General features: G+C 44.7%; 4 protein-coding genes across 6 annotated transcripts; 3 read left to right on the top strand and 1 right to left on the bottom strand.

The window, feature by feature from the left end:
- Positions 1-18756: 18756 nt before the first annotated feature.
- Positions 18757-24155, top strand: LOC124656891. The gene is made up of 7 exons (XM_047195550.1): positions 18757-18902; positions 20078-20224; positions 20319-20385; positions 20463-20546; positions 20647-20768; positions 21280-21347; positions 22091-24155. The coding sequence occupies exons 1-7, from the start codon at positions 18757-18759 to the stop codon at positions 23833-23835; spliced, it is 2379 nt and encodes a 792-aa protein (XP_047051506.1). The 3' UTR covers positions 23836-24155.
- A 1212-nt stretch (positions 24156-25367) lies between these two features.
- LOC124656890 (DNA-dependent metalloprotease SPRTN-like) lies at positions 25368-36599 on the top strand. The gene is made up of 8 exons (XM_047195549.1): positions 25368-25513; positions 31104-31253; positions 31350-31416; positions 31493-31576; positions 31679-31800; positions 33846-33925; positions 34753-35268; positions 35410-36599. Exons 1-8 carry the CDS (start codon positions 25368-25370, stop codon positions 36597-36599), a joined length of 2355 nt encoding a protein of 784 aa, XP_047051505.1.
- Positions 36600-53691: 17092 nt separating this feature from the next.
- LOC124656889 lies at positions 53692-58393 on the top strand. Its single transcript, XM_047195548.1, has 7 exons — positions 53692-53837; positions 54883-55032; positions 55126-55192; positions 55268-55351; positions 55461-55582; positions 55991-56070; positions 56484-58393. The coding sequence occupies exons 1-7, from the start codon at positions 53692-53694 to the stop codon at positions 58391-58393; spliced, it is 2559 nt and encodes an 852-aa protein (XP_047051504.1).
- Positions 58394-59471: 1078 nt separating this feature from the next.
- Positions 59472-64303, bottom strand: LOC124652259 (probable ubiquitin receptor RAD23). Of its 3 annotated transcripts, none has more exons than XM_047191277.1 (11): positions 64170-64303; positions 62646-62807; positions 62269-62322; positions 61747-61835; positions 61329-61394; positions 61024-61201; positions 60609-60746; positions 60362-60478; positions 60170-60282; positions 60010-60091; positions 59472-59883 (listed from the first exon to the last, which is right to left on the bottom strand). In XM_047191277.1, exons 1-11 carry the CDS (start codon positions 64233-64235, stop codon positions 59755-59757), a joined length of 1194 nt encoding a protein of 397 aa, XP_047047233.1. In that variant the 5' UTR covers positions 64236-64303; the 3' UTR covers positions 59472-59754. The 3 variants fall into 3 exon arrangements, with proteins under 3 accessions (XP_047047233.1, XP_047047234.1, XP_047047236.1); XM_047191278.1 differs by having other exon boundaries at positions 61329-61391; XM_047191280.1 differs by having other exon boundaries at positions 61329-61379.
- Between the last annotated feature and the right edge of the window lie 6956 nt (positions 64304-71259).

Raw genomic sequence — 71259 nt, 5'->3', positions numbered from 1 at the left:
CATATTGCACTAGCCAGTATTAGCACTCAAGGGGAAAACTCGGGCACACAAAAAATGCTAGTATAATGCTCGAGGTTATACCCGAGTATATCTAAATTTCCGGGGTTAGACTCGAGGACGCGTGTTGCGGTGCAGAAATGAAAGACGTGCAATTGTTGACGCGTAGACGCCGGTCGCGGTGCGGAAGTCGAAGACGGGCAAGCGTGGGCGCGGGGCGCATTGCAGAAGTCCAAGACGTGCAGACGTGCAGCGGTGGACGCGTAGGACGCGGGTCGCATTAACCACCCCTTGCCTTTATAGACGCCTCCTCCCACTATCTCTCGTCACTCTCACTCGCCTACGCAACGCCGCCTCTCTCACGTCCCATCATCTTCTCCAAAGCAAAAAACCCTCTCCCTCTCCCTCTCCTCTGCCGGCGAGATGGACAAGGAGAATGCCAATGCCATCGTCCACGGCGCCGTCGGCTCCAAGCGCGACGCCTCCCTCTTTGACGCCGTCCCCTCAACGGACGTCGCCACCGCCTCCGCCGGTGCATCGGAGGCTGCTGCCGCCGGTTGCGGCCAGATCCCGCTGGGATGGGACCCCTACGAGCCAGTGCCGTACGTCCCGCCCCCGAACCGCTACGACACCTCCATAGAGGACCCATGGAACGAGGTAACTACGGTTTGCTTCCTTTTTTTGTTCCCCATTCCTTTTTGAACCCTATTTGTGCGGGTGTAGATGGTGTTGATGTCAGAAACCCCCTGGCGGGCAGAGACGGGCAACACGGTAGAGCCGGGAACAACTAGGGCTGCGGCTGGCCCCAGTCCCTCTGAGCGACGGCCCGCAAAGCCTCCTGGTCGCACGCGCCGATGTTTATCACAAGGGCGTGCCACCTGACCTATACCTGGTCAGGGAGGTGTGGATGATGCCTCGCTTAGTTTCCTGCAGGGCACACACGTAAACGTTAAATACGAGCCTCGATCGGCTCTCAGGTTATCCCGTGAATCGGCTCAAAGAGCCGATCCACCCATGATTCAGACGGGGTGTCCGAAATATATGGTGGTCCTGCTTGATCAAGGTAAAGCTAATGAGATCTACGACGATTTAGGGTTTTCACCGCATAATCGGATCATCCTACTCAGGATTGGGCCTCGCGCTCGCGCACGGTGACCGTAAGCCGATCCTAGACAGGGCCTAAAAACCAACGCGAGGTTGATCCCCGGAACATCCGTTCTAGGACTAGCGAACGCCACCCTACACGCCGCTGGATCCTCCGACCCCTTGTAAGGCCTAACTATTGCAGATATTAAACTAATCCTTGTAGAACAAGGATGCAATCGTAACGGACCAGATCTACTAAACTATGATCAAGCGGGGTGCCGCCCCTACACCTAAGATAGGTGTAAGGGCGGCTAGACATGCAAGGGTTGCACTACGACGAGCATGTAATATGAAGAACAATGCTAACCCTAACATGTCTAAGATAACTACGTTGCTCGCCATCAAAAAGGCTTCGATACGAGCAACGCATGAACAACGTAGGCAGAGCTTGTGCTGCCTAGATCGCAAGATGCGATCTAGGCAGCATGATGCTTACCGGTAGAAACCCTCGAGACGAAGGGGTTGGCGATGCGCCGAGATTTGTTTGTGGTTGAACGTTGGTTGTTGTTTATTCCATAAACCCTAGATACATATTTATAGTCCAGACGGACTTTCTAATGTGGGGCGTGCACCAAACCGTGCACGAGTAAGATTCTAACTTCTAAACTAAGATGCGATCTAATATATTACAGATACATGGGCAATTAAGCCCAACTTGATATAAAAGGCCGATCCATGTATTCCTTCTATATATATTTCTTCACGTCCATCTTGATCGCGGCCCACCTCTGACTTGGTCAAATTCTGGTGATAACACATGCCCCCCTGGTTTTGGAAATGACATTTTCAAAATCATTACACTTTCTTTCGTCGGGTCATGTCGTAGCAGAGCAGAGCTGCCGCAGAATCCCCATCATTACGCCTCGCCTCCCGGGCTTCTCTTGTATGAACTGTCAATTTCGGCCTCACGTCCTCGAGAACCGTCATGGCATTAAATCTCCACTACACTCTCTTTATTTATTCTGTGCCAAACGGTTCACCACTCCATCGCCTTGCTCTGCTCTGTTCACCAAACCAAAAAACTCTTCTCTCCTGCAGCCATGTCTTCCTCTTCCTCCTCCGCTTCAGGCACCTCTCTCCAACCGTTGCCGAAGAACAAAGAAGAGGACGACCTCCGCTCCGGGGCGCACCCCATCTCCTCTGACAAGGAGAAGAAGGGAGGAGAAGTGGAGAGGACGAAGGCCTCCCCCTCCGCCAGGCTCCCGCCGAAGAAGCGCTCCCGCATGTGGGCGGACAGCGAGGACGACGATGATGACGAGGAAGAAGAAGATGAGGAGGAGGAAAATGACTCCTCCGCCTCCATTGGGTATCCTCCAACGAAGCGCTTCCGCGGCTGGGCGGATAGCGAGGACGATGATGATGACGAGGAGGAGGAGGAGGCTCCAGCCGACGGCTGGGGCAGCAGCGGCGAGGAGCTTCCTGGGAGCAGCGCCGACGACCTCGACGATGGCGACGATGAGGACAGCGAGGACTAGTAGAGTAGGACTAGCAGTAGCAGTGCACTAGGCACTAGATCCCTCTTTTGAGAGCCATCGGCTCTTCTTGTAAAGCTGCTCCTTTGAATTAATAAGAATTGTTCTTCCAATTTCTCCTTTCATTAATCCAATTTCCATCCTCCCGCTTGCTATATCAAGACCGATGGTAACGAATCGGGCTATCATTGTTTCTCTTGACCGTGGCGTTTTGCAGTCCCGCAGCCGATGACTGTTCATCGGTTAATTTGAGAAACTAGTCTCTTCCTTTCCTTGCAGCACCAACACGGTCCAAACCTCGTACCGGACGACGGCTTTTCCTTCCCAGTTCTTCCCTGAGAAGATCATGATGCAGTGACAGCCGAGGTAACTCCATTCGGCTCTTAAAAACAGGGCATCTATCAGGCCTGTTGCCCCCCGAGTCTCAGTCAAGGCAAAACAGAGACGAGGATACGCAAATTTAGCTGTATGGACCTGGGCTTGATCATGTCTGAGGGAACTTCTTATGCAGAGCCAGCCGATTCGACCATAAATCGGCTCCTTTCCTTTGGTGGATCTAATGCGATCCATCCTTGACCTGATCTGCACGTCCAGACTGCTCTTGGTCTTGTCCTTGAAGAGAGGATCCGAGCTCTTGAGCTACTCCATTAAGGAGTTCTTTCATTAAAACCCTCTTCGTGCTCCATTGACCCTCTGACCGTGACAGTTATTCCTCTTGAGTCGATGGCCACGCATCGGCTTCCATATCCTTAAGTCGATGTCTGCTGCATCGACTGTGCTCGAAAATTTTCGAATTTTCAGATTTTTTTTTTACGGCCGACCTGTGCATCGGCCCCCATACTCCAATACCCATCACCAAAGGATGAGATGCTTCCATTGCATATCCTCATGTTTTATCCACCTGGGTGCCCCCCCGAGCCGATTCTGTCAAGAGAATTGATGGTATCGGCTCTGTTGGATAACATGTTGAACCCGAGCGTAATGGCGGGTGAGGATAATTTTGGCCGATTGCTGGAATCGGCCTCCACGTTGCTTGCTCGGTGAAGGTTTTGTGATGTCCCTTCATAAATTTTTTGGGGCCGATCACAAGGATCAGCCTCGCCACGTTTGCTTATTGACGCGTTCTTGCTACTCGTTCAGGCCGGTAGACCGAACCAGCCCAATCTCTGACTTTATCATGTTGGTGCGCTTGCTGTCGTCCACCTTGGATATATCGTGTAACCGTGGAGCACTGAGCTTCGTCGGAAGAACGAGCACCATGTTTGTGCCAGCCGATGTTTCATCATCGGCTTTCCTTTGCTTGGGGCGCCACTCCATTTTCCGTGGACGACCCTCTTCATCCAGGGTTCGCTGAACCTTTGCCGCCAGATCAGGCCTTGCCTTCCTCAATGTATGCAAGTATAACCTCTCGGCTTCTTCCAGGCCGCGCAATCGTTGAACCCTGCGTTTTGGGGAACGGCTGAGTCCATCAGGGCACCACCTTGGCCGGTGATACCTATCTTCTTCTTCTCCCTCGTCTTCTGAATCTTCGAGATCCTTTAAGTGAGGGGACTCAGCTCGTTTGCTCTGTGGCGGGAGAGGTCCTAAGCGCTCGAACACGGACACGCTGGCTGCCTCCTTCTTCTTCCGGTTGCATTCGGGCAATTGCCGATTGTTGGCAATCGGCTCATTCCTGAATCCCAGCGAGTGCTCGAAGAAAGGACAATCCCAGTGCCTGTCCTCGTCGTCTTGCTCCCTTGCCTTTCCCTTGGCACAACGCTCGTGCTCCTCCTCATCGCGATTCTGCCGACGATGTATTCTGGCTTCTCTAGCCAGACGATCTCTTTCATCATCATCGCTGGACCGTCGGCGTTGGTCGTACTGACTCACATACTTGTTGAGGAGGTGATCAGAGAGAGGTCGCTGATATCTCAAGTTCTTCACTTCTCCCTCTGTGACGTAGCGCTTGCCGTCTTGGCGGAGCCGATCGCGTGGAGCGGCTTCCTCTGTTTCTTTGTTATGAGAGCAGCTGCCCTCATCTCCATCCTTGCCAGCGTGGTGTCCAAGATCTACCATGTTGATATTGCACAGGAAACCCGGCGGCACCCCGCATGGCAAGCATACTCCACCATGTTTACGGCGGGAAAGGGGTGTGTGTCGACCTTCATGGCGTATTGGTTGAAAATCAACCGTCCGTTTTCTATCGCCATTTGGATCTGCTGCCGCCACACCCTGCAGTCATTGGTGGTGTGGGAGAACGTGTTATGCCATTTGCAGTATGGCCTTCCGTTCAGCTCTTGCACCGTAGGGAACTTGTGGCCTTCGGGTACCTTTATATGCTTCTCCGCGAGTAAGAGGTCAAAAATCTGCTCCGTCTTAGTCACGTCGAAGTCGAACCCTTTTGGAGGGCCTTGTGGCTTCACCCGTTTGCGAGGTCACGGGGCCTGTCGCTCGAGTCCATTCAGCCACTTGCTACCTCCCGATCTCCCATGGCACCTTCATCTTCGTCCGCCTCTACCACGGTCACCACCCGCTTGAATTTGTCCTGGTAAACATCCGGGTGGCGCTGTTCATAGGCTGTCGGCTTCGCACCATGTGCGCTAACGAAGGGTAGTACGCTGGGAGGTCACGTCCTTGATTGATGATGAGAGACCCACCACCGCCAACTCGATCGCTTCTTTTTCACTTATACGAGCCGAAAAGCATCGGTTCCTAATGGTCCTAAAGCGCCGGACGTACTCGCCACCTGTCTCCCCGCGCTTCGTCGTACTTGCGCTAGATCGGCAAAACCAACATCGGAAGCCTCTCGAGTGATACTCGCTCATGGAACTGTTCTTCCAACCGCTTCCAAGTTTGGATGGAGTTCGGTGGCAGCGATGTGTACCACCCGAAAGCCGATCCCGTGAGGGACCGTGAGAAGAACCTCACGCGCAACTCATCCGACGCTGAGATCGTGCCCGGCTGTGCCAAATATCGGCTCACATGCTCGATGGAGCTGGACCCATCTGATCCACTAAACTTCGTGAAGTCCGGGAGCCGATATTTGGGTGGCAGCGGGATCAGTTCGTAGCTGTTGGGGTACGGCTTGGTGTAGCCGAACGCCTTCCTTTTCGGCATCATACCGAACTGATCTTTCAGAATTGCACAGATCTGATCCGCTGTGATGGCTGAAGGTGTCGAACCCTGAAGATTCGCCGGGGTGGCATACTTAACCAGCCATGCTTGCTTTTCCGGTTCTAAGCCAACTGCAGGAGCTGGGCTTTGGAGGTTCGTCGGGGTGGCGTACTTAGCCAGCCACGATTGCTTCTCAGGATCGGCTCCTGACGTTCCTCCTGCCGTTCCAGAGGCCCCTGATATTGCAGCCTGGTTCGAGAGTGCCCAGGCGTTGCAGTCCGGTACGTATGCGCACGTGTATCCGTGCGGGATCTCCTTAGGCGGCTCAGGTAGGAACTGGTAGTCACTAGGATCACCACCCACCTTGTAGACGATGTATGCCGATGAGTTCGGCAGTTCCGGTGCTGCCCATGCGAACGGCTGGGGCTGGAGCGGCATCTCTCCCTTGAAAGTCCCCAGAGCTGGTCCCGATGGAGAATACCGGTGGCTCATGATTTCCTGGACGACGCGTGATGTCTACGGGAGCTTCTATTCTTGTAGACAGTGTTGGGCCTCCAAGAGCAGAGGTTTGTAGAACAGCAGCAAGTTTCCCTTAAGTGGATACCCAAGGTTTATCGAACTCGGGGAGGAAGAGGTCAAAGATATCCCTCTCATGCAACCCCGCAACCACAAAGCAAGAAGTCTCTTGTGTCCCCAACACACCTAATAGGTGCACTAGTTCGGCGAAGAGATAGTGAAATACAGGTGGTATAAATAAGTATGAGCAGTAGCAACGGTGCCAGAAAAGTGCTTGGCGTGTAGTTGATGGTGGTGGTATTGCAGCAGTAGTAACGTAGTAAAACAGTAAACAAGCAGTAGTAACGCAGTAGTAGTAACGCAGCAGTAGTAAACAAGCAGTAGTAACTCAGCAGTATTTAGGAACAAGGCCTAGGGAATAGACTTTCACTAGTGGACACTCTCAACATCGATCACATAACGGAACAGATAAATGCATACTCTACACTTTTGTTGGATGATGAACACATTGCGTAGGATTACACGAACCCTCAATGCCGGAGTTAACAAGCTCCACAATAATGCTCATGTTTAAGTAACCTTTAGTGTAAGATAGATCAACAGACTAAACCAAGTACTAGCATAGCATGCACACTGTCACCTTCATGCATATGTAGGAGGAATAGATCACATCAATACTATCATAGCAATAGTTAACTCCATAATCTACAAGAGATCATGATCATAGCATAAACCAAGTACTAACACGGTGCACGCACTGTCACCTTTGCACACATGCAGGAGGAATAAACTACTTTAATAACAAATCACTAGAGTAGCACATGGATAAATTGTGATACAAACATGCTGCAATCATAAAGAGATATAAATAAGCACCTCACTATGCCATTCAATGAGTAAGTATTCTGTGAAATATGGCCTAAGAGACCCACACGGTGCACACACTGTCACCTTTACACACGTGGGACTAGGAGTCTCCTGGAGATCACATAGGTAAAACTCACTTGACTAGCATAATGACATCTAGATTACAAACATCATCATATGAATCTCAATCATGTAAGGCAGCTCATGAGATTATTGTATTGACACACATAGGAGAGAGATGAACCACATAGCTACCGGTACAGCCCCGAGCCTCGATGGAGAACTACTCCCTCCTCATGGGAGCAGCAGCGGTGATGAAGATGGCGGTGGAGATGGCAGCGGTGTCGATGGAGAAGCCTTCCGGGGCACTTCCCCGCTCCGGCAGGGTGCCGGAACGGAGATCCTGTCCCCCGGATCTTGGCTTCGCGATGGCGGCGGCTCCGGCAGGTTTCGTGGGTTTCGTCAATCGGTCTCGGGTTTTCTGATCCAGGGGGCTTCTTATAGGCGAAGAGGCGGCGCCGTGGGGTCGAAGGGCTGGCCAAACCCTAGGGGGCGCGGGCCCCCTAGGCCGCGCCGGGGTATGGTGTGGTGGGCCTGTGCCCCCTCCGGTCCCTCTCGTGTGTTCTGGATGCTTCCGGGGATTCTAAGATCTTTGGCGTTGATTTCGTCCGATTCCGAGAATATTTCGTTACTAGGATTTCGAAACCAAAAACAGCGAAAAACGAGAACCGGCACTTCGGCATCTTGTTAATAGGTTAGTTCCGTAAAATGCACGAATATGACATAAAGTGTGCATATAACATGTAGATAACATCAATAATGTGGCATGGAACACAAGAAATTATCGATACGTTGGAGACGTATCAGCATCCCCAAGCTTAGTTCTCGCTCGTCCCGAGCAGGTAAAACGATAACAAAGATAATTTCCGGAGTGACATGCCATCATAAACTTGATCATACTATTTGTAAAGCATATGTAGTGAATGCAGCGATCAAAACAATGTATATGACATGGTTAAACAACTGAATCATAAAGCAAAGACTTTTCATGAATAGCACTTCAAGACAAGCACCAATAAGTCTTGCATAAGAGTTAACTCATAAAGCAATAATTCAAAGTAAAGGTATTGAAGCAACACAAAAGAAGATTAAGTTTCAGCGGCTGCTTTCAACTTGTAACATGTATATCTCATGGATATTGTCAACATAGAGTAATATAATAAGTGCAATAAGCAAGTATGTAGGAATCAATGCACAGCTCACACAAGTGTTTGCTTCTTTGAGGTGGAGAGAAATAGGTGAACCGACTCAACATTGAAAGTAAAAGAATGGTCCTCATAGAGGAAAAGCATCGATTGCTATATTTGTGCTAGAGCTTTGATTTTGAAAACATAAAGAGAGCATAAAAATAAAGTTTTGAGAGGTGTATGTTGTTGTCAACGAATGGTAGCGGGTACTCTAACCCCTTGCCGGACAAACCTTCAAAGAGCGGCTCCCATTTTATTTTATTTTTGGATGGCACTCCTTCCAACCTTTCTTTCACAAACCATGGCTAACCGAATCCTCGGGTGCCCGCCAACAATCTCATACCATGAAGGAGTACCTTTTTATTTTAGTTTTATTATGATGACACTCCTCCCAACCTTTGCTTACACAAGCCATGGCTAACCGAATCCTTCGGGTGCCGTCCAACAATCACATACCATGGAGGAGTGTCTATTTTTAGTTTGTTAATTTGGGACTGGGAATCCCATTGCCGGCTCTTTTTGCAAAATTATTGGATAAGCGGATGAAGCCACTAGTCCATTGGTGAAAGTTGCCCAACAAGATTGAAAGATAAACACCACATACTTCCTCATGAGCTATAAAACATTGACACAAATCAGAGGTGATAAATTTTGAATTGTTTAAAGGTAGCACTCAAGCAATTTACTTTGGAATGGCGGGAAAATACCATGTAGTATAGGTAGGTATGGTGGACACAAATGGCATAGTGGTTGGCTCAAGTATTTTGGATGCATGAGAAGTATTCCCTCTCGATACAAGGTTTAGGCTAGCAAGGCTTATTTGAAACAAACACAAGGATGAACCGGTGCAGCAAAACTCACATAAAAGACATATTGTAAACATTATAAGACTCTACACCGTCTTCCTTGTTGTTCAAAACTCAATACTAGAAATTATCTAGATTTTAGAGAGACCAATTATGCAAACCAAATTTTAGCAAGCTCTGTGTATTTCTTCATTAATGGGTGCAAAGTATATGATGCAAGAGCTTAAACATGAGCACAACAATTGCCAAGTATCACATTACCCAAGACATTTATAGCAATTACTACATGTATCATTTTCCAATTCCAACCATATAACAATTTAACGAAGAGGAAACTTCGCCATGAATATTATGAGCTAAGAACACATGTGTTCATATGAACCAGCGGAGCGTGTCTCTCTCCCACACAAGCATGATGTAATCCAATTTATTCAAACAAAAACAAAAATAGAAACAAACAAACAGACGCTCCAAGAAAAAGCACATAAGATGTGGCCGAATAAAAATATAGTTTCAGGGGAGGAACCCGATAATTTGTCGATGAAGAAGGGGATGCCTTGGGCATCCCCAAGCTTAGACGCTTGAGTCTTCTTGATATATGCAGGGGTGAACCACCGGGTGCATCCCCAAGCTTAGAGCTTTCACTCTCCTTGATCATATTGCATCATACTCCTCTCTTGATCCTTGAAAACTTCCTCCACACCAAACTCGAAACAACTCATTAGAGGGTTAGTGCACAATATAAATTGACATATTCAGAGGTGACACAATCATTCTTAACACTTCTGGACATTTCATAATGCTACTGGACATTAATGGATCAAAGAAATTCATCCAACATAGCGAAAGAGGCAATGCGAAATAAAAGGTAGAATCTGTCAAAACAGAACAGTTCGTATTGACGAATTTTAAAATGGTACCAGACTTGCTCAAATGAAAATGCTCAAATTGAATGAAAGTTGCGTACATATCTGAGGATCATGCACGTAAATTGGCATAATTTTCTGAGCTTCCTGCAGGGCAGTGGGCTCAGATTCGTGACAGCAAAGAAATCTGGAACTGCGCAGTAATCCAAATCTAGTACTTACTTTACTATCAAAGACTTTACTTGGCACAACAAAACACAAAACTAAGATAAAGAGAGGTTGCTACAGTAGTAAACAACTTCCAAGACACAAATATAAAACAAAGTACTGTAGCAAAATAACACATGGGTTATCTCCCAAGAAGTTCTTTCTTTTTAGCCATTAAGATGGGCTCAGCAGTTTTAATGATGCACTCGCAAGAAATAGTATTTGAAGCAAAAGAGAGCATCAAGAGGCAAATTCAAAACACATTTAAGTCTAACATGCTTCATATGCATAGGAATCTTGTAAATAAACAAGTTCATGAGGAGCAAAGTAACAAGCATAGGAAGATAAAACAAGTGTAACATCAAAAATTTCAGCACATAGAGAGGCATTTTAGTAACATGAAAATTTCTACAACCATATTTTCCTCTCTCATAATAACTTTCAGTAGCATCATGAGCAAACTCAACAATATAACTATCACATAAAGCATTCTTATCATGAGTCTCATGCATAAAATTATTACTCTCCACATAAGCATAATCAATTTTATTAGTTGTAGTGGGAGCAAATTCAACAAAGTAGCTATCATTATTATTCTCATCAAGTGTAGGAGGCATAGTATAATCACAACAAAATTTACTCTCAGCAGTAAGTGGCATCAAAGGACCACTATCATTATAATCATCGGAAATAGGAGGCAAAGTATCATCAAAGAAAATTTTCTCCTCAATGCTTGGGGGACTAAAAATATCATGAAAACCAGCTTCCCCAAGCTTAGAACTTTCTATATTATTGTCAACAATGGTGTTCAAAGCGTTCATACTAATATCACTACCAGCATGCAAAGAAGATTTCATAGGTTTTTTAATTTTCGCATCAAACAATCCATGTTTTAAATCAGGAAATAGAATAAGAAGCTCACTCTTGTACATTATGCCAAACTAGTGTAAACAAGAAACAACAAGATGCAATTGCAGGATCTAAAGGAAATAGCTTCGAGCACACACACAACGGCGCCGGAAAAATACTTTACCTGGGACCGTAGTATGAGAGCCTTTTACCTTTCCTCCCCGGCAACGGCGCCAGAAAAGTGCTTGATGTCTACGGGAGCTTCTATTCTTGTAGACAGTGTTGGGCCTCCAAGAGCAGAGGTTTGTAGAACAGCGAGCAAGTTTCCCTTAAGTGGATACCCAAGGTTTATCGAACTCGGGGAGGAAGAGGTCAAAGATATCCCTCTCATGCAACCACTGCAACCACAAAGCAAGAAGTCTCTTGTGTCCCCAACACACCTAATAGGTGCACTAGTTCGGCGAAGAGATAGTGAAATACAGGTGGTATAAATAAGTATGAGCGAGTAGCAACGGTGCCGGAAAAGTGCTTGGCGTGTAGTTGATGGTGGTGGTATTGCAGCAGTAGTAACGCAGTAGAAACAAGTAAACAAGCGAGTAGTAACGCAGTAGTAGTAACGCAGCGATAGTAAACAAGCGAGTAGTAACTCAGCGGTATTTAGGAACAAGGCCTAGGGAATAGACTTTCACTAGTGGACACTCTCAACATCGATCACATAACGGAACGAGATAAATGCATACTCTACACTTTTGTTGGATGATGAACACATTGCGTAGGATTACACGAACCCTCAATGCCGGAGTTAACAAGCTCCACAATAATGCTCATGTTTAAGTAACCTTTAGTGTAAGATAGATCAACGAGACTAAACCAAGTACTAGCATAGCATGCACACTTGTCACCTTCATGCATATGTAGGAGGAATAGATCACATCAATATTATCATAGCAATAGTTAACTCCATAATCTACAAGAGATCATGATCATAGCATAAACCAAGTACTAACACGGTGCACGCACTCGTCACCTTTGCACACATGCGGGAGGAATAAAATACTTTAATAACAAATCACTAGAGTAGCACATGGATAAATTGTGATACAAACATGCTGCAATCATAAAGAGATATAAATAAGCACCTCACTATGCCATTCAATGAGTAAGTATTCTGTGAAATATGGCCTAAGAGACCCACACGATGCACACACTGTCACCTTTACACACGTGGGACTAGGAGTCTCCGGAGATCACATAGGTAAAACTCACTTGACTAGCATAATGACATCTAGATTACAAACATCATCATATGAATCTCAATCATGTAAGGCAGCTCATGAGATTATTGTATTGACACACATAGGAGAGAGATGAACCACATAGCTACCGGTACAGCCCCGAGCCTCGATGGAGAACTACTCCCTCCTCATGGGAGCAGCAGCGGTGATGAAGATGGCGGTGGAGATGGCAGCGGTGTCGATGGAGAAGCCTTCCGGGGCACTTCCCCGCTCCGGCAGGGTGCCGGAACAGAGATCCTGTCCCCCGGATCTTGGCTTCGCGATGGCGGCGGCTCCGGCGGGTTTCGTGGGTTTCGTCAATCGGTCTCGGGTTTTCCGATTCGGGGGCTTCTTATAGGCGAAGAGGCGGCGCCGTGGGGTCGAAGGGCTGGCCAAACCCTAGGGGGCGCGGGCCCCCTAGGCCGCGCCGGTGGTATGGTGTGGTGGGCCCGTGCCCCCCTCCGGTCCCTCTCGTGTGTTCCGGATGCTTCCGGGGATTCTAAGATCTTTGGCGTTGATTTCGTCCGATTCCGAGAATATTTCGTTACTAGGATTTCGAAACCAAAAACAGCGAGAAAACGAGAACCGGCACTTCGGCATCTTGTTAATAGGTTAGTTCCAGAAAATGCACGAATATGACATAAAGTGTGCATATAACATGTAGATAACATCAATAATGTGGCATGGAACACAAGAAATTATCGATACGTTGGAGACGTATCAACGCGCAGAGCGACACGCTCCAAAGTGTTCACCAGGCTCTCAGAGTGGCGGTGCAGCGAATGAGCCACCATGTAGCTGATCTCCTGCCGCAGCGACCTGGTGCGTTCTTCTGACGGGGCGGACAGGTCCACTCCATCGAGCGCGCCTTCAGGCGTGAAACCCTTCCACCCGACGCCATGGGAGCGGGTTCGGTGGAAGGAGCCGATGAGTTCGGCTTCGAGGGTTGCCTTGATCTCGTCATGCTACTTCTTGAGCTCATCAGGCAGATCCGCGTACGTGACCGGAGTGTCTTCCGCCATCTCGGATGTAGATGGCGATGTCGTGGATGTCGTCGACGGTCCCACCGGGCGTGCCGGAATGTGTTGACGTCGAAACCCCCGGCGGGCGAGAGACGAGCAACACGGTAGAGCCGGGAACAACTAGGGCTGCGGTTGGCCCCGGTCCCTCCGAGCGACGGCCCGCAAAGCCTCCTGGTCGCACGCGCCGATGTTTATCACAAGGGCGTGCCACCCGACCTATACCTGGTCGGGAAGGTGTTGATGATGCCTCGCTTAGTTTCCTGCAGGGCACACACGTAAACGTTAAATACGAGCCTCGATCGGCTCTCGGGTTATCCCGTGAATCGGCTCAAAGAGCCGATCCACCCATGATTCGGACGAGGTGTCCGAAATATATGGTGGTCCCGCTTGATCAAGGTAAAGCTAATGAGATCTACGACGATTTAGGGTTTTCACCGCATAATCGGATCATCCTACTCAGGATTGGGCCTCGCGCTCGCGCACGGTGACCGTAAGCCGATCCTAGACAGGGCCTAAAAACCAACGCGAGGTTGATCCCCGGAACATCCGTTCTAGGACTAGCGAACGCCACCCTACACGCCGCTGGATCCTCCGACCCCTTGTAAGGCCTAACTATTGCAGATATTAAACTAATCCTTGTAGAACAAGGATGCAATCGTAACGGACCAGATCTACTAAACTATGATCAAGCGGGGTGCCGCCCCTACACCTAAGATAGGTGTAAGGGCGGCTAGACATGCAAGGGTTGCACTACGACAGCATGTAATATGAAGAACAATGCTAACCCTAACATGTCTAAGATAACTACGTTGCTCGCCATCAAAAAGGCTTCGGTACGAGCAACGCATGAACAACGTAGGCGAGGCTTGTGCTGCCTAGATCGCAAGATGCGATCTAGGCAGCATGATGCTTACCGGTAGAAACCCTCGAGACGAAGGGGTTGGCGATGCGCCGAGATTTGTTTGTGGTTGAACGTTGGTTGTTGTTTATTCCATAAACCCTAGATACATATTTATAGTCCAGCGGACTTTCTAATGTGGGGCGTGCACCAAACCGTGCACGAGTAAGATTCTAACTTCTAAACTAAGATGCGATCTAATATATTACAGATACATGGGCAATTAAGCCCAACTTGATATAAAAGGCCGATCCATGTATTCCTTCTATATATATTTCTTCACGTCCATCTTGATCGCGGCCCACCTCTGACTTGGTCAAATTCTGGTGATAACAGATGGATCTGTGGATGGATGAGTATTGGGCTAATATTTGCGCCGATTTTATTCCATTTTGCTTTGATCCCTCCTTGATTTCGTTTAAGATTTGGGGTTCGGCCGTTCGGTTAATTTATGCAAGTAATAATGGGATCTCAATCGGTTAATTTATGCAAGTAATCATAGGATCTCAATCAGTTATTTTATGCACGAATCAAAAGGTATCAACCGTTTAATTTGCAAATAATCTGGAATGTGTTCAAGTTCAGATCTGAAATCTGTTTCTTTGCCTATGATGAATCGGTGGGCACAGATTTTTACGAGGAGGGTTCAGCGAACCATTTCGTGTACAAATCTGTTGTGCATGAGCTTTGGTTCGCTTACACCGTCCCTGTAGACATATAATCGTGTCCACTCTAACCGAGGCTGCCTCTGTTTTTCCTAACTTTGTTATCATGCACGTTTGCAACTCATTCACTAATAAATTCCCGTTTGATATGGATCAGCTGTCCGGCAGCGACGTCGGCAGCGACGACGAGCACCATGACGTCAAGACTCGCCGAGTGCTGCGGAGGCTGCAGGTCGGCCGATACGTCTCCTACCTCGACGTCGCCAAGGGTGTCTACGTGTGCTCCTTCGCACTAGGAGGCTCGGCGGCACCGACTTCAACCGCATCCTCGACGCATGCCGAGAACATCGGCCACACCAACCCCAAGGTCGGCGCGTCGGTGAACCCCAACTCCTTCCGCGCCAAGCACTTGGCGCTCGGCATGCACCTCCGCAGCATCCGGCGGGTGGAGATCTCCGGCGGGCGCATGCCTCCGCTCAAGCCCAAGGCTCCCAAGGGGAGCAACAAGTGGAGGCAGAGGCAGATGGGGTAGGCGGAGTCCTGGACGTGTGCTGCTGCTGCCTCCTCCATTTTGTTGTTGGGATCCCTTTGTTGTTAGCTAGGGATCCCTCGTTGTTATGTTGTTAGTATGATGGTACTGTACTGCTGTGAAGAACCTCGAACCCTACTATGTTTGGCTGCTGAATGCAGCTTATTATCTATATTATCTATCCCTATTCTACTATATGACCTTGTGAATTTATCGTACATTCCCTGTAGATTTGCTTCTAGATTTAACTACATACATATGGACTAGATGGAGTACTAGATTGGGCTCCCTACTAGATTTGTTGCCATATTGGGCAAACAACGAGGGCCAAAAGGCACAAATAATAATTGAAGAAAGACAGAAATGCAAGCTTCTCTAGATTTGATACTAATTAGGTGAAAAAAGGCAGAGAGAAGGAGGCAGAAAAGGTACTGTTAAAAGGGAAATGCCAATGGCCGAGAGAGACAAAACCCAGCTCCTGCTCACGGGCAACCAAACGCTATCTCGTCCTGTCCCACGCGGTCCCTTTCTACCAGCCCCACGCGACGCGGGCCCACACGACGCGGCCCCACACGTCAGCACGGAGCGGTCAACTTAACGGGAATCCTGCCGTCTGAGCTGCCTTCTGCGAGTTTCAAACAAGCACTTGGGGAAAACTGAGGAAAAACTAAGGAGCTGGGGAAAACTGAGCACAACTAAGGAACTGAGGGCACGAAAATAGAAATCCCTATTAGATTTTGAACCAAATGCGGATATGAACCAAACATGCATTCGTATTTGATGATATTCGTATTCACATCTAACGACTACAACACATTTCAACCATTTTGCATGCACGTTAAGAGCCGAGCACCACGAATGGTATAAACTTTTTTCTAGCTGGAAACTTTAAAATGTTTTAGCTCTCAACCACTAAATCTGTTTTACGCCGTCTTCCCTTTCAACTTTATTTCGACAAGACCTTCAAACTAAACCCCAAACAAGAGGATTTCATAAAGTCGAGCAATGAGAAGAATTGCAAGTGTGTTTACGACGGATGAATGTGACCGCTCCTCCTTTCCCCATGCAAGGTTACAAGCTTTTGCTAGGAGTATATAGCATAGAACTACTACTTTTCAGGCAAAATTTCGGAAAACTACTACTTTTCAGGCAAAATTTCGGAAAACTACCAGTTTTTGCTCCAATCGCACAGAACTACCACATTTGGTGGACGTTGTTTCAAATAGCACTGATCGTCCATTGAACACAGATTGACAGCGTTTTTGACAACACATGCCCATTGTCAGGCATGACGTGGCACCTTCCGTCAACGAGCCGTTAACGGCGTGCGGGCCCTACCACTCGTGGACGGTAGAAGAGGCACGCGCGCCTCCGTTACGCATTACCGACTGTGCCCTTCTCCCCTTTGAAGCAGCGCCGCCAAGGCTCCCGCACCGCCGTCGCCCATTGCCGCTGCCGCATGCCCAGGGGCGGAGCTGCATGTATGCTAGGGGGTGCACGTGCACCAGGGTAAAAATTTATTTAACCTTGCTATCAGCTAAAAAAACTAGTATGTGCACCCCGGTAATGCATGATTAGTGCACCCTGGTGAGCTAAATCAGCTCATATTACTAGGTTGTGCACCCTGACTGAGCTTGGTCTAGCTCCGCCACTGCGCATGCCTAGCTGGAACGACGATGAAAGCTCGCCGGAGCGCCTCCCTGTAAGTTCTTAGCCTCTCATCTCTCATTTCGAATCTAGGGTTAGGGTTCTTATTCCGAATTGGGATATTACGATTTCTATCGATTTAGGTCAATAAAGTTTGTTTCTTTTGCAATTTCTTGTCGATTAGGACTTCACTCTGTTCATGGGTACAAGTTATTTTTTTCATATAAATGGGCACCACAGTAAAAATAGCAGTGTTTACAACACATCAAATTGAGCAAAACATAGTGGTAAACAACATGTAACCATAATTTATAAACATCAACACATACTTATGAACATAGCATATTAACAGAAGCACTTACCCATAAACAGTAACACATCGGGATGTGAATAAAGAAGATATAAACCGCGGTAGTTACGTAATGGGAGGTGAAGCGATCCTAGCTATGAGCCTAATCCTACCTAACCCCCATTGATCGTGAGACTCGAAAGTGTATGGTTCAACCTAGCTACGTGAATGCATGATTAGAGGAAAATAAGTACAGTAGCATATTAGAAAGGCCCCACTTGTCATATGGGTTCTATGCTCCCAAACCCGTACCCGCTATACCCTATGGGTATGATATCTTTTTATTTACATATCCATGAGTAATCTTTTTAGTGAGCTAATTACACCGGTAGCCCAACAACTTGACAACGATGTGAAGTTTTGGTCCTAAATCTCGCAAAAGGTGAAACCGCAATCGTACAACTTCCATTTCGCGTGAAGAATTGGTCCTCGGCGTCCGAAATCAATCATAAAATAACATATTGGCGTTATATATTTTGCAAACGCCACATGCCTTGGTTTCGAAAGCTAAGGACCGATTGTTCACGCGAAATAAAAGTTGTAGGACAGCGATTTCACCTTTTACAAGATGTAGAACCAAAACTTCACATACTGGACAAGTTGTTGGACTAACGGTGTAATTAGATTTTTTTTATTCCATACACATACAATGGCCGATAGCACCCTATAAACTCCAAAATTCGTGATAATTTCAAATATTGAAAAAAATTCCGAATCCTCCTGAAAACAAAAGTTGATCAAAAGGATGTATATTTTTTATACAAGTACAATACTTAATCATCTTTATTTTCCAAAAGAATTTATATTTTTCTCTCTATTTCTAAATTACTATTTTTTTTAGAATGAGCATTGATGCATTTTCCTACTGCCACACACTGTACGCCGAAAGGAGTCCGCGTGACTTCCCATCCGGCGGCTCGGGCCGCTCCCACACCAAGCGTCGGAGCATCTCAACCGTCCGTGCACGCAAGGAGAAGCTCCAGCGTCAACCTGTCTCGTACAGTCAGACACACATAGCACGCAGACGCAGAAGTCTCCACACATGCCCACTGTCAGACACACTGACACGCCCACTCCCCATACTGCAGCACTCACTTCGCCTGCTCTCTCACACTCTCACTCCCTCTTTCTCTTGCCAATTTTCAAGTACCAGAGGCGGCCTTCTCCGGGATCAAAACCGCAATATTTCCCCTTCTCTTTTGTCCTCGCCGGTTCTCCTTCCTGCCCAGCCCACTGGAAGAGAGAGAGGGATTCCTTGTTACTGCTTCATTCTTACATTTGCGTGAGGTCGTGAGCGGGGGAGGGCATGGGATTGGGGGCGGATCCGGACGCCGACGAGAAGCCGGACGTGTGGCAGCTCTTCCGGCACTACGACAAGCTCTACTTCCGCGGCGCGCTCGTCGACGCCGCCTTCACCCTCGAATGGACCTCCCCGCGCACCAACGCGATCAAGTACGTAGCCCTCTTGGCCACCTGATGCTGCTCGGGTCGAGCGGTTCTTGTACTCCTGCTGTTTCTTTTTGATTTCTTTTTCTGCTTTTTGGTGGGGTTTGTTGTTATAATCCCCAGCGCGCACGAGATGTGTCTTGCTCGCCAAATTTGTCTTCAATTCTTTCAACAACGATCATGCCTAGGATCGCGTTGCTTTGCATTCCTCCTAATCTCCTCAGTGATATTTCATTGTTTAGTAGTATTTCACACTTCGATTCGCATAAAAGATGCCCCCTTTTTTTGTTCTTATTAGATTCTTTTGTAATCCCGCCTTTCTTTACCTTTTCCAAATGGGTAGAGCTCGGAGATCATGTAAAATGTTCAGATTTGAGAGTGGGGATTTTTTATTTTGTCCCATGACCATGAGTTGTTAATTTTTCCTAGACGGATAAGGGCACATAGGGATTAGGGATTTAGGGCTACAAAAGGAGGTTAATTTAGTACCACTTCCCCGCAAAATAAATTATATAATACCAAACGTGTTCAATTGCTGTGTATATTTGCTCAAAAAGAAAATTGCTGTGTATATGTCCTAAACATTATTGTCCAGGTTCGTGGCTTCAGGCCAACCAACCAACCAAAAGAGCATACACGCTATAGACTCTGCTAAATGTTATGGTTTCTCTTTACCTACTTATTCGCAGTGTAAAAATGGTTAGGAAAAGGAACAATAGGAACAATTCATTAGTTAGTCCGACATTTCTATCATCTCAATGCATTTTAGATTTTGATTATGTATCTGGATACATGCCAAATCAGTTGTTCCTACAAAAATTGGTGTACAACTATGTATTTACAGTGCAGGTACTTGAATTATTGCTTTCAAATATAGTACTCCCTCCATCTGGAAATAAGTCACTCGGATTTCACTACATTCGTATGTATCTACAGTCTAAAACGCGTCTAGATACATGGACTGCTTGCTTTAGCTAATTAGTTCTTTATATCACATCACATTCTTAATTAGCTCGTTATCCATTAGCTAGGTAGACTTCAGCAAAAAATATTTTTACTGGATGCTGATTCTGGGCTATAAAATGTCTGTTATATAGTGTTTTGCTTAGTTGTCAAACTGTGTTTGCAGAGTTTATAAGAAAAAAACTAATGAATGCACTGATTTCATTGTCTATAAGCAGTGCGTTAGGATCCTGTTCATTTGGAAAAATGAGCAAAACCATAACACTCTATCGCACAAATCGCACAAGTGCTGATGTGAAGAAAGCCCTGCTGCATCTGATGATTCATGCAATCATATTTGTAAAGCATGGTATGACGTGCCTTAGGTAATGCTCATATCCTGTTAACTAAGATTGCGCTTTCCTATTTCGCCGTCTCCCGGCTTGCCTGCTGCTTAACTATTTATGTGAATTCATGCAGTAGTCATGGTCCTGTTTTCCGTGATTGGATGGATGCTATCAACGATTGTACCGTTGAGGATTACCTGGTTAGTATTTTTCTGGCAGATTAGTTCTAAACCATTATACTCCATTGATGATTTCCTTTCTTGCTTTCGCCACCCAGAGACCAAAAGGTGGTTATTGTATCACCACCAACCATGATTTCAGCCCGGAAAAACTCTGCGGCATCCAGGGCAATCTGTGGAAGGTACTACTTTCCATAGCTCTCTTTTCAATGTCCCCTTTTTGTTGTTAAATTTCTTTCTAGTTTTACCTCTTACTGGCATGTTCAATTTTTCAAATTTCAGTGTGAATTGTGTGGCGATGCACTTGTGAGGGCCACGAAGCTGGGCCCTCCATCTGATTCCTGCTGTATCGAGAATGTTAGCGAACAGGCAACCTGTGGCAACATGCTTTGCTACTGGCACAAGTAAGACTGCATAAGTTTTCCTGACATATAACTCATCATGTTTATAGGATTAAGATACGTTTTCATAATGTATTTTTTTCAATATTTAGCTATTGATATTCTCTACTATATATTTGGTAAAACGTAGAAAGCATTAACTATTTAGCTAAATGTATACACCATGTATGTTGGGACAGAGGGGGTACATTCTTAACTGTTGTTTTGTTCCACAAAGTTGATAAGATACGCCCTTGAACTGTGGGTGGTGCATTTGTTCTTGCTAAATTGCCGTGGGTGGTGTATTAGTTCTTACTAAATTGCTGTGGGTGGTTCATTTATTCTTGCTAAATTGCCTCTGAACCATGCAGATGCATAATGACCTCTCAAACTGATAGCTAGATGCATGTTCCATTTGCTTTTTTAATATTCGCAGTGACTTATATTAATGTATCCCTTGATAATATTTACTTTCAACTTTGCGTGGAGAACTTCAAAGGTGTATTGACTGATGGTCTGATGCTATTTTCTGCAGCCACAAGATGAAATGTGATGGTAAATATGTCGTGCCAGGGAAACGAGGTCAAAAGATGGTTCTGAAAGGTACATGTCTAAATTCAAGCATCTAATATGCTGTTGGTTGTAAGCTCCGAACTAACTTGGCTTCTGCGCTTCCTACTTTTCCTACTATGTAATCCACCTAAATTAGTTCGGTTCACAATCAATTTACATTATTATATCTGCCATCAATGCATCAAATTGGTGCAAGCACAGTTAAAGTAAGGATTCTTCTTCATCTTTATAAAGGAACACACCGTTTATTTGTCAGCATGCAACTGTTGGTGTTTATATTTTGTATTTTACTCTGTAGTTTGATATATTCATCATAGTTACCATATATTGTACAGTTTCGTAATTGATGTTGTAGGTGCTTATCTATTATATATTTTTTCGTTTGTGCTATACAACAAGTGAAAAACAAGATGTTTTGACAGGAGTAGCACTGAAACTGAAACCATGATATCCTAACAAAAGATACATCATCTGTTGCACACACAAATGAAGGATCAAGTCAGTGTATGGTAGCTCTTTTTACACTTACTAACAAAGCTCTTTCTACACTTGAGTAGATGTGTGGGTCATATAAATGTTTTGCTGTAGTGAACTTTTTTTTGTTTAATCATTCCATTATGTGAACTTTGGCACTTCAATTAGTAGTGTGAAATATCATTCTCCAACAAGAACGTGTGCTTAAGAACGGTTCCCAAAGACAGATTTTGTTATAGCTAACATATTACTGTAGTATGTTCATGTTACCATATCAACCAACCACATGGCTTCTTCAGTTAAGCGGGAAACATCCGAAGTTGTACAAGAATCAGATTCAGATGAAGTTCAGGAGAATTCTACTGTGGGAAAACCAAATGCAGAAGGCAAGCTTCTCTCTCAAGTGGGCTGCAGGAACGCAAGATCACAGGTTCCTTGGAAAAAAATATTGAAGCCGAAGCAGGAGGTTGTTGCATCGGAGAAGCACGAGCTCTTCTATATGGTAAGTTGTAACAATGCAAAACCACTGGGAAGTTGCTCCTCGAAGAAGGCAGAGGAGTTCTCTCCGAGCAAACTGAAGCGGAAGCATACATCTGTTGCATCGAAGAAGCATGAGTTTATCTCTGTAGGGAGTTGTAACAACGCAAAATCGTCGAGAAGTAACACCTCCAGCAAGGCAGACAAGTGGCAGGAGCCAGAGCACGTTCAGAAACCAAGTGTGCAGCCCCCAGTATCTCAGAAAAAACCAAAGCTGGAGCAAGACTTGGGTGTATCGGATAAATATGCAGTTTTCTCTCCAGGGAGTTACAACACTACAAAACCACCAGGAAGCAGCACCTCCAGGAAAGAAGACAGGCGGCACACGCCCGAAGGTGTTGAGAAATCTAGTGTCTCAGTTCCTGCCCCACAGAAGAAACTGAAGCTCGAGACAGATTTGGTTGCATTGCAACAAAACAAAACCAACTGCTCAATTAAGGCAGGGAAGCGGCACACGCCCGAGGGTGTTGAGAAATCGAGTGTCCCGGTTGCTGCCCTACAGAAGAAACATAAGCTCGAGCCAGACTTGGTTGCATTGCACCAAAACAAAACCAACTCTGCAGTTAAGGCAGGGAAGCGGCACACGGATGAGGGTGTTGAGAAATCCACTGTCCTGATTACTGCCCCACAGAAGGCACACAAGCAACGTGAGCATGAACAGCCCCAGAAACCAATTGCGCGGCCTACTGCCCCTCAAAGTATACTCAAGCAGCAAACCAAAACCAACTCCTCAACTAAGGAAGGGAAGCAACAAATTCCTGGATACTTTCAGAGAACATTTGTTCAGCCTGCTGTCTCTCACAGTAAACTGAAGCAACCAAACCATGCTGCGCTGGGGAGGCCAAAGAGGAGGAGCAAAACTAGTAGCCCTGCTAGGAAAAAGGAGTATGCTTGCGTGAGTGTGTGGGCAAACATCTATGAATCAGAATGCTCAAGTGGATCAGCCGAGCCGCTTGTAAACAAAAGAACAGAGCGAAGGAAACGAGAGAGAGAACGTGCAGTTCAGATAACTTATTCGCGGTCAAGGAAGCGAAGTGCGGCCGATGAAGAAGCCTCATCTCGACAAACCAAGCCACCATCTCAAGGCTTGGAGTTCATTGTTATCAATGCTGCTAACAAGGTGGTGACTCAAGGCCCTAGAGATCAGTTGAAGGCACCAGTTCCCCACAAGGACATTGTTGTTGTCCCTCCTGCAGACCAGGTGACGACTCAAACCCTTACAGGTCGGTCCCAGCCACCAGTTCAATGCATGGGCATTGTTATCCCTCCAGCTGACCTGGCGATGACTCAAACCCACGGAAATCTGTTGATTCCATCTAGGCACATGGACAATGCTGCTGTCCGTCCCGCTGACCAGGTGATGACTCGAGCCCCTGTACATCAGTCACAGCCACCAGCCGCAAGCACCATCGCCACTTCTCAGGTGGTTCCGCCTCATTCGGCTGATCCAGACAGTTCAAATCCATGCAGTAGCCCTGATGTGATAGACATTTCTGATGATGACTGAACTTTATCTCCGTTAATTCTAAAGTTCGCTTCTTCTGGATTAACGCTGGTAGTGTACGTACTCAGCCATCTCTCTGGGTGTTAAAATAGTATGTCATAGGCATTTTGAGGAGTTTATTTTCAGAGGTTTGGTTGGCGCTTACTATAGAGAGGTAGTAGTACTAGTAGCTTATAGCTGCCGCTTCAGCATGAAATGTGTAAACATCAAAGGTAGAATGACCGATGGTGCTTAGTCGTACTACAATATCTTTTTGCAACATATTTTGAGACACTGGCTTGTGCAGTTGTGTCTGGTGAACTGAAGCATGAATTCTGGGAAAGTTGGGACTTGTTAGATCATTTTCACACCTCTTGCTACTTGTTCTAAAAATGCTATAGCCTGTGTTCAGCTTTGCTGTTCCATCTCATGTATTCTTCTGTGCCGTGTTACTGGTTACTGCCATTGTGTTTTTATGAACATGATAATTTGGTAAACGAAATATGTCGACTGTGATTCTGGGACGAGAATGGGAACAAAATGTCGACATAAAAAACGAGAGAATCCGCTGATATATTTCCTAGTCTCCATGGTATTGAAGCTCTGGATGTCTGGCCCTCTTTTCTGCAACGAGAAGCTGATCAAAAACTCTTACCCAACGTTGGGGGACCAAAGAAAAATGGTTGTTAAAGGTAGAGTGGATTTTGTACTTACACCTATGGGTATGGGTGTTTCTGTGTCCATTTATTTCTTGAGATTCATGCTCACCATGGTAGATGAAAATATTTCTTTCTCTCGCCTCTTTTTATCCGAATCTCAAAGCACAATAGATGGTGACGGAAATATCCACACACATACGTGTAAGTACAAAAGTATTTTCCTGAAGACAAATTCAATATCCGGGTTACACTCCCACAACTCCAATAGCAATGAAAGCCTGACAAGCTTTCCTGGCAAAAAAGAAGCCTGACAAGGTTAGAGAGTGTGATACACTAGGATTCTAGATTTCTAGCCAAATACTCCTAACAACGATGAACAACGATGCATCGGCAGGACAAATTGCTACCCTGAACAAGTGAATAGTTTAACAAGAATGCACAGTAAAAAAGAACGATGCCACAGCTACATCAAAGGAACCAAAAGAGAGGACACAGTAAAACTTTCAGTTCTATAGCGAGAAGCTCCTTCTTCCCTTTTCATTGTCTACTCCTGTAGCTCCTGCTGGGTGTGGAATCCTCACGCGAGCTGGAAGCCAATGGCAAGTCAAAGAGTCCGTGACTCAGCATCTCGACCGTCCAGCCACACCACGCACCCAGAGCCAAAGTCTCCACGCGGGCCCACTGTCAGCCTCACTGCCACAACCACTACCCACACTGTCGCACAGCACCTCTCCTGCTTTCTCTCCCAGCACCATTCGCATTCAACATCAAAAACCCCAATTTTTTCCCCTTCTCCCTTCCCATCGCCGGCTCTTCTTGCCTGCTCCCCCGAGAAGAGAATTTTCTGCTGCTGCTCCGTCCCTGCATTGGCGTGAGCCTTGAAGTGGGTGCACGGCCATGGAATCGGCGTCGGAGCCGGAGCTGGAGGAGAACCCGGACGTGTGGGAGCTGTTTCGGCACTACGACAGGCTCTACTTCCGCGGCGCGCTCGACGACGCCGCATTCGCCGTCGAGTGCACCTCCCCGCGCATGAAGACTTGCAGGTACGTAGGCCTCGTTCTCCTCCCGGCCTCCTCCACCTGCTGCTGCTTTTGCTGCTCAAGTCGGTTCTTGCGACCCCGTTTCTTTGATTTTGGGCGTGCAGGTTGTTGCTGGAACCCCGGCTGGCTCGCCGAATTCTTCTTAATCTCCATAAAAGATGCACCCACTTTTTTTTTCTTTTGTTCTTCTTACTCCTGCCTTACATTCCCCCACTTAGATTCTCTGCAATCCTGCCTTTCATTTCCTTTTCTCGATGGGAGAAGCTCCGTGTTTCGAGGAGATCGTGCAAAATGTTCAAATTTCAGGGAGGGGGGGGGCTTTTAATTTTGTCCTACATTGATGCTTTATTTTGACACCTTGGATAACGGCATAGGGGTTAGGATCACAAGGAGGTTCAATTACTCCATTGTTGCATACATATTAGCAGATTTGCTTGAAGCAAATAGAAACTTAAGTAAAAACATAATAAAAACATAGTAGAAACTACATCGTCTTCGTCTTGACGTCTCCTAGTCGTCCTCGTCGGAGTGGTAGTGGCGGCGGCACATGGTCTCGTCGAAGACCTTGACGCTGAAGTCGCCATGGTCGTCGTACTTGAAGACGACGAAGTGCCCAACATCGATGGCGGGCGAAGCGCCTCCAGCCGTTATGGAGGAACATCTGCCCCTCGCCGTCGAACATCACCTTCGCGGGCCACATGCCAGTCGCGCCACTGGACACGCACATGAGGACATGGTGGGGTTCTTGCCCATCAACGATTGAGGCGAACCTCTAGGGCAGGCGCAACCTGTCCCAGCTCATGCCCTGGTGGATGGTCACGCAAAACTCGAAGCCGGAGAGGTCGATGGCGACCCGCTCGGGCGACGATGGTAGCGACGACAACGCTGGTGGCTGACTCTGGTTTCCCCCGCTACTCCTTCCTCGTCGGCCTTGGCTCCGGCCTCTCCCACGCCCACAGCCACGGCCCAGAGGCCATCATAGGAGCCCTCCCCTCGAGCCTATGCTGCCGGCCATGGCTGCGGTGATGTTGTGCTGGTGGTGGTGGTGGGCAATGGAAGATGAGAGCTGGTGGAAGAAAATGGTCGACGTTTGCCTGCTTATAAAGGGACGGGGCATTGAATGCCAGCGCTTAGAATGAAACGCCGGCATTGATGGACGGCAGACGGCGCAGCCAGAATATGAGCGCAGGCGTCGGGCGGCGCGACCAGAGTAGGAGCGTGTCGGGCGGCGCAGCCAGAGTAGGAGCACAGGCGTCGGGCGGCGCGGCCAGAGTATTTCCATTGATGGCTTTTTCGATAAATGATGCTTTATTACTTTTTGATAAGCAATTACATCCAGCCTCTGCATAACCAGGATGCACACAGCCGTTTATGAGTTTTAAGTCCAAAAAGATGCCAAACTAAAAAAGAAACTAGGCGGAATACATATCGGAACGATGAATCATATAACGCCTAAGGTGTGGGTGGGGCTTCAATCCGTAGACTATGCTGCCACCCATGTAGGGAAAAAGTATCCCTCGCCGTAGCCTCCAACCGTGTACAGACCTCCGTAAATAGGTCTCGGTTCTCCATGCGCTGAAGAGGTAACCACAAACGGAGAATACCTGTACATCTGTAGATGACCTGCAACAAAGAGCAATTTTTATCATTAAAAATCTTGTCATTTCTACTTAGCCAAAGCGCCGAGATAACTGCTAGCGCCCCCACCCTAAGAAGCAACTTGAACCTTGAATCTATACCATGAAGCCAATTGCCAAATACATTGGCCACACTAGTTGGAGGATACAAGGTAGATGCTACTTGGATGATAGACCAAATAGATCTCGCGAACTGGCAACGGAAGAAAAGGTGTTTAATAGTTTCATTATGATGACAAAAAACACATCGCTTACTTCCGTGCCAATTCGGCTTAACAAGATTGTCTCTGGTGAGGATGACACCTCGACGAAGATACCATCCAAATATTTTTATTTTTAATGGTATCTTCATCTTCCAAATTTTCTTATTATTATCAACAGGTAAATCAGAATGAATATGGCGTTGTATAAAGATTTGACCGAGAAAGAGCCATTTACATGTAAATTCCACCTAAATTCATCTGGTTCAGGTGATAGATTAATATCCCCCAGCCTTTGAATTAAGGCATTCCACGCCAATAGCCTTTGTCCTAGCAAAACTCGTCTGAACGTCACATTCGGTGGAGAGGTAGCCATTACTGTAGCAATGGTATATCCTTTGCGATGAACGATACTATACAACGCAGGATACTGTTCACTTAGGGGTGCATTGTCTAACCAAGCATCTTCCCAGTATCTGTGCTCTATTCTTAATTGAGAAAGTTCCATGGCGAAAAAAGACATTTTTTGTCGCCATTAGACCAGCCCAGAAGTGTGAATCCCCAGGTTTCCAAACCACTTGGGATAACGTCTTGGAGCCGATATATTTTCTCCGAAGAATAGTTTGCCAAATCCCATCCTCGATAAGGAGCTTAAAAAGCCATTTACCCAGCAGAGCTGAATTCTTGACCTTCAGGTCATGAACTCCAAGCCCGCCTTGATCTTTGGGACTACAAACTATACTCCATTTAACCAGTCGATATTTCTTTTTCTCGCTGTCCCCTTGCCAAAAGGATCTGGATCGATAATAGTCGAGTTTATGCAGAATTCCTTTTGGTACGAGGAAGAATGATAACATATACAGTACCATATTAGTTAGTACAGAATTAATGAGTATCGTCTTCCTCCCAGGGACAACAATTTACCTTTCCAACTACTAAGGTGTTTTTGTAGTCTTTCTTCCACAATTTTCCATTCAGCAATTGTGAGTCTTCGATAATGAATCGGAATACCCAAATAGGGAATAGGGAACTGGCCTTGCCCGCAACCGAACAACTCTGCATATAGAGTCGTATCGTTTTGGGCATCACCGAAACAAAACAATTCACTTTTATGGAAATTGATTTTTAATCCCGATAATTGCTCAAAAGCCGCCAAAATTAATTTGAGGTTACGAGCTTTTTCGAGATCATGATCCATAAAAAGAATTGTGTCATCGGCATATTGAAGGATAGATAAACCACCATCAACTAGATGTGGAATCACCCCTTCAATCTGCCCTTCAAACTTGGCCCGCTCTATCAGGATTGTCAGCATATCCGCTACAATGTTAAACAACATTGGTGACAATGGATCCCCCTGGCGTAACCCTTTTCGTGTCTGGAAATAGTGTCCGGTGTCATCATTAACCCGGATTGCCACACTTCCTCCCTACACAAAATCATTGATAAGAGCACGCCACTCAGGAGAAAAACCTTTCATCCTGAGAGTCTGCTGAAGGAAAGACCACTTGACCTTATCATACGCCTTTTCAAAATCTAATTTCAAAATAACCCCATGTAATTTCTTAGTATGCATTTCATGTACTGTCTCATGCAAAACCGCTACCCCATCCAGGATATTTCTTCCTTGCATGAAAGCGGTCTGTGATGGACGAATAACATGATCTGCGACCGTATTAAGTCTAATGGTGGCCACTTTCGTGAAAATCTTGAAACTTACGTTTAAAAGGCAAATAGGTCTATATTGTTGAATCCTTTCTGCCTCATTAACTTTCGGTAACAAAATTACTTCACCAAAATTTAGACGAAATAGTTCTAGTTGTCCCATGTGCAGAGCACTAAACAGAGCTAGAAGGTCCTGTTTAATAGTATCCTAAAAAGTTTGATAAAACTCAGCTAGGAAACCATCTGGACCCGGTGCTTTATTACATTCCATTTGGAAAATTGCCTTCTGAACCTCTTCCTCTGAATAGGGTGCAGTTAGAAGACCATTTTCTTCCATAGATACTTGGGGTATATCATCCGTTAAGTCCTCGTTTAAAGAAAATCCACTTTCCTCCGCAGGACCAAACAGACCTTTATAATAATTCGTAATGTAAGATTTGAGTTGCTCGTGGCCTTCAATCAACCCTTCATCTTGTACAAGAGAGTGAATACGTTTTTTCCGATGTCTCCCATTGGCTACGCCATGGAAGTATCGCGTATTCGAATCTCCTTCCAATATAAATTGGGCTTTGGAACGCTGATACCATTTGAGTTCCTCTTCTCGGAGAAGACTCGCTATCTGCGCATTGGACTGATTCTTAAGTTCAATCTCTTGCGGAGACAGCAGTCTTACCTCCGGTAAAGCCTCGAGCTCATCAATCACAGATGATAAGCGAGCCTTCTCTTTTTCAAGAATACCGGCTGTATGGGCAGCCCAACCAGAGAGATGTTTGCGCATAGCCCGCATCTTATTATTCCATCTCAAAATTGGAGTGCTGCACCCAACCGGTCTCTCCCAAACCGTCTTAACCATCTCATGGAACCCCTCTCGATGTAACCAGCCAAGTTCAAACTTGAACGGCCGTTTACAAGCAGGTCGGGGATTCCCAGTAGTTAGGAGGATAGGAGCATGGTCAGACAATTTTTCAATACGTTCTAGTGCACGGACCGACACCATAGGGTATTTATCTTCCCACTCGGTATCCATCAACACGTGATCTAGTTTTTCGTAGGTGGGTTCAGGCAAGCTGTTGGCCCAAGTAAATTGTCGACCAGACATAAACACCTCTCTCAAGTCTAGGCTATCAATGACAGCATTAAACAAGAAAGGCCAATGTCCATCAAAAAGGCCTTTACTTTTCTCATGAGGAAATCTCAGCAAATTAAAATCCCCTCCGAATCGGGTGGGGGTTATCTTCCATTGATGGCTAGATGTGGAAGACCGTTGGGTCGCTTCCATGCGGGCCCAAGACGGCGGACACGGGAGGACACGCTCGCTGTCCGCGCCGACGCATCGGTTCCCCAAATTTGGTGAACGGATGCGTCACGCGGACGGGTCGGACCGTTTGCGTCACGCTGAAGCGTGCGCGGGCTGTCCGGCCGTCCAATCGGACCGAAACGGACAGGCTAGGACCGGATGGGTCAGTCCGCTGGAGATGCCCTCAGCACCCAGAATTCGCTGGCTGGGGGCCGACCTAGGCACACGGCTGGGAGTTCGTCGCCTCCCAGGCCAAACTTGCCTCCAGTCCGGCGCAAAATAGCGCCAGATTTCGGCCTGGGGGCACCAACGAGTGAAGATGCTCTTATTCCTCAAGAAATTGGTGTACATCAAAGAGGAAGCAGCGGCCTGGGCTCTAGCTGGTGCCAAGGGACTGAGAGACGTGCTACCAACAACCTGGGATGTGCATTAAAATCTTCGCTGTAATAAACCCCTGTAATACCTCCTAGGAGGCTTGTGAACAACTTCTACCTTTTCAATGAAATGCAAAGAGTCCTTTGCGTTTTCTCGAAAAAAATTATTGATTTTAAATATAGCATTTTCCCGTTGACTTCTTGTTTGAGCTAATTATCTCTTTAGGTTGCATCACATCCTTACAAAGTTCATCATCACATTAGCTAGATAGACTTCAGCAAGAGATGTTTTTTTACTGCATGTTGATCCTTGGCTATAAAATATGTGTTAATATAGTGTTTCACTTGGTTATTAAATTGTGTTTGCAAAGTTTATATGAAAAGGATTAAGGAAGCACTGATTTCATCGTCTATAAGCAGTGGTTTCGGATGCTGTTCATTTGGAAGCAAAACCATAACACTCTATCAGCCAATGCTGCAATATCGCACAAAGGATGATCTGAAGAACGCCCTTCTGCATCTGATGATTCATGCAATCTTATTTGTCAAGTATGGTACGACGAACATCTGGTAAATGCTCATATCCTGTTAAACTAAGATTGTGCGTTCCAATTTAGTCATCTCGCAGCCTGCCTGCAGCTTAATTATTTTTGTGAATTCATGCAGTAAGCATGGTCCTGTTTTCCGTGATTGGATGGATGCTATCAACGCTTGCTCCATTGACGATTACCTGGTTAGTATTTTCTGGCAGATAAGTTATAAACCATTATACTCCATTGATGATTTCGTTTTTTGCTTGCGCCATCCAGAGGCCAAAAAGTGGCTATTGTATCACCACAACCCATGATTTCAGTCCGGAAGAGCTCCAGAGCATCCAGGGCAATCTGTGGAAGGTACTACTTTCCATAGCTCTCATTTTTCAATGAACTCCTTTTGTTGTTAAATTTCTTTCTAGTTTTATGTCTTACCGACATGTTCAATTTTTCATCTTTCAGTGTGAATCTTGTGGCGATACACTTGTGAGGGCCACAAGGCTGGGCCCTCCATCCGATTCCTGCTGTATCGAGAATGTTAGCCAACATCCAACCTGTGGCAACATGCTTTGCTACTGGCACAAGTAAGACTGCATAAGTTTTCCATGACATATAATTAATCATGAGTTCATGATTATAAGATAGCCTTGCAAAATTGTACCTTAAATTCTTAACTGTTGTTTTGTTGCCCAAACCCCAAAGTCGAGATGTGCCCTTTTGGACTGTCGATGGTGCATCGGTTTTTGTGAGATTGCCTCTGAAACATTCAGATGCATATGACCTCTCAAACTGATAACTCGATGCATATTCCATTTGTTTTTTAATACTCTAGGTGACTTATATCAATGTATCTCTTGATAATATTTAGTAATTGTTAGAGTACATAATGGACTTGGGCTGGCGGTATAGCCCGTTAGTCTTAGGGTTAATTAGAGATAAGGGTCGTTTGCTTAGGGGTCAAGTAAACCTCTCTATATAAGGAGAGGGGACGTATCAATCTAATGAAGCAAGAATTAAGAAGGAAATCTCTTCCCTCTTGCCACCGGCCGTGGGCAAGGTCCCTGGCCGGCCCTCTCGCGCCATCCTCCTAGCAGCACCATAACACTTGGTATCAGCTTTCCCGGGTTCGATCATGTCCAGCCCTCCACCGAGTTCTTCCCACCCGCCGCCGCCGCACTCCGACGTTCCCGCCGTTCTCTCCCCGGCGGAGATCACCGCAGCCCTCCGCGATCTCACCACTGCTGTCGAGGAGATCCGCCTCTTCCTGGCCGGTCCCTACGGGCCGCCGCCGGCGGCGGCGCTGCTGCCGTGGTAGCAGACGCACCAGGCGGCCTTCGCCGCGATCGCCAGGCCGCTGCAGCCGACGCTGCTGCTGTCGTCGCCTCCACCCGACGCCGGGCTGCTGCAGTCCCCGCTGCCTCTGCCCACCATCTCCGGGCCGGGCCCTACCTCGGCGCCGGGGGTCCCTCTTCTCCAGCAGCCGGCCGCCTTCTTCCCCACCGGGACGCTGCAGCAGCAACAGCAGCTGCCGCCGCTGCAGCTGTTGTCCTCACCGACGCTGTCCCTGCCGTTCGGTGGGCAGCTGCAACAGCAGCAGCAGCTGCCGTCGCCACTAACACCGCAGCAGCGGCTGCTGCCGCCACCGACGCCATCCCTGCCTTTTGTGGGAGCGACCTTGGCCCCGGGCTCTACATCGACACCGCCCGGGATGCCCTTCCACCAGGTTTGTTTCCCTTCGTTGCCGTCACCGTCACCGTCACCGCTTCCGGCTTGGATCGCTATCCACCACGTGCCAGCGGCGGTGAGGCTGCAGGCTGCTGCGCGCGGCCTCCTAGTGCGTCGGCGTGTGCGGGAGATGCGTGATCTGCAGCTGCAGCTACTCCAAGTTGCGCAACGGACCTCGATCTCGTCCGCTGCGTCGGGGATCTTGAGCATGCGGTTTCCCCCACGGGCGGCGGACATGCTGTTTTTCCCGCAGGCAGCGACCTCAAAGTCTGCACCATCGATAGTCATCCGGCGGGGAGAAGGCATGGTGTCACCGACAGGAGCGCACCGCGTAGCACCACTGCATTCCGCCGCCGGCCGCCGCGCGGGCTCCTTTTGTCCCGCTGGTTTCCATGGGATCCAGGTGGCTGTACAGGTGCACGTCCGACGGGCGGATGGTGTCCACTTTATGTTCAAGGGTTAACAATAAAGCATCCCAGTCCATTTCAGGTTGAGAGTAATAAAACAAGTCGAGATGTAAAATGCTCGTTTTTAGGTGTTAGGTTTGTGTTGCGTCGAGTCATGGTTTGTTTAGGTTGCAGCTCGAGGACGAGCTGCATGTCCAGGTGGGGTGTAGTGTTAGAGTACATAATGGGCTTGGGTTGGCGGTATAGCCCGTTAGTCTTAGGGTTAATTAGAGATAAGGATCGTTTGCTTAGGGGTCAAGTAAACCTCTCTGTATAAGGACAGGGGACGTATCAATCTAATGAAGCAAGAATTAAGAAGGAAATCCCTTCCCTCTTGCCACCGGCCGTGGGCAAGGCCCCTGGCCGGCCTTTCGCGCCATCCCTCTAGCAGCACCATAACAGTAATTTACTTTCAACTATTGTTTGTGTGGTGTATTGACTCATGCTTTTTTCTGCAGTCACAAGATGAATTGCGGTGGTACTTATGTGGTGCCAGCGAAACGAGGTCAAAAGATGGTTCCGAAAGGTTATGCTGTTGGTTGTAAGCTCTGAACTAACTTGGCTCCTGTGCTTCATAGTTTTCCTACTATGTAATCCACCTTAATTAGTGTGGTTTACAAACAATTTTACATTCTTGTATCTGCCATTGATGCATCATGTTCATGCAAGCACAATTAAAGTATGGATTCAAGTTTCTCCATCTTTATAAGGAAACACGTTAATTATTGTCAGCATGCAGCTCTTTGTGCCCATTTTGTATTTTATTCTGTAGCTTGATACATTCAGAGTGGTTACCATGTACTATAAAATTTTGTAGTTGATGTTGTAGGTGTTTGTATGTATATTATTTCGTTTATGCTATTTCAAGAAGTGAAAAAAGAGATGTCTCTGCTGGGAGTAGCACTGAAACTGAAAAAAAATCTGTTGCCCTAACAACTGAAGGATCAAGTCCACTGTATGGTAGCTCTTTCTACACTTGAGTACCTAAGTGGATCATATAAAATGTTTAGATGTAATGAACTTTTGTTTTGTTTAATCATTTCATTATGTAAACTTCAGTACTTCCAATATTAGTGGGAAATGTCATTCTCCAGTAAGAACGCACTTCAGAATGGTCCCCAAGACAATTCCTGTTATAGCTAATGTTATTGTAGTAAGTTCATGTTATCATATCAACTAACAACATGGCTTGTTCAGGTAAGCGAGGGTTTCTGACTGAAACATCTGAAACATCCAAGTCGCAAGACGCTGTACAGGAATCAGATTCAGATGAAGTTCGGGAGAATTATACTGTGCCAAAACCAAATACAAAAAGCAAGCTTCTGCTTCTCTCTCAAATGGGCGGCAGGAATGCAAAATCACCAGGTAGTAGCTCCTCGCGCAAGGCAAGCAAGAGTAATACGGCTGAAAACTTTCAGAAAGCAATTGTGCCTGCTACCCCTCGGAGAAAATTGAAGCTGAAGCAGGAGTTTGTTGCATCAGAGAAGCATGAGCTTTTCTTGGGAAGAAGTTGCAACAATGCAAAATCACTTGGTAGTTGCTCCTCAAAGAAGGCAGAGGACTTCCAGAAAGCAATTGTTTCGTCTGCTTCCCCTCTGAGCAATCTGAAGAGGAAGCAAACATCTGTAGCATCGGAGAAGCATGAGCTTAGATCTGTAGAGAGTTTCTACAGTGCAAAATCTTCGAGAAGTGACACCTCTAGGAAGGCAAGCAGGTGGCACAAGCCAGGGGACGTTCAGAAATCCAATGTGCAGCCTGCTGCATCTCAGAAAAAGCTGAAGCTCGAGGAAGACATGACTTTATCAGAGAAATATGGAGTTTTCTCTCCAGGGAGTTACAAAAATACAAAACCACCAGGAAGCAGCACATCCAGGAAAGCAAGCACGTGGCACAAGCCCGAGGGTGTTGAGAAATCCAGTATTGCGCTTCCCTCTCCCACAAAGAAACTGAAGCTTGAGCAAGACTTGGTTGACAGACATGAAGATACAAAACCACTTGGAAGCAGCACCAGGAACAAAGAAGGCAAACTTCACAAGCCTGAAGGCATTCAGGAATTCAGTGTTCTACCTGCTACCGCTCCCAGAAAACTGAAACAAAACTTGGTTGCGTCGGAGAAGAATGAGCTTTCCTCTTCTGTAGGTCGCAGCAATGCAAATGTACTGGACAACGTCTTCTCAAAGAAGGTACACAAGCAACGTGAGCCTGAAGAGACTCGGAAACCCATTGCGCATCCTGCCTTTCCTCAAAGTATACCCAAGCAGCAAAACAAAACCAACTCCTCAGCTAAGGCAGGGAAGCAACATAGTCCTCAAGATGTTCAGCGTGCTGTTTCTCAAAGTAAACTGAAGCGATCAAGCCATGTTGCACCTGAGAGGCAAAAGACAAGAAGCATTGCACCTGAGAGGACAAGAAGCGTTGCAGGTGCGAGGAAAAAGACGAGAAGCGTTGCACCGGGAAAGAAAAAGGAGTATGCTTGTGTTAGTGTGTGGGCAAACATCTACGAATCAGAATGTTCAAGTGGATCAGCGGAGCCGCTTGTAAACAAAAGAACAGAGCGAAGGAAGCGAGAGAGAGAACGCGCAGTTCAGATAACCTATTTGCGGTCAAGGAAGGGAAGTGCGAGCGGAATGAGCTCCGTCAAGGCCGAAACTGCGGAGGAAGAAGTCTCATCTGAACAAGCCAAGCCACCACCTCAATCGCAATGCTTGGAGTTCATTCTTATCGGTACTGCCCACAAGGTGGTGACTCAAGACCCTAGAGATCAGTTCCGACGACCAGCTCCACGCCCTCCTGCAGATCAGGTGAAGACTCAAACCCCGAGAGGTCAGTCCCAACCGCCGATTCAAACCCCTAGAGGTCAGTGTCAGTCCCAGCGACCAGCTCCATGCATGGATATTGTTGGTGTCTCTCCTGTTGGCCGGGTGACGACTCAAAACGCTAGAGGTCAGTCCCAGCCACCAGCTCAATGCATGAACATTGTGATCCCTCCTGCGGTCCTGGTGGCAACTCAAGCCCACCCAGATCCGTCCGTTCCATCTACGTGTATGAACATTGCAGCAGTCCCCCCTAATGACCAGGTGATGGCTCGAGCCCCTGTACATAAGTCACAGCCACCAGCGGCAAGCGACATCGCCACTGATAAGGTGGTTCCACCTCATTCAGCTAATCCACCCAGTAGCCCTGACCTGATAGACATTTCTGATGATGACTGAACTTATCTGTATCAACTCTAGACTTTGCTTATTCTGGATTAACGCGCTCTCACGGTTAACAGTTGATCATAGCATTATGGGGAATGCAGAGGTTTGGTTACAGCTTACTACTGTCGTTTTAGAATGAAATGTGTATATACAATTATGCATCATCAAGGTAGTAGCTTTATCACTGTCGTTATAGGATGAAATGTGTAAACATCATCATGGTAGGATGATTGATTTACTGTGGAGGGCGTGTACGGCTTTGATGTGTACGTCCGTGCGCATCGCACGGTGAACTGGAGCATGAAGCCAGCTGCACTGTAATGTTGAAAGATGGGCGTATCCTGAGAAAGTTGAGACTTGTCAGTCGTCAGCTGCGCTGCTCCATTTCATATTTTCTTCATTGTACCGTGTTTCTGGTTATTGTCACTCTCCTAGCTTGCCATGGCATTTATATGAATATGCATCTTGCTGTGGTGCTGGGTTAAACAGAGACCAATATTACTCGCTTGCATTTCCCAGCCTTCATGGTATCAAAGCTGTGGAAATATGGCCCGTTTTTCGTGCAATGAGAAGCTAACTCAAAAAATCAGTTTTTTTTTTTATTCCTAGGCTGGGCAAAGAATAATATATTTTCTCCAAAATATTCAAAAACTTCATCTTTTAACATCAAAAATACCCGAAAACAAATATACAGGTACATACTGATTTCTAGGATGTATACATTAATATTCATCAAATTATGTTTTAAATCTTTGACCTACACAAAAAAGATATAAAGACCAAAATAAAAATTCCTCTAAAATACTATATATTTTCAGAAAAATTGTATATGTTTGTAGAAATTGAGTCTGTGCATTTGTGTAAACAATCAGTAGTCGGTGTTCCCAAAAATTTAGTTTATGTAGTAACTGTATAAGATATACTATAAGCTAGGAGTGCACAATAATTAGAGCAATCGACAAGGGACGGATGTCTTCGTCGTCCTCTCCGGAGTCAACAACGCAGAGGAGAGCACCGACCACGTCCCTCGATGGGGATAAGGATGGTCCCGAACGTCGCCAACCATCTCAGAGCATTGCTCTATAAAATCCGCGTCCGAGCTTATCCAAATGCGTCCCGATTCGTGCCGTTTGCCATGCCAACATCTCCATCACATCTCGGTCGTCGCCGGCAGGGATATCACGATAGGGACCTTGAGCCGAGCTATAAAAGCGTGTAGAGGATCACCGTGATCTCCTTGATCTTCACTGCCATTCCAATCCCACTCTAGCTCTCCCTATCTCTCATATTCATCCACTACCTACCGCCGGTGTCGATCATGAACCGGACGGTGGAGGCCACCCCAAGCTCAATGGAGTGGTCCACGAGAAGCGTCGGGACTCAGTGATCATCGAGGTGGAGTCAATCGTCCAAGGGGAGCTCGGAATCGAGCTAATTTTGAAGTTCCCTTTCGGTGTACCGCGACGGTATCGGCGAGGTGGATCTCGTTCCCGTGCACTATCTTCACCGGCAAGCATCTCCACGCATCGAGCGTGAGCTTGCGCTTCTCAACAGCCCCTTATTAGCCTCTAGCATCCACCGTAGCTCGCTAGCGCCGTTGGCCGCCGTGCGCCGCCGCAGGCAATGCTCACCGGAGCAACTCCGGTGACCATCTGTCGGGGTACTAGCACCACCGTGTTCCGCGTGTCGTGGGGATGCTGGTGCACCCATCCACGCATCCCGGGAGGCTCTAAATCGCAACCGCCGCCGTGTACTGCCTTGCCAGCGTTGAGCCGCCGGGAGGTCAACGTGGCCGGTGGGGCCTGTTGGTAGTTGACTTGGTCTTCTGCCTGCGTGGGAGTTGACTGGTCAAGGGTCCCACTAGTCAGTAGCACTAGCTAGGGTTAGACCGGGTACATTTAGTATTTCTATTTTAATTCAAATTCCAGAAAATAGTTACAACTTTACAAATTCATATAAAATTCATTCCGAATCATAAAAATATAAATAAGATATCAAAATGTTCAGAAAAATAAACTCTATTTACTAAAAATATAATATCAAATTCTTCAAAAATAAAAATAAAATAATTTATCAGTTATTAATTATGCCTTTTCTTTTATCCTAGATCCAATTAAAAATCAATAATTAGTTAAATGTCATACATAAATAATAACCATTTAGAAAATAAAGAAAACAACAAAAGTAATTTATTTTATCATAATAACATTAACATTAACATCATTATTTATATTTAAACCTCTAAATTGTATTTACCTTATTTATCATTTTCTTTCAATAATAAAAAAATATGAAAAATATTAAAACTTAATATTAATTTGTAGTCAAAAGTTATTTATTCATTTCAACCGTTTACTCAACAAATTATTACTTTAAAATTCAATAACAAATAGGAAACCCTAATGCCACCATGCATTAAACCCTAATTTCAATATTTTATGTGAAACTCTAAAACCCTAGGGGTTTATGAAATATGATCATATGAACATCACCCTTACTTATAGATCCTTACTATGCAACAAATAAATGCATGCTCCCGATTTATTAAAATACAACAAGCCAAATACACATGAAGTTATTATTTCATGTCTTCTTAGTTAAATAGACCTTATATGATTCCTTAATGGTCACCCTAACTTGTTAATTCTTATCATCACCATTAATCATCATTAAGTAGTGTCACACCACCTTGATTAACTAAAGAAACAACCCTATTTAGTAATTCACTTTATATGCTCATGCTTAACTATATCATGCAACTACTAGATGATTATAAAACCATCTTGTTTTAGATCCATCTAATACCTATCTAGGGAACTAAATTGGGAATCCTAGTAAACCCTAGAAGCACATAGCTCCTATTTGAAGTATTTTTTGTTCATTAAGAAACATGTTTTTCAAAATTTATTCTTTTGAAGTAACTAACAAGTAATCATTAACCATGCCCTATAGGACTTAAACTTGACAACTGCTCTTTACATACTAAGATTATATCAACTACTATTCCTTATGTGCTAATGTGATTGCTATACAGTATTAAACCACTTGTATAAGATACCAAATAACCAAACCCTAATAAGAACCTTGTTTGTGGAACCACTCTAAAAGTGCAACACACCCTAAAGAAATCTTTACAACTCACCAAGCCTAAATCATCAGGGTTAGTCACGCTTAGAGAGATTGCATCTCATACTTATGCATTATAGCATCTTTGCTAGTTCTTTAAACATTGTCCTTACCAGACAATGATGGTATTTCAGAATTTGGAGTTATATCATCTCGAAACTCTTGCCTGCGTAATCTTGCAGTCAGGAAAGGCAAGTTCATCACTTGCTCATGCAATTTGATTAGTTTTATCAAATTATTTGCAAAGTACTATACTTATCACTCCTGCATTGAACTAAATATTACTTTTACAATTATGAATATGACTATGTGGTGGGCAATGGAACCATGGTTTGAGTTGATGGTGGAGGTTCCATTGCAACTGGAAATGTATTCACATAGTATTAACAAGAAATGTCATCCAGCGATTCTAGCGCCGTATATTACATGTTAAGCATACGATCTATAATGGCTCTGGGGAAGTCAGATGTATCTTCTTCCTTTCGCATATCAACGGATGCCTATTTGTCGTAGCCGTGTGGGTGTTGCTGGTCCCACGGTAAGGTTGAGAGGCCATTAAGCTCTCCGGTCCCAGGTGGACGTCTTGTGCAATAGGGTCTATGAAGGATTGTATGGTTAACATGCAACCTTTTGAAGAAATGTTTACAAAAACATGCATTGCCTATGACTTTCTGGACTATGGCTGTAGCTAGTGCATGATACACCTATTTCTATTATTGAACTTGCTGAGTACGCTCGTACTCATCCGTTCCCTCTTGAACCCCCTTCTTAGATTTAAAGTCATCGAAGGAGAAACTATTGTGGAACTCAAATACAAAGGAGTCAACTACAACAAAATGGAGAACCCAATCAATGAAATCAATGGAGTCAACTTCTACATCAGCTAGGTTGGAAAACTAGACTAGTAATAAAAGGGAACCTTTTCCCTAATCCTAGCACCTAAGTAGCTAGAGTTCTATTAGATTTCTTTAGCAAGTAAAGTACCTCTAGAGCTAGATCTAGCCATAAGATAGTCTACGACTTGTTCTTTTGGAGGTTTATTTGCAGTTTTACCTCACTGTAAAGTAAGAGGCTATGTTGATCTTCTGTAAAGAGCTTATGTGTAATCCTATAGACATTCCTTGGACTCACATAAGTTTCTGTTGTACCACTCCGAGTGATGTAATACTAGTGGAAAGGTGTTTCATTGGTGTTATGTCAACGACTTGCATATTACACCATGCAGTGGTATGCTGGGTCACCGCAGCTGGTATCCGAGCAAATGCTTTGACCGTAGGATTAAAACCCTTTAAAGGAGACCTATAGGTTTGGTAGTGTCTATAGGAAGTTGTCTTAGTTAAACCAAATCTTCTTATGACTTGAGATGGATACTCACTTGAGAATAATCCTGACACACTTGAGTCAATCCTTCTTATCTATTCTTTCAGTAAAGTTAGCTAGCTATATCCTGTACCATTTCCAATGTGTAGAACCCTATTGAAGCCTTAAGATAGTAGATGGTAGTAGACCACAGTTGGTATACAATACATGGTAGTCCAAAGAGAGGATACAACCATAAGAAAGATATCCTATTGGAAGAAGTATACCAATGCAAGTTATGGTTAAGTAAGAGTCATTCAAAGTACTAAGATGAATGATATTAAGTGAGGAAGATACGTTATATGAGGTAGTATATACCTATGATGAGTCAATCATGGGAGGTAAGGAAGAGTGATAGGACTTATATATAAGTCTACTTTTACATGGTAGAGTTGGTAATCATGTATGATTCACCTGAGATTCATTGTGTGATGGAGTAGAATATCATAAATATTTAGGAGAAGTATGATGTGAAGTAAGGTGTTAAATGATAATACCTGAATTCATACCCAAAACCATGGCAACTATGCCAAGTATGCTAGAACCATGGTCCATAGTCCGAAGAAGTCTTACCAAATCATATTATGGTACATAAATCGTTGAACTATAAGAGCTATGCTCTAACAAGCATGTGTTTTGAGTATCCATGTTATGATCTCGGGAGATCATGTGAGGTTAGTATTCAACAAAATGGAAGCTAAGGTAGTAGTTTCAAAGGAAATTAGGTCGATCACAACTATTCTAGACCAATTTGTTCAACTTTATCCGATTTCAAATGAGAAGTTAGGGTAAATGTTGAGACAAATAGTAGTAATCCATATATACGTGCTAAGTATCACAACATAAACCTATATTATGTGGTGTTATATACTACACATCTGAGCCTGATGTTTAGAGATGTTTTTCCCAATTACTATATTCGGGCATATAAGGATGTGTATTATAAGCACAAAGTTGATTTTTCTTGGATTTTCGTTGATTGACTAGATCCATACATGAAGTTTGACTTTGATATGCAAATGAATGTTGCAATATCAAGTTCTTACTTGATGTTATAGATCTAGAGGGTAAAGGTATTCGTGTAAGGAATTGACGAATTTTGAAGATTTTGAAGAAAAGATAAAGGTTCACTAGAAGAAGGAAGTAAAGTGTGGGAAGCAACCACAATACTTTAAAGGAAGGACTAATCAAAACTCACTTTTATCCTCAATCAAGGAGTACTTCAGCATGGAAGGACCATGAAAGTGAGAAAAATGGTGAATATGGAGCAGTAGAAGTGGAGCCATATTCATTATGGAAGAGGGAATGAAAGTGAAGTCACTTACGACGAGCGGTTTTCTTGCAAAACAAACCCCGGAAGAAAGAAAATGGACAAGTAAAGCCGCAACTGATATAATAAGACCTCAACTGATATAGGGTAATCATGAAGAGAAAGCACCTGAAGTCATGTATTTGTTGACTAGAACTATAAAAGGGTTTAGTCCACAGCTGGTGTGTAGATAACAAGAAGTGGTTGTCAAATAAAACCCTACCACCCAAATAATTGTGTTATATAAACATTTAGTCAGAGGATTCACATCGGATACCCACAATTGTGTGGATACACCGCAAAGATTTTTCCTGAGACTCTAGAAAAGTACAAACTATAAGCCAGACAAGACCAATTCTCTAACCATGGAGTCTAATGATTAGAAGAAAAGTAGCTTGAAGCCCATTAGAAAAGTCCAAGTGGGAGAGGAAGTCTGAATGAGAAGTATTAAGATATGACATTTGGAGTGTGATGGACCAAGAAGAAGGTCTGAACTGAGAGGAGTCTGATCTTATTTTCATAAGGTTGTTGGGAACTACCCATATAACGGTACTCTTAGGAGGATGTCAGCCCAGAAGCCGAGGTTCATATCTCGAAGAAGTAAGGGTTAGCCCCTAACATGAGCGGGTAATTGATAATTACTCAGAAGTGAAAGAGCTCAAGTAAGTCTAAGATAATGAAGTTGGATGAAGAATATGTCGGAGGACAATCAAAGCTAAGAAGGCTAAAGACCGAAGGAGTTTCACCATACCAAAACTAATGATTATTAGAAAGATTCCTTTCATGGAACCTAAATAAACCAAAATAAGGATAATTAATATAAACTAGAAGCCATGATTGGATGGACTAAATGAGTCTAATTCATTCGTAGGAATAAACCACCAGGACCATGCCTATTGTAAATACCTTGCTAAGTACCATTACAATAAGTTTCGGTAATAAGGGAAGACAAAACCCCACCTTAAACAATCCTTTTCAGAACTCAATTTTTGATACCCAAATTAAATAGGAAATTTTCACCACAACCATCAGTAAAGCCCATAAGCACAAGAAGATGTCCCAATCACTGGATCTTCAAAGTAAGACAACACGCTTATAGTGTTGGAAGAAATCATAGAATTGAAGATAGTGAAAACGATTCAATGTCAGACACTAGAAGACTCCAGGAAGAAAAAGGACAAGGGATATACTCAATTATATCTCGTAAGATTACTACAAAGTTCGAGAAGGATCATGATCTGCACATGTCATTTCCACATTCCGAAACATGAGAGTGTTCAAACTTTGGGACGAAGTTCAGTTTAAGGGGGAGAGGCTGTAACATCCTAGGTTTAGAGGCTACAAAAAGAGAGAATACAGATGTGTGCATTGCATTCATGCATAGAAAATCCGGTGAATTTTCGCGCTTTCAAATAAAATTTGTCACACTAACTGATGTTTCACTTGACTTGATGGAATTGAAGTAGCTCATCAAGTCAATCGCTATAAACCTCAATGTGACCTTTGCTAAAACCTTGTTTTGGGTAGACATAATTTGATCCATATGTTGGATCACATGGAACTAGAACTATTACACAAAACTTTAAGTGAGGATCACATATCAAATCCTATAAAGGATCATAACATGGTATACCTTACAACAACACATTCTTTAAGAATGAAACTCTAACTTATTAACACTTAAAAGTTAGCAACTACCTTTGTGTGTAATTTAATTCACTTCTAAACGTATTGCCAAATATGGTAATCCATAGGGTCTAAATTGCATAAAAGCCACACATTCTTATTTAAATCACAACTTATTAAATATATGGAATATCACAAAACTAAATTCGTTTACATTATGAACTATAGTTTCAAACTATTTGAATAAAATTAACTATGAGTATTTTGAAACTCATATGATCATCCCTTGGTGAAATCAAACATGACCATCAAAAAATTGGGGCATAACCTTTATCTTTAACATTTTGAACACTATTATAATTTGGAGACACTCACACACGATATAGTGCCTCATCCACAATAATAAAACCATCCACAAGACATTTAATAACAAATGCCACTTGGCTATCCAAAAATAAGTAGTATGAGAGGATAATGCTCATGCAACATAGGATGCAAATATCTACATAGCTTGCCTCCTAAGCTATGCCACCTCATGCTCAAATGATTGCTATGGATGAGGGCATGAAAACGAAGCATCTTACTCAACAAACCAACACAAGAGTCACCCACCTATGTGTCATCATACTAGAGCAAGCCCAAGCCTATAAAAGGAGCCACACCCCTTCATCCATTTGATCATCTTGTAGCATGATATAAGGAAACCAACATATAGAGCCACTCCATACATTAGATAGGGACAAGGTGAAGCAGCTAGGAGGTGGAGGCATGCCACAAGATGCATGTTTATCAGATTTCCTGAAAAACAAGCTACAGAAGATAGCAAGGTAGAATTCCTAGGCAGACCATATATTTACGAAATAATATCATCATATTTTGAGTAGAGCCCAAGGATGTGTCAAAGTATTGAGAAGTGAGAGAATTTATAATACTAACCATAGCCATGTCCATGCATGAATACAAGAGAAGTACTAATCCTAGTTGTTCAAACAACTTGATCTTGGAGGGTGAGAGCCATATTCTATTAGTAATACCTTAGGGAGACCAAACCCTAATCAACCCAACATGGTATCATCACATATATATGCCATATATCAACCTAACTTGTGAATCACTTGGTGATCATAAGTAGAACCCAACCACACCTCATTTCCAACTTATGCTTCAATTAGGGAAACATAAGCAAAACCATAGGCCATTCAACATGAGATCAACTCCATATAGAATATTGTTCCCTAACTTGGGTATTATGGATCATAAGTATAAACCAAACCATATATACCTTAAGCTTAAACACCATCTAGGTGATTAGTGTTAAACAAATATTAAACTCTATCTTGCTATCCAGGTTTCTTGCTTAGTTGACCAAATTAAGTAGTGTTTTATAATTTGGACCACCATCTTAGCAAATGCATTAACCATGATAAGCATAGGATCTACCCTAAGAATTTCAAGCTAAAGTTTACTAAAACAAGATTAGTGATTATAGAATGGATCTAACCATTTTTCTAAATCCCTAGAAAATATGATCACATAAAATCATGCCATGAGATCATACTCTTAAATAAGGAACCAAATAACAAGCATTCATTTGTAAATAACTTATTTGCAAATGTGTACATGATCAAAACCCTAACCACCACTTGGTAGTTAAGATAATCTTCTAAAAAATAATTTGAATACTCCTAGGTTAATATTTTAAAATCATATTGATTGAAAAAGAAGTCCCAAAACTCAAATAGCAATTAATAATCCAATGTGTTAACCCCATAGAAAATTATCCTAGTATTTCATTATTATATTTGGAATCACTTAATAACTTTTAGAAGGATTCCAAATAACAAAAACTTATAAAACACAATAGAGTTCAAATTTGAATTCAAATAACAATATATAAAATTTAAAACAGAAAATGAAAACAGAAAATAGAGAGAGGAGGAGACTTACCTTGCAGGCCGCAACAGAGCCCACGGAGGAGCCGATCACCAACCCAGCAGCAGCCCACGGCGTGGCCCAGCCCCAGGCCACCATACCGTTTCGACTAAAAAGAAGACAGACGTCTTCGTATTCCTCTCCGAGTCAACAGCACAGAGGAGAGCACCGACCACGTCCCTCGCTGACGATAAGGATGGTCCCGGACGTCGCCAACCATCTCAGAGCATTGCTCTATAAAATCTGCGTCCGAGCTTATCCAAATGTGTCCTGATTCGTGCCGTCTGCCATGCCAACATCTCCGTCACATCTCGGCCGTCGCCGGTAGGGATATGACGATAGGGATCTTGAGCCGAGCTATAAAAGTGTGTAGAGGATCACCGTGATCTCCTTGATCTTCACTGCCATTCCAATCCCACTCTAGCTCGCCCTATCTCTCATATTCATCCACTACCTTCCGCCGGTGTCAATCAAGAACCGGATGGTGGAGGCCACCCCAAGCTCAATGGAGTGGTCCACGAGAAGCGCCAGGACTCAGTGATCATCGAGGTGGAGTCAATCGTCCAAGGGAAGCTCGGAATCGAGCTAACTTTGAAGTTCCCTTTCGGTGTACTGCGACGGTATCAGCGAGGTGGATCTTGTTCCCATGCACTATCTTGACCGGCGAGCATTCCACGCATCGAGGGTGATCTTGCGCTTCTCAACAACCCCTTATTAGCCTCTAGCATCCACCGTAGCTCGCTAGCGCTGTTGGCCGCCATGCGCCGCCGCAGGCAGTGCTCACCGGAGCAACTCCGGTGACCATCTGTCGGGGTACCAGCACCATCGTGTTCCGCGTGTCGTGGGGATGCTGGCGCACCCATCCACGCATCTCGAGAGGCTCTAAATTGCAACCGCCGTCGTGTACTGCCTCGCCGGCATTGAGCCGTCGGGAGGTCGACATGGCCAGTGGGGCCTGTTGGTAGTTGAATTGGTATTCTCCCTGCGTGGCAATTGACTGGTCAAGGGTTCCACTAGTTAGTAGCAGTAGCTAGGGTTAGACCGGGTACATTTAGTATTTCTATTTTAATTCAAATTCTAGAAAATAGTTACAAGTTTACAAATTCATATAAAATTCATTTCGAATCAGAAAAATATAAATAAGAGATCAAAATGTCCAGAAAAATAAACTCCATTTACTAAAAGTATAATATCAAATTCTTCAGAAAAATAAAAATATAATAATTTAGCACTTATTAATTATGCCTTTTCTTTTATCCTAGATCCAATTAAAATTCAATAATTAGTTAAATGTCATACATAAAATAATAACCATTTAGGAAATAAAGAAAACACAAAATTAATTTATTTGATCATATCAACATTAACATTAACATCATTATTTATATTTAAACCTCTAAGTTGTATTACCTTATTTATCATTTTCTTTAAATAATAAAAAAATGAGAAAAATATTAAAACTTAATATTACTTTGTAGTCAAAAGTTATTTATTCATTTCAACCTTTTACTCAACAAATTATTAATTTAAAATTCAATAACAAATAGGAAACCCTAATGCCACCATGCATTAAACCCTAACTTCAATATTTCATGTGAAACTCTAAAACCCTAGGGGTTTATGAAATATGATCATATGAACTTCACCCTTACTTATAGATCCTTACTATGCAACAAATAAATGCATTCTCCCGATTTAGTAAATAGAACAAGCCAAATACACATGAAATTATTATTTCATGTCTTATTAGTTAAATAGACCTTATATGATTCCTTAATGGTCATCCCTAACATGTTAATTCTTGTCATCATCATTAAGTAGTGTCACACCACCTTGGTTAACTAAAGCAACAACCCTATTTAGTAATTCACTTAATATGCTCATGCTTAACTATGTCATGCAACTACTAGATTATTATGAAACCATCTTGTTTTAGATCCATCTAACACCTATCTAGGGAACTAAATTGTGGATCCTAGTAAACCCTAGAAGCACATAGCTCCTATTTGAAGTATTTCTTGTTCATTAAGAAGCATGTTTTTCCAAAGTTATTCTTTTGAAGTAAATAACAAGTAATCATTAACCATGCCCTATAGGACTTAAACTTGACAACTGCTCTTTACATACTAAGATTATATCAACTACTATTCCATATGTGCTAATGTGATTGCTATACAGTATTGAACCACTTGTATATGATACCAAGATAACCAAATCCTAATAAGAACCTTGTTTGTGATACCACTCTAAAAGTGCAACACACCCTAAAAAATCTTTACAACTCACCAATCCTAAATGATAGGGTTAGTATACGCTTAGAGCGATTGCATCTCATACTTATGCATTATAGCATCTTTGCTAGTTATTTAATTAAATATTGTTCTTACCAGACAATGATGGTATTTCAGAATTTGGAGTTATATCATCTCGAAGCTCTTCCCTGCATAATCTTGCAGTCAAGAAAGGCAAGTTCATCACTTCCTCATGCCATTTGATTATTTTTATCAAATTATTTGCAAAGTACTATACTTATCACTCCTGCATTGAAAAGCAAAATATTACTTTACAATTATGAATATGACTATGTGGTGATGGAACCATGGTTTGAGTTTATGGTGGAGGTTCCATTGCAACTGGGAATGTATTCACATAGGATTAACAACGAATGTCACCTAGTGATTATAGCGCAGTATATTATGTGTTAACCATTAGATCTATAATGGCTCTGGGGAAGTCAGATGTATCTTCTTCCTTTCGCATATCAACGGTGCCTATTTGTCGTAGCCGTGTGGGTGCTGTTGGTCCCACGATAAGGTTGAGAGGCCATTAAGCTCTCCAGTCCCAGGTGGACGTCTTGTGCAATAGGGTCTATGAAGGATTGTATCATGGTCGTGGATCAAGCTCTCCAGATTCGTGTGCGATCGAGGGCCCTCTGAATACAAAAGGGTGGGTATGCGGGGTCGAAGAGAAGGCAGTGATTGGCTTCGATCTTACACCTGTCCTCACACCAAGGAAGTGTGGACGAGCACGCGACTCAGTTGGCAACAAGGATAAGTTTTCTTATGGGTAAAGTAACACACCTCTGTAGAGTGTATTGAATTGTGACTTGTCACTCCCTGTTTCGGGAAGGAACTGCGAACGCGGCAGGAAAGGAACTCCATGAAGTTCTGATCAACCTGTGAAGGCTGACGGACATAGTTCTTCAGAATAAAAGCAACCTTTTGAACAAATGTTTACAAAAACATGCATTGCCTATGACTTTCTGGACTATGGCTGTAGCTAGTGCATGATACACCTATTTCTATTATTGAACTTGCTGAGTACGCTCGTACTCATCCGTTCCCTCTTGAACCCCCTTCTTAGATTTAAAGTCATCGAAGGAGAAACTACTGTGGAAATCAAATACAAAGGAGTCAACTACAACAAAATGGAGAACCCAATCAATGAAATCAATGGAGTCAACTTCTACATCAGCTAGGTTGGAAAACTAGACTAGTAATAAAAGGGAACCTTTTCCCTAATCCTAGCACCTAAGTAGCTAGAGTTCTATTAGATTTCTTTAGCAAGTAAAGTACCTCTAGAGCTAGATCTAGCCATAAGATAGTCTACGACTTGTTCTTTTGGAGGTTTATTTGCAGTTTTACCTCACTGTAAAGTAAGAGGCTATGTTGATCTTTTGTAAAGAGCTTATGTGTAATTCTATAGACATGCCTTGGACTCGCATATGTTTCTATTGTACCACTCCGAGGGATGTAATACTAGTGGAAAGGTGTTTGATTGATGTTATGTCAACGACTTGCATATTACACCATGCAGTGGTATGCTGGGTCACCGCAACGGTGGTATGCTAGTGGGGAAGAAGGGGAAGGGCAGAGTCACCATGGATGAGTACACGAGCAGAAGGTGCGCAATTCGGGCAAGGATGGTGTGGAATTGCTACGAATTGGAGAAACATTTTGGGCTGAGAATCGATTGCTCTCATACCATTTGTTAGGATCCTGATGGATCGCTGACGAACTAGAACATGAAGAAGAGGATTTTGGGGGGAAATCGGTAAAAAAAGGGTAAATTGCAAGAACTAAGTAAAAGGTGAATTGTGGAAAATATAGATAAATTTAGGGTTTTATTTCTTGGTTGATTGCACAGGGTACAAAGCTAGTTTTATAAAAACCCATCGTCTAGAAGATGATACCATTGGTGGAATACCAATACTACCCTCAAACCACTAATAACCTCATATTACCTTACATACTAACAACGATGCATCGGCAGGACAAATTGCCACCCTGAACAAGGGCGCGTTTGGTTGCCTGCACCGATTTCCTGCATGCCCGCGCCAGCGAGATGGGATCACATGCGCGTCGCGAACGGGCCATGGGCCATGAAAGCCGGGTCGTTTAGTAGCCTGTGTGGCCTTTTGTGCGCCGGAGAAGGAACCCATGCCCCATCGATTGGTTGCCTATTTCCAGCCCAACTTGCACGCAGGAAAATAGGAATCTGCTGTTTGGTTGCTCAAATCACAGTTCCATATCCTTACCACAATTCAAATAGGGTGAGATTACCATGCCATAGCATCTTACATACGATCAGAGACCACTCAGAAGAACAAGATCGTCACGATCACCACGATGAGGAAGGCGATGATGAAATCTTTGACCCGGCTGGGACGTACCTCCGGTGGTGCTCCTTGTAGAGCATGTACTTCCTCCGGCGGCAGCTGTGCTAATGGCACTGCCTCATCGATGGCCTGGTCTTCCAGGAGCTCCTCTTCCAGGAAGGTGAGGTACTCTTGTTGTGTCTCCGCCAATGATTCATACCCTCGGTAGCTGCTGTTGGAGTAGCCATTGACCTGATCTTGGCAGACTCTCCATGATTTGTACATTCCTCGAACCGGTCCACGGAACACCACATACCACTAGCATGGTATAAGAAGAAGAAGTTATCGATCACAACGATTAAGCAATTCAGAAAAGAGCAATAGAACAACACAAGTGTTGACATCAAATGATAAACTAACAGAGGCATGCATGATCATTCCAAAAGTGGATCACAAGTTCATCGTACACTACCATGGTGTCATCCTATCACCACAACAAAAGTGGGTGTCATACTAACACCGCAAGTTCACCATCACCTGAGGGGTTAGTATATACCACCTCATCATAGTTACAAAAGGGGGCCATCAAATGTTTTTCATCCTAGCTACTACTAGAATTTACATCATCATCATCATCATCATCATCATCATCATCATCATCATCATCATCATCACCAGCTCCATGCATGCATCCCTGAACCACCCCCTCAAGGGCACCACTACACCTTGGAGTGGTACTTGCCAAGGTAGTTCCTCGTCCAGAGGACGCGGTGTGGCTCCATCATGCTGACAAAGCTGGAACCCTGGGCCTTGTGGTCGACGAGGTGGCTGAGGGCGGCCATGAGATCATCCTCGGCGAAGCCAAGCATGTCCATGACCGCATTGTACAGGTCAGGGTGCATGTCCGTGGTCTTGTTGTCCCCGATGGTTGTGCGACGTCCTTCACAGCAACAGTCATGTTGGTGAAGGCCACCAGCTCGTCGTCGGTGAAGGCACCTCTCTCCCTCTTGTCGGTGGTCGCCTTCTCAGGCGCGTCGGTGGCCTTCTCAGCATCGAGGTTGACCGTGTCGAACTCCTGGGTTTCAGCATCCTCAGGTGCAGGATTTGCTGCAGCCGAGCCTAGGGGCTCACTTGATCCCATGGTGTACTAGCCGGTGGCGAGGCCGAAGGAGAATATGGTATGAATCTCGTCGTAGTTGGCAATGGTCACATTCAGGAATTCCGCGTCCTTTGGGTGATCCTACGATACAAAGGGACAATGATGTTAGTTCAGCTCGTGGCTGATCAAAATAGTTAGTGAGGTGGACTCAGTTAGTGAGGTGCTCACCGTGACGTGCCCGCAGTAGTGCTCACCCTCAAGGACGATGCATTTGGTATCCTCGCACCACTGAGCACCGCTTAGATCGTGGAGCCTGCTAATGGTGAGCCACCTCTGCCTCCACTTCCTCAGGTGGTTGTACACCTGAGTGGAGCAGACGGACACACCGCAGTGGTAAAAAAGGCCCTTCACCACAACATTGAGATGGACTTCCTTGAATCCTTTGTCAGTTCTCACTCCGCTCTGGATCAAGCCGCACATCTTCTCCAACACGAAGCTGGACATGAATGGAAGCCATTTCATGGTGGTATTCCTTTCCCGCCCGGTCTTCAAGGCCCTCTCCGCTTTCCTGCGGTTCTTGTTCTTCTTTGTGGTGGCCAACCTAGCCGCGACCTCTGCCGCTACCTGAGCCACCAGGTCAGACACAAGCAGAGGGGTGACCACCACCTTGGAGTCATATGATGGCTGTTAATCGGGAACTTGCGAAGGGATTTGAGAGTCCCCAACGCAGATAAGCGGCTGACTAAAGTCACCACAGAAGGAGTCCTACACACATCGTAGCAATATAACGTGAATCTACTTGGAAACAAAGACATGTGAATATCACAAACCATACCAACAATCATCCTAAATTAGATAAGCAGTTCATCGCAACGGTGAATAGCACAAACCCTTGCAAAATCATGGCAGGTGAGCACATTTAGGACAAAGTAGTAACCGGAAATGTCAAACCCTAGCAAGATCATGATAGCTCACCACAATCCGAACTAACCCCTACTACAAGACCAAACCCTAGACAAGATCTGACAACTCCTAACCTAGATGTAAATATTACCGCGGTACCGGGATAAGGGATGGTTTACAGTCATCGTCGGAGGTGAAGATGTACTGGACCAGGAAGTAGATGAAGCAGCCTAGATGTACTCGCCACCGTCTCCACCGCTGCAACCGTCGCCGACCGGAGATGCGTGCGCCTCTTACCTGCTCTCCGACGGGAGGAGGAGCTCGAAAATTGGGAGGGGGGCAGTGGAGGAGGGGGTAGAAATAGGCCATGGGGCGCGACGGGATTTGACGGAATCCTTCCCGCCCCCTTTTCGCTTTTCGCCGATGCAAGCCGCAGCTCCCGCCATCTCTATTCTCGTCTCCGCCCGTGTGCCGAAGATTCCCTTTTGCATCGCCGGGCGTGGAGATTTGCCTGCACCGCTGGAAACTGCCGAACCGGGCGTTCCTCCATGGCCTGGCCCGACACTACTTTGAGAACCGATTTCTGCAAGAACGTGGCTCGGCCCAAGCAACCAAATGAGCCGAAAATTGCTGGCCGAATGCACAGTAAAAAAGAACGATGCTACAGCTACATCAAAGGAACCAAAAGAGAGTGACACAGTAAACTTTCAGTTCTACAGCGAGAAGCGCCTTCTTCCCTTTTCGTTGTCTACTCCTGTAGCTCCTGCTGGGTGCTGGGTGCTGGGTGTGGAACCCACACGCGAGCTGGAAGCCAATGGCAAGTCAAAGAGTCCTCGTGACTCCCCATCCGGCGGCTCAGGTCGCACCAGTACGCTCTCAGCATCTCAACCGTCCAGCCACCCCCACACCCATAACTAGAGTCTCCACGCGGGCCCACTGTCAGCCTCACTGACACCCCCACTACCCACACTGTCGCACAACACCTCTCCTGCTTTCTCTCCCAGCGCCATTCGCATGCATCATCAAGATCAAAAACCCCAATTTTTCCCCCTTCTCCCTTCCCCTCGCCGGCTCCTCTTGCTGCTCACCCGAGAAGAGAAATTTGTGCTGCTGCTCGGCCCTTGCATTGCATTTGCGTGTGGGGGCGGCGGCCATGGAATCGGCGTCGGATCCGAAGGCGGAGGAGAACCCGGACGTGTGGGAGCTGTTCCGGCACTACGACAGGCTCTACTTCCGCGGCGCGCTCGACGACGCCGCATTCGCCGTCGAGTGGACCTCCCCGCGCGTGAAGACTTGCAGGTACGTGCGTAGGCCTCACCTCTCGGCCTCCTCCCTGCTGCTGCTCAAGTCGGTTCTTGCGCCCCTGCTTCTTTTATTTTGGGCGTGCCAGGTTGCTGCTAAAAAAAAATCCCCGGCTGGCTCGCCGATTTTTTCTTCGATTCTTTCAAGACCGAGCATGCCTAGGATCGCTGCTTTAGATTCTTCGTAATCTCCATAAAAGATGCCCCCCCCCCCCCCCTTTTTCTTTTGTTCTTCTTACTCCTGCCTTAGATTCCCCCACCTCGATTCTTTGCAATCGTGCCTTTCATTTCCATTTCTCGATGCGAGAAGCTCGGTGTTTCCGAGTAGATCGTGCAAAATGTTCAAATTTCAGAGGGGGGTTTTTAATTTTGGCCTACATTGACGCTCTATTTCCCCCCGTTGGATAAGGGCGTGGGGGTGATTACAAGGAGGTTAAATTACTACTGAAGGTGTTCGAGTGCTGTGTATATTAATTAAACATAAATGTGTTGCCAGAGGTTGTGGCTTTACTGCTTTAGGCCAACCTCCCTGAGCATATACTGCATACGAATTTTATCGGGGAAAAAAAGAATACTGCATACGAATAACAGACTCTGCTTAACGTTATCGTTTTGCTGTACTTACTTATTCAGTGTAAAAATGGGTACGCATAGCGGAAGGTGGTTAATCTGACATTTAGATCATCTGGATGCATTTAAAATATTGAATATGGGTTTGGGCACATGCCAAATTAGTTATTCCTAGAGAAATTGGTGTATACTGTATATACTTGAATTATTGCTTTCAGATATAGCAGTTTCCTATTGACTTCTTGTTCGAGCTAATTATCTCTCTAGGTAGTAGTAGGCTGCATCATATCCTTACCAAGTTCATCATCACATTAGCTAGATAGACCTCTGCAAGAGATATTTTTTTTACTGCATGTTGATCTTGGGCTATAAAATGTGTGTTAATATAGTGTTTCGCTCAGTTATTAGATTGTGTTTGTAAACTTTATATGAAAAAGCTTAATGGAAGCACTGATTTCATTGTCTATAAGCAGTGGTTTCGGATCCTGTTCATTTGGAAGCAAAACCATAACGCTCTATCAACCAATGCTGCAACATCGCACAAAGGATGATCTGAAGAACGCCCTTCTGCATCTGATGATTCATGCTATCGTATTTATGAAGCATGGTATGGCGAGACTCAGGTAAATGTTCTCCTGTTAAACTAAGATTGTGCGTTCCACTTTAGTCATCTCCCAGCCTGCCTGCTGCTTAATTATTTTTGTGAATCCGTGCAGTATGCATGGTCCTGTTTTCCGTGATTGGATGGATGCTATCAACGCTTGCTCCATTGAAGATTACCTGGTTAGTAATTTCTGGCAGATAAGTTCTAAACCATTATACTCCATTGATGATTTCGTTTTCGCTTGCGCCACCCAGAGACCAAAAGGCGGCTATTGTATCACCACCACCCATGATTTCAGTCCGGAAGAACTCCAGAGCATCCAGGGAAATCTGTGGAAGGTACTACTTTCCAAGTTTCCAAAGCTCTCTTTCTTAATGTCCCCTTTTTGTTGTTAAATTGCTTTCTAGTTTTACCTGTTACCGGCGTGTTCAACTTCTTACATTTCAGTGTGAATCATGTGCCGCTACACTTTTGAGAGCCACGAAGCTGGGCCCTCCATCTGATTCCTGCTGTATTGAGAATGTTAGCAAACATGCTACCTGTGGCAACATGCTTTGCAACTGGCACAAGTAAGACTGCATAAGTTTGCGCTGACGTATAAACTCATCATGATTATAGGATAGCGTCGTAAAATTGTACCTTACATTCTTTTTTTTTCTTCGAAATGGGGCAGCCCCAGCCTCTGCATCAACTGGTGCATGCGGCTCAAAATTGTACCTTACATTCTTAAATATTGTTTTGTCGCACAAAGTCGATAAAATATGCCGTTGGACCGTGGGTGGTGCATCTGATGTTGCGAATTTGCCTCTGAATCATTCAGATGCATAATGACCTCTCAAACTGATAAGTAGATGCATGTTCCATTTTTTTAATACTCTTGGTGGGTTATATCAATTTATCTCTTGATAATATTTACTTTTAACTATTGTTTGCGTGGTGAATTTCAAAGGTGCATTGACTGATGCTCTTGTCTGCAGCCACAAGATGAATTGTGGTGGTACATATGTGGTGCCGAAACAAGGTCAAAAGATGGTTCCGAAAGGTTATGCTGTTGGTTGTAAGTTCTGAACTAACTTAGCCCCCGCGCTTCATAGTTTTCCTACTATGTAATCCACCTTAATTAGTTTGGTTTACAATCAATCTACATTCTTGTATCTGCCATTGATGCATCATGTTCGTGCAAGCACAATTGAAGTATGGATTCAAGCTTCTCCATTTTTATAAGGAAACACGTTAATTATTGTCAGCATGCAGCTCTTTCTACACTTGAGTAACTAAGTGGATCATATAAATGTTTAGATGTAGTGAACTTTTGTTTTGTTTTATCATTTCATTATGCAAACTTCGGTACTTCCAACATTAGTGTGAAAATGTCATTCTCCAACAAGAACGCAGACTTTAGAATGGCCCCCAAGACAATTCCTGTTATAGCTAATGTTACCATATCAACTAACAACATGGCTTGTTCAGGTAAACAGGGGCTTCTTACTGAAACATCCAAGTCACAAGATGCTGTAGAAGAATCATATTCAGATGAAGTTCAGGAGAATTCTACTGTGCCAAAACCAATTGTGCCTGCTATCCCTCAGAGAAAGGCAAGCAAGAGTAATATGCCTGTAGATTTTCAGAAAGCAATTGTGCCTGCAACCCCTCGGAGAAAATTGAAGCAGGAGTTTGTTTCATCGGAAAAGTATGAGCTTTTCTCTATAGGAAGTTGCAAAAATGAAAACACACTTGGTAGTTGCTCCTCAAAGAAGCCAGAGGACTTCCAGAGAAAAATTGATTCGTCTGATTCTCCTCTGAGCAAACTGAAGCGGAAGCAAACATCTATTGCTTCGAAGAAGCATGAAATTAGATCTGTAGAGAGTTTCTACAATGCAAAATCGTCGAGAACTGACACCTCCACGAAGGCAAGCAGGTGGCATAAGCCAGAGCACGTTCAGAAATCCAATGTCCAGCCTGCTGCATCTCAGAAAAAACTGAAGCTAGAGGAAGACATGACTTTCTCTCTAGGGAGTTATAAAAGTGCAAAACTACCAGGCGGCAGCACATCCAGGAAAGCAAACACGTGGCACAAGCCCGAGGGTGTTGAGAAATCCAGTATCGCACTTCCTTCTCCCACAAAAAAACTGAAGCTTGAGCAAGACTTCGTTGAGAAACATGAAGATACAAAACCACTTGGAAGCAGCACCAGAAACAAAGAAGGCAAACTTCACAAGCCTGAAGGCATTCAGAAAGGCAGTGTTCTACCTGCTACCGCTCCCAGAAAACTGAAACAAAACTTGGTTGCGTCGGAGAAGAATGAGCTTTCCTCTTGTGTGGGTCGCAGCAATGCAAATGTACTGGACAATGTGTTCTCAAAGCAGGCACACAAGCAGCGTGACCCTGAAGTGACTCGGAAACCCATCACGCAGCCTGCCGCCCCTCAAAGTATACCCAAGCAGCAAAACATAACCAACTCCTCAGCCAAGGCAGGGAATCAGCATAGTCCTCAAGATTTTCAGCGTGCTGTTTCTCAAAGTAAACTGAAGCAATCAAACCATGTTGCACCTGAGAGGCAAAAGACAAGAAGCGTTGCGCCTAAGATGCAACAGACAAGAAGCGTTGCACGTGAGAGGAAAAAGAGGAGAAGCGTTGCACCGGGAAAGAAAAAGGAGTATGCTTGCGTTAGTGTGTGGGCAAACATCTACGAATCAGAATGTTCAAGTGGATCAGCTGAGCCGCTTGTAAACAAAAGAACAGAGCGAAGGAAGCGAGAGAGAGAACGAGCAGTTCAGATAACCTATTCTCGGTCAAGGAAGCGAAGTGCCAGCGGAATGAGCTTCGTCAAGGCCGAACCTGCGGAGGAAGAAGTCTCATCTGAACAAGCCAAGCCACCACCTCGATCTCAATGCTTGGAGTTCATTCTTATTGGTACTGCCCACAAGGTGGTGACTCAAGACCCTAGAGATCAGTTCCGACGACCAGCTCCACGCATGGGCATTGTTGCCCCTTCTGCAGATCAGGTGAAGACTCAAACCCCAAGAGGTCAGTCCCAGCCATCAACTCAAACTCTTAGAGATCAATCCCAGCGACCAGCTCCAAGCATGGATATTGTTGGTGTCTCTCCTGTAGGCCGGGTGACGACTCGAATCCCTAGAGGTCAGTTCCAGCCACCAGCTCAATGCATGAACATTGTCATCTCTCCTGCGGACCTGGCGGCAACTCAAGCCCACACAGATCAGTCCGTTCCACTTCCATCTACGTGCATGGACATTGCTGCAGTGCCCTCTGCTGACCAGGTGATGACTCGAGCCCCTGTACATCAGTCACAACCACTAGCAGCAAGCGCCATCGCCACAGATAATCCTGACGTGATAGACATATCTGATGATGACTGAACTTCATCTCCATCAACTCTACACTTTGCTTATTCTGGATTAACGCTGGCAGTGTTTTCATAGTTATCAGATTCATGATTTTACTATACGATTTTACGATTTTACGACTTTACGACCCAAATTGAGTGGAACAATTGTATGATCCTGCTAAGTAAGATTTAACGATTCTGAAAGTTAGGATCCCGCTGTTTGTGATGCACTGATGCTACCATAAAAGTTCGACCCGATTCGGAATCACGATTCTGACAAGCTCTTGGCATATTCAGAGGTTTGGTTAGCGCTTACTATCGTTTTAGCATTAAATGTGTATATAGAGCATCAAGGTATTAGCTTTACCACTGTCGTTATAGCATGAAATGTGTAAACATAATCATGGTAGCATGACTGATTTGCTGTGGAGGGCGTGTACGACTTTGATCTGAACGTCTGTGCAATGCGCATGGTGTACTGGAGCAACTGCAGTGTATTGTTGAAAGATGGGCATATCTTGAGAAAGTTGAGACTTCTTGTAAGTTGTTACTCTGTAGATCATTTTTGCATCTCTGCAGTTCGACAGATGCAAACACCAAATCTCTAATACATGGTGTACATTTCCTATGAGCTGAATGATGAAAGTTTGGCACCTCCGGCACCTCAAGTTGTTAAAAAAAAAGTATCCCTGCTACAGCATATGGTCAGCTGTGCTGCTCCATTTCATATTTTCTTCACTGTGGCGTGTTTCTGGTTATTGCCACTCCTTGCTTGCCATGGCGTTTCTACGAATATATGCATCTTACTGCAGTGCTTGGTTAAATAGACACGAGTATGGACTTCATATACTCGCTGGAATTTCCCAGTCTTCATGGTACCAAAGCTTTGGAAGTATGGCCCGTTTTTAGTGCAACGAGAAGCTAAGACAACAACAACAAAAATTCATGGGCTGGGCAAAGAATAATTTCTCTTTTGTCTCGTACTATGTTTTTCTAAGCGCACAGCTGGTAACGGCAATGAGAACGGGGTCACGGACTCACGGTCAGTCACACCCAAAAGTAGACCGAGCAGCCAGGTGATACAGGCTTGTTCAGAAGCAAAGAGCTCATAACGCTTTAGAAACATCCATTTCGACTATCACTAGATCAGCAGATCCAGTAAAACTGACACAGAACTTTTATAAGCTGTTGTCAAGTCTGTAATTAACACTCAAAGATAATCTAGAGCATGTACTAATTTGTAAGGCAGAGAAGAATTTTAAGACTAAAGAAGACAAATCTCAAAAAGATATCTAATGCCTGCCCTGAGTGCGGGAGTATCAGCCTCCCACACACCCTTGCTCCAATGGGCTTGTGGCATCTGCATGTAATTCAGAAACAACCCGCTCCGTCTTACTGCGGCCCTCCGTCATCGAACTCATTAATGTGGTCTAACAGGTAGTTTGCAGCCAAGGTCTCATCCTTGTTGCAGGCGAAGTACACCTCCAGAACAAGCGCCCGGTCAAAGCCCATTCCTTCAAGCTGCATATGCAAAATGCAATGAGATTGTATCGTGGTGCAGCAAATAACCATGATACTATGACAAGGTACAAGAAAATGCAAATGCGGGCAGTCGTCAAGTAACGTTCTCAAGATCTATGGACTTACACGAAGTATAGCTTCATTCTCCTCAGGAGTAACAGCTATGGTCTGAGGAACAACTCCCTCTGCAAACTGGTCTAGGAGATTCCTGGTTCAGCAAGCATGAGACTGTCAAACAACATGCAAAGTTCAAGTAAAGTGTCACGAAGGGGGAAAAGATTCATACTCGTCTTCATCACCCTCAGCTGGTTCGTTGATTAAACGAAGGAACTCAGCTTGGTTGTCCTGAATCAGCTGTAAAATCTGAGGATTCTGCTTTCCCAGCTCTTGAAGCAATGGCTGTAAACAAAATGATGCATTAATCAATTGTAATAAGCAGATTACTTGACACAGGAAAAAAGAGCAGCAGCACTAGTACCTGTAAGATTTGAGGGTTAGCCTGCACTAAGGAAAGTAAGCTTCGGAACTGTGCATTGTTACGCAAAACATCCAGATTTCCCTCACCAGCAGCATTTGCTGAAGCATTTGGAAGGGCCTGCAAGTTAAACAGGGCAAGCGTTAACACTTAACACTATAAAAGAGGAAATCACTCCCAAAAAAAAAAAAAAAAAAAAAAGAGGAAATCACAGAACCACAGGATGAAGGGAAAGGGAGGGAGAAAGTACTTGAGGGAAGAGGTCCAAGGGACTAGCATTAGGTCCAGAAGAGGCAACTGCAGCTTGAGTTGCTTGTAAAGCCTGGGCAGGATCAGCTGGCTGGGCACTTGGAGGTGGTGCAGGAATGTCCATCGGCTCAGGAATACCCTGCATGAAAGATCAAAAGGTATTAGTTATGTAGCCAAGAGATCTGCAATATAAGTTATTTCAATATGAATTTACCACGGTATCCCCTGCATATATATATTACATAGCTAAATTACTAGAATACATAAAATCGCCCTAAAAGAGGTTACAACAAGTAAATAACCATATAATTTAGACATCTAATATGCTTATTTGCTTGTCTAAACTTGAGAACAATGAGTCATAATCAAACCATCAAAGGGGACCTGAGAATTATTAAAGTAGGATATCTTCTTACAGAGTATAAATATTCAATAGCCCTCTCCGGATTGTTGAAAGCAGCCCGTAGGGCACGCAGCACAGTGTCTCTGTCCCATGTTCCGCCACCCATTTCAAGAATCGACTGAATTGTTGCCTCTAGGTTGCTCCCCGCAACAAGGTTTGAGGCAGCCTGACCATAAGGTTCTGCTTCAGTGCTGTACAAAGGATGGTAATAAGTCAATGGGATTAATAGGGAAGTAGTATGACTTCAGTGAAACAGGAAATGTATTTATGAGATTACAAATCAAATTAAGATGAAATGAAGAAAATAAATCGACTCACGAGACGGCAACAGCAGGAGCTGGGGAGGCTGTGGCAGCTGGACCAGGAGCACTGACAGGTACACTACTTCAGTAAAGATAAGGATATAGTTATCTAGCTGGCAACAACCACTTGCCATATAACATAACAATAATAGTGCAAATCAATGAGAGGACAGCTATCATTTACCGACAACCAACTTTCCTATGTAAGTTAAAAATAAACTACAGCTAGGATGTAAAATACTATGTTTGTAAATATAGACTTCTGCCTCTTATGGCATGTCAATTAAAGCGCTAAACCAGTATAAGAATTTTATATTTCCTGTCAAAAATGTCTCCAATGAGAAAAGTAGAGAGCAAAAGAAGCCCTGAACACAGCGGAATAGAACTGAAAAGGGTCAAATCAGGTTTCTTATTTCAATATGGGTAAAACTAACATGGGTGCTGGTGCAGTCACTGCTTGAGGTGCTGGGGTGACTGGAGCTTGAGAGGCAGGAGTAGCAGGCACTGTCTGAGTAGGTGGTGCCTGCAAAATAAATGCAAGTTAAACTGTGGGATCTCAGGAATAGAAGGATACACAGCCAGGAAGCACTGAAACATATTAACATACTCGAGCATAATCTTTTTTGTTGGGAAATAAGCAAGTAATGATGACTTTACAAGAAAAACACAAGGTGATAAAAATTAATCCAGTCAAGAGATCGTAGTTGAGAACTTCGTAAAATTTTCAATTCTAATTCAACAAACTTAAACCATACTGATTAACTATGTCTGCCTATTAGAGGACAACAAACTTAAACATACTGTAGTTTCAGTGACTAAATGTGGCAAAAGGTGGTACTATTGGCAAATAACTTCAAAAGCTTTAGATATATGTATAAGAAAATTTTGTGCCAAATGAACATAAAGTCACATTAGCCATGAGTAGCCCATATCAGTGTAATGAAGTTCCATCTCACCTGATTTGAGGGTTCCTTCGATTTAGCTGGAGCTGCACTTGATGAGCCCTTATTCTGTGAAAGGAGTTGAGTCAGAAGCAATAATAACAATTATCAATCTGATGATCAGTTAAGAAAAAGCAATTGTAGGCTGTCATTTATACACAAATAAAAGGAATGATAATAGTAACAACTATATCTTTCAAGGAAATTCCAATACATATTGAAGTTCATTACAATCAGAGAGTTCAAATTCTTGATATCCAAAATAAATACTTAATGATGCACAAGACGAAGATTGTAAATTTGTAATGAAGATATTCTATCATTTTTTGTGTTGCTATGCTAATCCAGGACATTATGAAATCTATTAACTAGTACCAAGCAGGATGCCCTACCTGTCTAAGCATTATCACAAGAAAGTTGTTTTCAAGAACTTTGTTTTCCTCCAACGTAGTCTCATCCTTAAGCACCTTCCCTTGATGTACAAGCATTTGCTGGTCAGCTGGGTACACATTCTGCCCTTGTGAACTCTCAATGAGCTTCTTCACATCCGAAATCTGCACAAATGAATCAATTATATAAGTTGTAGTTTTCCCATAACAAAGGATCTAAAGAACCAGGAATTCACATGAATCTAAAGGCTACACCCCATACTACACAAAAACATGGCCAAGAGCCCAACATCTTTTGCACCTATGAAGAATCCAGTCTGTGCTGATGGTCTATTCACGTGATCTTGCAATGTCCCTATTACTGACTACTTGCTAACGATTAGGTCAGGCTCAAGCAATCTGAAAAGAAACAGAGATGGATGGAACGGGCTCGACATGCTCACGATTATTTTCATAAATATAGATTTATGAAACGCCCGAAATACCAAATCAATACCATAATGGGCCCATCATGAGGGCGTTGCACATAGGGGGGAAGATGACAATATATACAGTGTTCTTTCAGTTAGTTATGTCAAACCTTCTATATTATGTGGTTTTCAATCAAGTGATAAAAGCATATGAGTAGCAGAAATGCTCAACTAGCACCACAGTTATAATTAAGGATGTCCTTCGCCTTTCTGTTGCTACCCTATGTACTGCAAGGGTACATTCATACAGAGAGAAGGTATCTACAGCCTACAGAGAGTACAATTGTGGTCAGCCCAAACCATGTCCCCAACATTGATCCTCTAAATCTAATTCGTAACATCGCTTTTCCTCTGATTGTTGCCAGCATACTATCTCTTCGTTTTGAGAAAAAAAACATTCAAAAAAATAACGACACTATCCATACTCACATAGTCCTAATCTATTTTGGCAACAAAACAAGAGGTTACTAACTAACAAGTCAGCATATTCTGAAGAAAACATGTTTTCTAGCAGCAAACAACTGTATGTATTTCCAAATCTCCTGCTGCTCCAATCTGAGTGGGTAATCAAGGGCTCAAAGTTTCATCAAAATATACACCCAGAAAAAAAATTCATCAATAGATGCCACCTACAGCCTGAAAGGAGAAAGTCCCAACAGAACAAACCTTATCTTCCACACTTCGGTTTAGGGTCAGGATTCAAGTCGGTTGTGCATCTGGTAAACACACCAATCAGTCCAACCCCGCAAATTCTACACCCATGTATCCGCCAAACATTCACAATCTACTCACCGAAACGACCACAACCTAGACGAACCCCGCATCCGCTCTCTGCTCCGCCCACGGCATAACCCAAACCGCAAACTACAGATTGGAACAACAGTAAACATCCGGGCCCTCACGCGACTCGCACCCCGCCAGTCCCGCACGCACGCAACTCTACCAATCGCTCCGCACCAAGCAACCCAGCCCCGCGAGCAGCTCAGCAATCAACAGCCCTAAATCTCGCCCAACCCTCGCGACGACGGACGTACAGATCGGGAGCGGCGGGCGGTACCTTGTCGGCGGGGTTGACTTCGATCTGGAAGCTGGAGCCCTTGAGCGTCTTCACGGAGACCTTCATCTCGCCGCGTCGCTCGCGTGCGTCGCCGCGGCGCTCGTCGAGTTCGAGAGGAGGCGGAGGCGGAGGCGGAGGCGGAGGGAGAAGGAGAGAACAAGGAGGAGGAGGAGGCGGCGAGTTTTCTCGGATTTGTTTTTTGTTTCGGCCCCCGAGAGCGAGGGCAGCGTGGACGGGTTGGTTTTCTAGGTTAACCCCTCTGGTCTGCTGGATTTATATATACGGCCGTACTTTTCTGCAAGGGTCGCTTTTTAGGTTTGGGTTTTTTTTTTCAATCGAAAATACGTGCCTGGCCATGAACCTGATGTTGGGCCGGGCTCAAATTTCGTATTTTCAGCTTCTAGAATATTTCGAAAAATATTTGCATGTAGAGGAAGTATATACGTGTGTGCGTGTTATTTTTCGTACTCAGAATCAAAAGTATGTTAGTTTAGGCAAAAAATAGAAGACAAGTTTCGAATGAATGAACAGTACGATGGCAACTCTCTATGCAGATTGTATGTAACTTAGAGGTCGAAATACTATGTAAGTTAATGCCAGCGTAAGTATATCACGTCAGCGGGATAGATGAGGATATCTCCTTGGTCTCTCGATGTTGCATTGAAGACATTAAGCTTTGCGCTTTTCGTTGTAACACCCCGTCCTCTCCCTCTCTTCTTAATAATTGGTGTAACGGCCATGATCTGTCCTGACATCTTTGCCCCCCATCTCCTCTCTGTCCTCTAAAAAGTTGTAATGATCCTTGTAAGCCTTTGTGAGTTGTTGTAAAATGTTCGGGCCGGCGTAAGCCCGCCGTAGTCCAGGTCAAAAAAATATCACGTTTAGGAGTACAAAGGTTCTGAATATTTCCATTATTTTTTCAAGTTGGGTGCGACTTCAAGAGCTATGGGTAGACAAGGACACTAATTCGATGGTGCACCAATAGGGAGCGGAAATTCCGGCCTCCACTTACCCTTGAATGTCGAGCCCCCCGTACCCTATAATGGTAACTTGTGGCAGGGGGCCTATTTAAGGCCCCCTTCTTTCTCAATGGTTTCCCATCCTCTGGGCAAGTATTGAGCATAGTATTTTATCCTCCGTTATTGACCTCTAAAGCTTGTCCATCTCTCAATCTCTTAAATGATTCTTGCATCTTATTGACGGAAAAAGAGAGAGGGGATCTAGATCATCTACTTCTCCACCAATCAAAATATTCTCTTATTGAGGGGAACATTCTAGATCTAGATATTGGAGTCTTTTGTGGATTTCCTCTCTTATTCCCTCGTAAGGTTTTGTAACTTTGGTGGAATTTGGAAGTGAAGGACTTGAGCACTCGTGTCCTTTGCCATTCCATAATATGCATTGGTTTGAGTTTTCTATGGAAATTCGGTAAAGTTAGAGTTCGTGGGTGATTTTCTTTCGGCTCCTTGTACCCGGAGCTTGTACCTCTTAGGTTCTTGGAACGCTAGATGGCTTTGTGGTCCTTTGTGATGGTGTGGCTTTTTGTGGCGTTGTGGACTTGGTGGAAATTACTTGGCATTGTGGCCTTTTCGTGAAACTGTACGAACGCACATGGATTATCCAGATGTACATGCGGTGTTTTTTGTTGGAATTTTTTGGCAATTAGAAATATGTATTTTGGGTGGAGGCAGCATATGCATTAGGGAGCCAGATTGAATTTCCGATCTAAACGGAATAAAACTATGGATGATAAAATAACATTTGTCGGGTTTGAAGTTCTAGGTACCCATGCACCATGGTGCCTTCGTTTGAGCTTCCAATTTTATACACTACTATGAACTAGGTAGCAGAGACCTACCAAATAAAACTTCAAATATGACGCATAGATTTTTAGGTGTCTAATGATAATTCTGTACTATAATCGTTGCCCACCTAAATTGGAGTAGTAACATTTTAGATGGGTAGGGGTTTATACATTTATTATGATACGTTTAGAACCAAATGCTTAATAAAGACACGGAGATAATCTTGTCAAACCTAACATAAAAGGGAAGACTCCCCCGAACGGCAAGCCTACAATCTTATGACAGTACTGAATATATTAACTGAGACTTTAGCATTACCGAAAATCAACCTATGGACTATATACATTGATTCGTTGTGTTGCCACAACATTGTATTAGAAGATGAACAAGCACCCAAACAATCCAATAGTTGACACCATTACCAGATTCTCTACTAGTAAGAAATGCTACTTACTTTTTTACTTTACGCTTCGTTCCCTTGTTCAAATTAGTTTGTTCCTCTGTGTTTCAAGGGAAAAAAATCTCTGGTTTTCATACCTGGCCGAAAATGGCAAAGACTTGTAACATGTTAATCTAGTTTCCAACCAAAGAATTATACTTCCTCACAAGTCCAGCCAACCCCAAACCGAGAAAACTCGATCACCACAGGGGTGCTCGCGCAAAATCTCCTCCCATAGAGCAGCAGACGGCGGCGTCCTGTTTCGTGCCACCCCGCAACAGCAGACACCGCGCGGGGCCAATGAAAACCTAGCGCACGACGCGATGCTCTTCGGCCACACGGCGCGTCGTCCGCAGCGGATCCTCCTCCGCTGCGTGGCTTTCTGAGCTGTACCGGGGATCCTTTCCCAGGCGCCGTACGCCTCCTTCTGCTTCGCGGGCCCGAGCGGAAGTTACCCGAAAAGGCTGTCGTCCCATGCGCTGTACTGTTCAGGGCCCAGACGTCGTACGTGCTAGCCTTAGCCCACGGGCCTAGATGTGCGGCCCAGCTGGGGTTAGCAGTCCAGCTAGCGCCTCACGGCCCTCACCACGGTTCGAAGTGCCAGGCCACGATCCACACGGGCTGAAGAAGTTTAGTTAGGACTTGGAGCATGTCCAGCCGCTGCTCAAAGCGTCACCCAAACGACGTCAAATCAAGCGGGTAGGGAACACGTTTTCTTCGTGCTGCGTGTGGGGATGTCGTTTTCCAGTCGTGTCCTTCAAAGGTGGTCCTAAATATAAATTTAAATAGTTCACATTTAAAAAGATTGTTCCGGCCGAACTCGTCGCGATCGAAGTAGCCGCGATTAAAGTACTGGACGATTAAAGTACTGGACGCGCGATCATACAGACCGGTGGTGCAAATTGAACATAAATTAGAAGAAGGGGTTCGGCGGCGCCGACGACGCATACTAAGTCGACGTAGGCCCGTCGAGCACGACGACCTCGTCGTGCTCTGCCCGGTCTGCCTACTCATCGTCGACTCACAAAGACATTGATCTTTCAGAACCTTCGACTTGGGGCCTCGTGAGCCCGATGCCACCTTCTTCTTCCTCTTCTTCCTCACGCCGGCCGCGTCAACCTCCACGAGATCCTCTGCATCCTCCGAGGCATCCTCGCCGTCCTCTTCGTCCTCGTCCTCCCCTCCTCCTCCCCCTCCTCCCCCTCCTCCTCGCGTGCTGCCTCCTTCTCCCCGAACGAACCACCAGCACCCTCGAATTCGAGTGGACCTCTACGGCCAGTGAAGGCAGCACCGTCCGCACCGGGGCCTGGTTAGCGTTGCGGCGCGTCGTATGTCGGGGAGTAGAACACGACGTTGGAGTTGAAGCCGCCATGCGGCAGCACATCCTCGTACCGCGGCGACAAGTTCGGTGTCACACACCCAGGAGTCGCCGATGCGCCCTCGATGAAGAAACCGGGTGTCAACGGAGATGCCACTCCTAGAATGTACACGATGGCCGACTACTTAGGGTGAAGACAGACTCGGAACCAGTTGAGGTTCAAAGTGCCAGGCCACAGGCCACGATCCACAAGGGCTGAAGAAGTTTAGTAGAAGTAGACAAAATTACTGGCCAAGTTGAAGCAACTTTCGTGAAAGAATTAGTGGGCAAGATGAAGGAGAAATCGTGCTATTAACAATCTAGCAAAGTCCTAAAGTTTTGGAACTTTGGCAAAGTTTCTTTCTTTGACGAGTTCAGGAGAATCAAACTGATATAGTCTACCAAGCTAGTCATATGCCCGTCCGAAAAAAAATACTCCACACAAGCTGTCACAGACATTCTAGAAAGCAAATATACCGCACAAAGTCAGAGCTCCCTGTGTGTGTCTGTCTAGGCCTGGGATTCCCGTATCCATCTGACGTGCCAGTTTCTATATATACGCGCCCACTCCGCAGAGATCTCGTTAGTTAGTAATGGATATGTGGTTCCACAGACATCTTCGTCGCAGCTTAATTTGCCATAAGCTGACCAGAGTTCACTCTGACCTGGGAGATCGATACACCGTCAGCTGCAAGTATCTCGTGTGATAACTATGGGAACTTATAAAAATTTGGGCACGAGGATGGATTGCTTGCCTATTATATACAGCGTGCACTTGGAACGGCTCCAGGTCCAAGATACGGCCGGGCACGTACTGGTTATGGTTGAATACAGTTGCATCTGTGGTTCTGTATACAGAACACCCTAATGCACACAACCAAGGGCGCGTTTGGTAGCTAGCACATCACTATTGTCTTGCCAAATCGAACAAGTCAGGATTACACTTCAAAACTCAAAAATCCGGCATTGCTCGACCCAACAACTGAAATACCGAACATCGGCATCATTCATGTTGTTTTTCAATCAAAGGCATTCGGATAGAAGTGTTATAGACAAAAAAAAAAAAATGGTTACACACTGTACACTAGTATCCCAATGCCATAGAGCATGGAAGTTGGCAAGAAAACTTGTAAAGCACTATCAAAACCCCACTAGGTTGAAGCCCTACCATTCAAATTTCCCCCAAAACGAGGCCTCCAAGATGATCAGATGGATTCAAGGAGGCGACATGGAAGACACTGCCACAACATGGTGAGATGAGGGGAGGAGGCCCCACTGCAGTCAGCTGGCATGAAAGAGCCGATGAGACAAAGGAGAGGGGAGTTGAGGTGTAGGTATTGAGGTTCTTAAAATTCACCTTTGTGGCGGATCATGAAGGAAATTCTCTGCATTTTTTAAGAAATGTGTTAATCCTATTACCAATTCTTTTAAAAGAATGAAACATTCGCTGTGTCATTAACCTCCCATGTTATAATGTGCCGCAGATTTGTTCTACTTTTATCCTTTGATGAAGGTTCTAGGTGAATGTGGGCCTTTTCGCACCGGGATTTTGAGAGATCTCTTTGCACAACTACTTAGGGTGAAGACAGACTCTGAACCGGTTGAGGTTGTGGATGGTGTCTTTCTAATAAGATGAGTTTTCAAAGAGTGATGCGTCAAGATTGGCTCCTACAGGTTGTGTATTGCACATGAGACCAGAGAGGGCCGTGGAAGGGTGGCACGCGGGCAAGTGCATTCCTCGTGCTCCCGCTAGGTGTTCATATAAGGACATGTTTAGGAATGTTCTTGGTTCCGGAAACGATGGTGGGATGTGGCAATTGAATTAAACCGATGTATATATTGCGATGAACTTTAGTTCCCATATGTATACTTGCTTGGAAAAAAGGCGTTGATGTTGTTGTGTTTGATATATGGCGATGAACTTCAGTCCCCATTTGTATAATTGCTCCGCTTGGTATAGTGTGACATGCACTCTTATTGGCTTGGACTCTTCCCGCAATGATGAAATTTGGGAATTCACTGAGAGTATTTAGTTAGTGAAAAACTATCAGATGTCTTTGTTCGATGGATTTGGCTAAAACAATGCACAAGCCTTGTTTATACCTTCAAAGCTTTTTGCCTTGGGGAGTCCCACTCACGGTGGAAGGTTAACCACTCATACCGGCTACAATGTGGCATTTGTTACCATTTCGTAAGATTTAGTTAGGCAATGGCTACCTAGGTGTTGCTCGAAAATATTTTGGATTATATGTCACATACTGCAGAGGTTGGATACCGATTTCTTCCATTACTTTTAAAAAATAACTTTTACAAGAGTTTCCATTGGACTCCCCACCTGGAAATCATGAGAAGAACCTATGTACACCAGAACCCAACTCTTAAATAAATCATGAAAATGATATTTCCATGTTTCAAAAGTTTATGAAAATAATCGCGCACGTAGGTAATGGATACATGTATGTCCATGTAAATTTTAGAACATACATATAACAATTTGGTATCTATAATGAGTTTCCACATTTTGAAACTTAAAAACGACAGTTGAGATCTTGTGAGTTTTGCACTGTTCACAAAATTTCATATCTCGTGGTGAAAATTTACAGAAGTAAGTTTCTACCCTATATCGACGAGTTGTTTTCGCCTTTTTAAAAAAAATTAGAAATACAATTTCTCTAGGTGTTTCATAGTTGGGTTTTGGCGTACCCAGGTTCCGAAAATCCCCATTGTCTACCACCACTTGCCTTCTTTCATACTTCAAGCGATCTTTTTTCGATAAAGATACTTCAAGTGATCTACATCCCTGAAAAGGTTTCTTGATAATTTATCCTACACACTGGGGTTTCAGTTTCAGTCACACTTCAGTCATTTCTAGCAACCAAAAGTACACGCTAGTACTATGTTTCTTGAAAAAATGGTAGATGCTCTGACTAATTCTTGACTAAAGAGGGCTTACAATTGGTCTTGTTGGAGTGTTTCCTACTTTTACAGACCGACAAGAAACCGGCAACAGCGGAAACTTCTGAGACTTGAAATCTATCTGTGTGTGTGTGAGTCTATGAACTAAATCAACTCATCACCGACATGCAGGACTACTTAGGAGTGTATGCCGGTGCACCGACTAGCAGGAGTACTTAGGAGTGTATGCCGGTGCACCGACTTGCTTAAACGGTTATACCGTGACTAGCAGGAGTACTTAGGAGTGTATGCCGGTGCACCGACTTGCTTCGATCAGCTGCACAGCTCATCCCCGCTGTTTCTGCCCCAACCAAACACTGAACTTTCTCTTTTTTTGACATATAAATATACGATAGCTCAGCTCTAAACAATGGTCTCTGTGAGGCTAGGGTTTTGTACTTATGCCCAAAGCTCAGCGGCTCACAGCTTTTTTTTCTCCAAGTTGCAGCAGGTGCAGAGAACTAGGCTAAATTGGGTTGCTGTTGAAAACAAAAATGGACTCCTTTCTGTCCCACATATGCCTTTCGCGTTTCG

Source organism: Lolium rigidum, chromosome 5 (assembly GCF_022539505.1).
Source record: "Lolium rigidum isolate FL_2022 chromosome 5, APGP_CSIRO_Lrig_0.1, whole genome shotgun sequence".
NCBI classification, from domain to species: domain Eukaryota; kingdom Viridiplantae; phylum Streptophyta; class Magnoliopsida; order Poales; family Poaceae; genus Lolium; species Lolium rigidum.
This window is presented reverse-complemented; position numbering and strand designations above follow the sequence as displayed.

Excerpts from the sequence above, each read along its gene's own strand:
- LOC124656891 (XM_047195550.1), top strand. The coding sequence starts at position 18,757 with ATGGGATTGGGGGCGGATCCGGACGCCGACGAGAAGCCGGACGTGTGG. Across the intron at positions 20,225-20,318 it reads CATGGTATGACGTGCCTTAG|TAGTCATGGTCCTGTTTTCC; the intron begins GTAATGCTCATA and ends GAATTCATGCAG. Across the intron at positions 21,348-22,090 it reads TCAAAAGATGGTTCTGAAAG|TTAAGCGGGAAACATCCGAA; the intron begins GTACATGTCTAA and ends TGGCTTCTTCAG.
- LOC124656890 (XM_047195549.1), top strand. The coding sequence starts at position 25,368 with ATGGAATCGGCGTCGGAGCCGGAGCTGGAGGAGAACCCGGACGTGTGG. Across the intron at positions 31,417-31,492 it reads GCTCCATTGACGATTACCTG|AGGCCAAAAAGTGGCTATTG; the intron begins GTTAGTATTTTC and ends TGCGCCATCCAG. Across the intron at positions 31,801-33,845 it reads ATGCTTTGCTACTGGCACAA|TCACAAGATGAATTGCGGTG; the intron begins GTAAGACTGCAT and ends TTTTTTCTGCAG.
- LOC124652259 (XM_047191277.1), bottom strand. The coding sequence starts at position 64,235 with ATGAAGGTCTCCGTGAAGACGCTCAAGGGCTCCAGCTTCCAGATCGAA. Across the intron at positions 61,836-62,268 it reads CGAAGGAACCCTCAAATCAG|GCACCACCTACTCAGACAGT; the intron begins GTGAGATGGAAC and ends TTTATTTTGCAG. Across the intron at positions 60,747-61,023 it reads CTATTGAATATTTATACTCT|GGTATTCCTGAGCCGATGGA; the intron begins GTAAGAAGATAT and ends TCTTTCATGCAG.
- LOC124656889 (XM_047195548.1), top strand. The coding sequence starts at position 53,692 with ATGGAATCGGCGTCGGATCCGAAGGCGGAGGAGAACCCGGACGTGTGG. Across the intron at positions 55,352-55,460 it reads TCCAGGGAAATCTGTGGAAG|TGTGAATCATGTGCCGCTAC; the intron begins GTACTACTTTCC and ends CTTACATTTCAG. Across the intron at positions 56,071-56,483 it reads GAAAGGTTATGCTGTTGGTT|GTAAACAGGGGCTTCTTACT; the intron begins GTAAGTTCTGAA and ends TGGCTTGTTCAG.